Consider the following 72,089-nt stretch of genomic DNA (forward strand, 5'->3'; position numbering starts at 1 on the left):
ATGGCCGGCTTCACCCGATAATGGAAAAAAGAAAGCTGGCCGTCAGGAGAATTTGGTCTGTTTTATTTGGACCCTTTTTTTTTTTAGGTCCAAGTCCCTAAAAGTGCTCCAACTGACCAGATGACCACCAGAGGGAAGCGGGATCACCTCCCCTTACTCCCCCAGTGGTCTCCACCCCCCTCCCACACACACACAAAAAGAAAATCTGACATTTTTTGCCAACCTGTATGCCAGCCTCAAATGTCATACCCAGCTCCCTGACAGCAATATGCAGGTCCCTGGAACAGTTTGTAGTGGATGCAGTGCACTTGAGGCAGGTGGACCCAGGCCCATCCCCCACCCCACCTGTTACACTTGTGCTGGTAAATGGGAGCCCTCCAAAAACCCCCAAAACCCACTGTACCCACATGTAGGTGCCCCCCTTCACCCCTTAGGGCTATGGTAATAGTGTAGAGCTGTGGGCAGTGGGTTTTGGGGGGATTTGGGGGCTAGCACACAAGGGAAGGGTGCTATGCACCTGGAAGCTTTTTTTTTTTATTAATTTTTTTAAGTGCCCCTTAGGGTGCCTGGTTGGTGTCCTGGCATGTCAGGGGGGGGCCAGTGCACTAGAAATGCTGGCTCCTCTCATGCCCAAATGCCTTACATTTCGACGGATCTGAGATGGCCGGCTCCAGTTTCCATTATGGCTGAAAATCGGAGTCAGCCATCTCATCTAAGCCCGGCAAGCGATTTGGCCGGTGCCAAGCGTATTTCGAAAATACGCTTGGCTCCGCCCCTTCGCAGAGCCAGCCCCGAAGATGGCCGCCCATCGATTTGGCCGGCGCCGTTCGATTATGCCCCTCAAAGAGGATCAGTGCCAAAGTTCAACAATGCTCCACCCAGCAGCAGCCACAGCCTCAAAACAGCCAGCAGCTCACTGGCAACCAGAATTCCAGACCCTCCACACTGCATAAAAGAATCTATTGGACCTGTAACAGAAATCAAAGATAAAGGCTGAGGCCCCTCAGCTTCCCCTTCTTCTTACCCATGGCAACTCAACACGGTTGGAACTGCATTATGCCACTGCTGTTATGTTGAATTCTCTGCCCCCTCCCCCCACACACACACAAAAAAATGTAGTCTCCTTATTTCCTAAGTTGTTCTTTGAAGAGCTTACCACTTTTTGGTGCCTCATCTACACTACTGGTATGCAGCTCTAAACATCAACCTAGAGACGTATTTTACCTCTCCACAATTATTAAGTGATTATCAAGAGTAGTGCAGACTCCCAATGTGAATTGTTTTATTTCATAAACAGCTGTGGTTGTTTTATCATCGCATCTAGTCCAATACTTTTAGTTGGTCATCCCCGCTGTTGTTTTATTGCTATAATGCTGTCAGGCATTGCCTGCCTGAAAGTGCAGAACCAGCAGGTAGCTTGGTCGGTCTGCTGAATTGTCCCACAGATAGTCTAAGGCAAAAAGAACCAGCCACACTGATCTCTTGCTTTGCCATGTAGCCTCCCTAATGCCGCTGCCCCTGAATATATGTAGTAGCTTTGCTGTAGTAAGGTCAGACCATTTCTGCTTGGATTTCTTTTAAAGGTCGATTCCAAATCTCTGATAAAGTACATTCCAAAAGTGAGTAGGAGGAAGGTTGATAAACATTTTTTGATCCAAATGATTTTGATTTTCAGACTAGAATTTCTAATTCAGATGGAATGATAGACCACTGGAATCAGACAAATGTCTGCAGACTTAAATAAAAGTTGCTCTGACTATGAATATGGTTGGCCCTTCATGGTAGAAAGTGTCACAATAGTTTGTTGATTCACTTAAGATGGTCAAAAGGGAGAGGGAAGCACCAGAAAGAGTCTGGACGAGTAACTAAGCTATGGAGAATAAAGAAAAGTGGGGAGCTAAATTTAGATTGTATAAATGGGAAAGCAAACAAATATATTATACAACGGAGACTGCAAAGGCTAAGAATGGTATCTCAGAGCTATGTAAAATAGCAAATAGATTATTAAAATCATCTGATATTAGTCCAAATGTATCTTATCTGACCCCAGAAGCAGAATTTTTAAAATCAGGGATATAAGACAAACACTTGCGGTAAAGAGGGAGCCTGGTTGTGCTAAGCAGCAACCGCAAATGAGCATTAAGGATATGTGTTATGGAGAAGTGGCCAAATTAGCCACTACATTAGACAATGCTGTATTGGAAATGTTTAGAACTGTCTCTCTGAATCAAAATACAGCTGAGAAGCCACTAAATTTGACCTTTCTACAGCATCCTTAGCAACCCAACATTGGCTTCCAGTCAGCTATTGTATTAATTTCAGAAATCTGGTTCTAATGAGTGCTGCACACAGACCAATCAAGTTATTTGGCTGTTGGTTTGGTCCCTCGCTCTTCTGCAAGGACACTACAATTGTCCAGGCCTGTAAGCTTTCCATTCTGTCACCTTTCTATCTTGATTGTTCCCATTGCTCCATTTGTAGGTCTTGCTCCAACATTTTAGAATTTGTTACCTTTACATCTAAGACTGGACTGTCATTAAACTGTTTCTTTACTTTTTACTTTTGTTTCATTTTTATTGTACATTCAAATTCAAAACCAATCCCGAATATAAATGTATGTATGTTATTTTATTATTTAATATAAAACACTCAACAGCTATTTCGGGAAGGAAAACCTGTTCTAATGTATTTTTTTAATGGAGGAAATGAGAAACTTTCAGTATTGTTAGTGAGAACACGCCAGACTTCAGCTCACTTAAATGCTCTATCCATCATAATGCGTCTCAATATTTTTCAATACCATTTTTTTGAAAGAGTGATTTTTTAAGCACATCAAACTCAGTGCATTAATAATTATTTATAATTTTACTAATTAAATTCCCCAAAAGTTGTATGAGAGTGCACAATTCAGTCTGCTGAATAGAACTCCAGAAAACAAGCTAATCACAAGTCAATTAAAGTGAAAGCACCAGATGAGTAAAGCAAAAGGCGGCAAACTTATCTTAGTATTTCTGTATATATACCCTGCTGCTGCTTTCTGAGCTGTCCAACAGAACAACCTGTTTCACTCCTTCATCAGGGACGCCAGAGCCAAATTTCTTTAACAGCATCAGCAGATCATTAAAAATATCTTTATTTTTATTTTAAACATCTTTGATATTCTTATGTTTAAAAACACAATTATGAAAATTTTTACTACTACTATTTAACGTTTCTAAAGCGCTACCAGGGTTGCGCAGCACTGTACAATTAACAAAGAAGGACAGTCCCTGCTCAAAGGAGCTTACAATCTAAAGGACAAAAAGTGCAGTCAATAAAGATTGAGGCAGTCTAGATTTCCTGGATAGAGGTACAATGGTTAGGTGCCGAAAGCGACATTGAAGAGGTGGGCTTTTAGCAAGGATTTGAAGATGGGTAGGGAGGGGGCTTGGCATATGGGCTCAGGGAGTTTATTCCAAGCATAGGGTGAGGCAAGGCAGAAAGGGCGGAGTCTGGAGTTGGCGGTGGTGGAGAAGGGTACTGAGAGGAGGGATTTGTCCTGTGAGCGGAGGTTACGAATAGGAGCGTACGGGGAGATGAGGGTAGAGAGGTAGTGAGGGGCTGCAGATTGAGTGCATTTGTAGGTTAGTAGGGGAAGCTTGAATTGTATGCGGTACCTGATCGGAAGCCAGTGAAGTGACTTGAGGAGAGGGGTGATATGAGCATATCAATCTAGGTGGAAGATAAGACGCGCAGCAGAGTTCTGAACGGGTTGAAGGGGGGATAGATGGTTAAGTGGGAGGCCAGTGAGGAGCAGGTTGCAGTAGTCAAGGCGAGAGGTAATGAGAGAGTGGATGAGATTTTGGGTGGTGTGCTCAGAGAGGAAAGGGCGAATTTTGCTGATGTTATAGAGAAAGAAGCGACAGGTCTTGGCTGTCTGCTGGATATGGGCAGAGAATGAGAGGGAGGAGTCAAAGATGACTCCGAGGTTGCGGGCAGATGAGACGGGGAGGATGAGGGTGTTATCGACTGAAATAGAGAATGGAGGGAGAGGAAAAGTGGGTTTGGGTGGAAAGACAATGAGCTCGGTCTTGGCCATGTTCAGTTTCAGGTGGCGGTTGGACATCCAGGCAGCAATGTCGGATAAGCAGGCCGATACTTTGGCCTCGGTTTCCGCAGTGATGTCTGGTGTGGAGAGATAAAGCTGGGTGTCGTCAGGGAAGAGGTGTAGATTGAAAAAAGAAGGGGTCCAAGGACAGATCCTAAATGCTAAATACTAATGCTACCGTCCAGGTAGTATTTTTTCCAGACTTAAAAACATCCACGTTAAATACTGTCTCCGTTACTATAGTTTAATACATGAGGGGAATGCTTCTTATTACAACATACATTCTCACATTTGAATATGTGGCAGTAGTAAACTTACCACAGGCCACAGTAAGGGCATTCTCCACATTTGTGAGCCCCATGGGGTGCTACTTACCATGCATTGTAAACTTTTCTAGTATGTGCAGTAAGAAGTATTCCCCGAAGTTCTATATATTACTACTACTACTTATCATTTCTATAGCGCTACCGGATGTACGCAGCTCTTCACACTTGAACATGGAGAGACAGTCCCTGCTCGACAGAGCTTACAATCTAATTATGACAGACAGACAGGACAAGTAAGGGATACAGGTTAGGTGTCTTAAGTTGTGCATACTAATTTAGCCATGTGACCAAATTATGCACACAACTTAATTGATTAACAGGCCTCTCAGCACTACATCAGTTTCCTTATGTGTACTGATCTCAAATTTTATGTACTCTTTTATTGAATACTTTCCTTATGTGTCTAGTCTGAACAAGCTGGTGCTAGTTTCAATTCCAGTCCTGTGCAGTCCAAGCATGCAAAGCACTAATGTTCCCCCAAAAAACTTTTGCTGGGTCCAAATGCAGTCCAGTGAAGAAAACACAGCTGCTTCTAAACAAACTTGCATTGTGATTAAGGGGGGAATTCATCAAGCAGCATTAGGGGCTTTGTATAGGTTTTAGAGCCATAACACGCTTTACGGGAATTAACACACACTAAATATATTATGTATGTGAAGAACTGTAATCTGCCTAGAACACTTGCAATAGTATGGAATAAAAGTCTTTTAATAAATAAATAAATGCTAACAAGCCAATTTTATACCTGAGCATTTAGCATGTGTCAATTCTCTTAGCACGCACTAAGGCACTAATGCTGCTGGATGGATTCTCCCCTAAATATCTCTCTACAAATCTCTTCATTCCACCATCACTTCCTCACTATATGTAGGGTCAGAAAGAGTGGAGAAGTAGCCTAGTGATTGGTGCAGCGGATTTTGATCCTGGAGAACTGGGTTCATTTTCCACTGCAGCTCCTTGTGACTCTGGGCAAGTCACTTAACCCTCTATTGCCCCAGGTACAAACAAGTACCTGTATATAATATGTAAAACCGCTTTGAATATAGTTGCAAAAAAAACCACAGAAAGGCACTATATCAAATCCCATTCCCTTTCCCTTTCCAAACTCAGTAGCAACAACAGCTCATAATAACATGGTAACATAGCAGATGACGGCAGAAAAAGACCTACACAGTCCATCCAGTCTGCCCAACAAGATAAACTCATATGTGCTACTTTTTGTTTATACCCTACCTTGATTTGTACTTGTCCTCTTCAGGGCACAGACTGTATAAGTCTGCCCAGCATTATCCTCACCTCCCAACCACCAGCCCCGGCACAGACCGTATAAGTCTGCCCAGCACTATCCCCGCCTCCCACCACCGGCTCTGCCACCCAATCTCGGCTAAGCTCCCGAGGGTCCATTCCTTCTGAGCAGGATTCCTTTATGTTTATCCCACACATGTTTGAATAATGCTGCCATCTACCTACCCTCATGCGGTAGAAGATAATTCACATTTCTTTCACCAGTTTATAGTTCTTCCTCAATATGTAGCATTTCTTCCACATCATTCATCCCAGGGATGTCCTCTTCCTGTTCCGTCTCTATGGACTCCCAACTCAAACTCAGGTAGTTACTCACTCACCAGCTCCTTCCTGACCTGGGACTCCTGTACCTCTCTCTGTGGCTATAAGCAACTTATTTGTGTATTTATTTATTTAGAATATTTCTAATTTGCTTTAGTTACAACCCTAGGCAGAGTACAAAGAAACATTCGTAATTATTTCTGGTTGGCACATCTCAAGAAAGATACAGTGAGACTGGAAAGGGTACAGAGAAGGGAATCAAAATTATTCAGCATTATAAGTATGTAAGTATTGCCATACTGGGATGGACCAAAGGTCCATCAAGCCCAGCATCCTGTTTCCAACAGCAGCCAATCCAGGTCACAAATACCTGGCAAGATCCCAAAAAGGTACAAAACATTTTATGCTGCTTATCCCAGAAATAAGCAGTGGATTTTCTCCAAGTCCATTTTTATAATTGTCTATAGACTTTTCCTTTAGGAAGCCGTGTAAACCTTTTTTAAACTCTGCTAAGCTAACCGCCCTTACCACATTCTCTGGCAAGGAATTCCAGAGTTTAATTACATGTCAAGTAAAGAAAACTTTTCTCCGATTCTTTTTAAATTTACTACTTTGTAGCTTCATTGCATGCCCCCCCTAGTCCTAGTATTTTTGGAAAGAGTAAACAGACCCTTCACGTCTACCTGTTCCACTCCACTCATTATTTTATAGACCTCTATCATATCTCCCCTCAGCCGTCTTTTCTGCAAGCTGAAGAGCCCTAGCCACTTTAGCCTTTCCTCATAAGAAAGTCATCCCATCCACTTTATCATTTTCGTCGCCCTTCTCTGCACCTTTTCTAATTCCACTATATCTTTTTTGAGATGCAGTGACCAGAATTGAACACAATATTCACGGTATGGTCACACCATGGAGCGATACAAAGGCATTATAACATCCTCACTTTTGTTTTCCATTCCTTTCCTAATCTTACCTAACATTCTGTTTGCTTTCTTAGCCGCCGCCACTGCATACTGAGCATAAGGTTTCAATGTATCATCAACGACGACACCTAGATCCGTTTCTTGGTTGGTGACTCCTAAGGTGGAACCTTGCATGACATAGCTATAATTCGGGTTCCTCTTTCCCACATGCATCACTTTGCACTTGCTCACATTAAATGTCATCTGCCATTTAGACGCCCAGTTTTCCAGTCTCGTATGGTCCTCTTGTAATTTTTCACAATCCTCTCGTGATCTAACGACTTTGAATAACTTTGTGTTGTCAGCAAATTTAATTACCTCACTAGTTACTTCCATCTCTAGGTCATTTATAAATATGTTAAAAAGCAGCGGTCCCAGCACAGACCCATGGGGAACCCCACTAACTACCCTTCTCCATTGAGAATACTGACCATTTAACCCTACTCTCAGTTTTCTATCTTTTAACCAATTTTTAATCCACAATAGGACACTACCTCCTATCTCATGACTCTCCAATTTCCTCTGGAGTCTTTCATGAGGTACTTTGTCAAACACCTTCTGAAAATCCAGATACACACTATCAACCGACTCACCTTTATCCACATGTTTGTTCACCCCTTCAAAGAAATGTAATAGATTGGTGAGGCAAGGTTTCTCTTCACTAAATCCATGTTGGCTTTGTCTCATTAATCCATGCTTTTGAATATGCTCTGTAATTTTGTTCTTTATAATAGGCCCTACCATTTTGCCTGGTACCGACATCAGACTCACCAGTCTATAATTTCCCAGATCTCCTCTGGAACCTTTTTTAAAAATCAGTGTTACATTGGCCACCCTCCAATCTTCTGGTACCATGCTCGATTTTAAGGATAAATTACATATTACTAACAATAGTTCCATGAGTTCATTTTTCAATTCTATCAGTACTCTGGGATGAATACTATCCGGTCCAGGAGATTTGCTACACTTCAATTTGTCAAACTGCCCCATTACATCCTCCAGGATTATAGAGATTTCATTCAGTTTCTCTGACTCATCAGCTTTGAATACCATTTCTGGCACCGGTATCTCTCCCAAATCTTCCTCGGTGAAGACCGAAGCAAAGAATCCATTTAATCTCTCCGCCACGGCTTTGTATTCCCTGATTGCCCCTTTTACCCCTTGGTCATCTAGCGGTGCAACCGATTCTTTTGCCAGCTTCCTGCTTTTTCAACTGAATTGTAAATGCTTTTCCACCATGAAAAATATTTAAGTAAAGATGAGCTGGATTGTAAATTTTGATTTGTGTTTGTAATTGTCAATGATGCTTTTATGTTTTCTAATTAAGTATGTTTTTATTATGTACACCACCTAGGACTGCTGGATAGAGCGGTTTAGAAAAGTTTTAAATAAGTGGAACAATGAGGAAAGACTAAACAGATTAGGGTTCTTCAGCTGAGACCACTGAGGAGAGATATGATAGAGTTCTATAAAATCCTGAATGGAGTGGAATGGAGCATTTACTAATAAAGAGTAATCTAAAACTATTGGGGTCAATATTCAGCATGGGTTAAGCAGGCAGGAGTGTGATTTAAGTAAACAGGAGAAGCTCCTGCCCATTTAAACTACACTGAGCAGGATGGCCACTGATATTCAGCAGCTCCTAACTGGGTAGTTCCGCTGAATATCAGCTCTAACTGCCATCTCAAAACCAAGCAGTGGAGGGGCAGTAGTGGAGGAGTAGCTATGCTCGTATTAGCCCTTCTCTACTTAAGTCACTTCATTGGCTCCCTATTCATTTCCACATACAGTTCAAACTCCTCTTATTGACTTACAAGTGCATTCACTCTGCAGCTCTTCAGTACCTCTCCATTCTTATCTCTCCCTACACTCCTCACAGGGAACTTCATTAATTAGGTAAACCTCTCTTATCTGTACTCTTCTCCTCCACTGCCAACTCCAGAGCCTGTTCCTTTTATCTTGATGCAACGTGCGCCTGGAATAGACTTCCTGAATCAGTACATCAAGCTTCTGCTCTGGCCGCGCTTTCAAATCTAAGCTGAAAGCCTACCTTACCTTTTTGAGGCTGCTTTTCTCCTAACCCCTATTCACTTGTTCAGTACACATGTCGGTTTTATCATTCCCACCTTAAGTATTTTCTTTATTTGTCTTGTTTGTCTGTCTTGATTATTTATTTATTTATTTAGATTTTGCTCACACCTTTTTTTCAGTAGTGGATATTTCTCTGTCCCAGGAGGGCTCACAATCTAAGTTTGTACCTGAGGCAATGGAGAGTTAAGTGACTTGCCCAAGATCACAAGGAGCAGCAGTGGGATTTGAACCGGCCACCTCTGGATTGCAGACCGGTGCTCTAACCACTAGGCCACTCCTCCACTCTGTCCAGCAGGGACTGTCTCTTACATGTTCAAAAGTACAGTGCTGCAGGTATGTCTAGTAGCACTATAGAAATAATAAGCAGTAGTAGTAGTAGTAGTGCTAGCATTTATGAAGCCATATTCAGTGCCAGTGTCCACATATCTAAGCCGCCAGATAGGACCACACAAAACATTGTCCTAACTTTGGCTGCTTAGCTACTCAGATGCTGACATCCGCATAACTTCTGGGTCATAGCTGCCATATGCCAATCTGATCCCTATCCTAACTTAGGAGCCCACCAAGGCCCCCTCCCCAACTCAGCACCCCTGATGCATCCCCCCAACATTTCATCCCCTCAATTTTCCTCCCCAACACAGCACCCCTCCCATGTTCTTTCACCCACCCCGACTCCCAGGATTTAGCGAAGGGGCCATCCTTGGTGATGCAGTGGGAGAGGGCAAGAGCAATTCCCCTTAATTTCAGACCTGGCTCCGGGTGCAAAATGGTGGTATTCTTCCATGTAAAGGCAGGTTCAGCAGGTATTTTTATGTTCCTGTTCATGTCAATTTGGAGTTACTGCCTGGCTACCACGTTGCCCGGGCTGTAATTTTGTTTTTTACGCACGTCCGCTACGTGCACCGTAAAATAAATTTTATTTTCCTACGCACGGTGGAAACCAGGCAGTAATTGTCATTCTATGCATGTAGATGATTACCGCAGGGTTACCATGTGAGACCTTACCTCTAACACAATGGGTGGCGATAAGCTCTCAGACCCAAAATGAACATGCGCCAATATTTATTTTGCTGCACGTCCATTTTTGCTAAAAGTTTAAAAAAGGGCTTTTTTACAGCCATGCTTAAAAATGGATCTGCGCGCGCCCAAAGCACACACCTACAATAGCGCAGCCCATTTCTCAGTAAAAGGACCCCTAAGTTGTGTGTGCAAATCCAGAATATGACTAGATTTGCGCACACACACTATATAGAATCTGGGGGTATATGGCCAATGATAATAAATTTGAGACTCTGTTAAGAAATTAAACTGGCCTCATTTGGGGTGTGTCAGACTGTACTCTGCGAGTTTTGAGGACTTGATTTACTAGTATTGTTTTGTTGAAGTCCTTTGAAGTCTGTCTCAATCACGAGTTTTTGTATGTTCCCATTTTCTTTACCATTTTCCACCCCAAGTCCTTGCATTTGTGGAGGTCACGTGTACGCATGTTTAAATGATGTGTGTATACATGGATTATTTATTTATTTATTGCATTTATATCCCACATTTTCCCACCCATGGGCAGGCTCATTATGTTAAATGGTTTTGTTTTCTGGCACTGCAGTAGAATGATTTCAGATCTGAAAATGGGCAGTGAGGTTTCATGCAAACAGCAGTGAAACTGATAATGTATTATCCGATTCTAATCAAAGGAAAACCTAAAAAGATAGCCGAGGACCTGTATTTCCAGAGATCTATAGGACTTCAGACTCACCATTTGTTTGAAATACAGTAGGCCCGATATTCAGAAACGAGAGGCAGCCTGCATAAGTGCCACGATCGACGCTGACCCCGGATATTCAATGCCAGGACATTTCGGGGGGGGGGGGGGGGTTGGCTGGCTCAAACTTAATGGCTAAGTAAATATTCAGCGCTGGCCAGTTAAGTTTTTTAGTGGTCAAAGATAGGACTGCTATTTAGGTAGTCCAATTTGGCCACTAAACTTAGCTGGCCAGCACTTGAATATTTGCAGATAGCTGGCTATATTATGCAATATAAACAGTTAGCCACTAAGTAGTAACCACAAATATTCAATGGAGATAACCAGCTATCTCCCGCTGAATATTAGCGGTTAGCCAGCTAAATGCTACTTAACCAGCCAGGAGACGTTTCTGGACGGTTAAATAGCGCTGCATATCAGCCAGAGTTTATGCTTATGTTTGTTCATCATAGATACTGAATACCTTTCTGCGGTAAATTTGTTTGGGCCCTGGTTTGGAAAGAATTAAATCCCCTGATGGTACCATGCCTGTGATGAAAACAGAAGTGCAGTAATGCATGTGATCTAGAAACAATGCTGGTGTTAAAGTCGTAAGGTGATTTGAATTAAAGTAATTGGGGGAAATTCAAGAGAAGAAATTAGAGAATAGGGGAGAAAAGTTAGTCAAACTGGATTTAGGCAAGATTAATTACATTTTGCCTTAGATAATGCTGTGTCACTGCTATTTTGCAGAATCACTTAATCTGTGCTGTCTAAATGTTACAGCAGCAGAGCAATCTTGAATATCAGGAAACTTCAGCTGAATATCATGAGAGGTTTTTCAACAAAGCCATGAAATCTTAAATGTCTGAAGTTATTTACCTACTTGTGTGTTCCCTGTTTTTGAAAGAACAGAACCCAGTGTTTTTTGACTAGATTTAACAATTTCTGATTTGAACAGAATTAACCCCAGTCGTACCATGCCTGTAATAAACAGTTGCACCTAAACACACTTTGATCAAGTTTGCTTACTGCAAGAAACTGAAGCACCCCTGACATAAAAGTTACACTGTGGGGCTCATTTTCAAAGCACTTAGACTTACAGAGTTCCATAGTAACCTATGGAACTTTGTAAGTCTTTGAAAATATGCCTCGTGCATGAAACAAAACTAAATCAATCTCCCGGGACAAGAGAATGTTGAGATACCGCAATGTCTTAAAACAAAAAAGATGAGATGCCACACATCATCGCAACACCAGCAGCCATGAGAATAGCAATTTAAACAGCAAAAAATGCACTCAAAGTACAAAATATCCATAAAAATGCACTTATGGGGGGAAGAGGTGCAGGCGAAGAGTAAATCACATCCACATAACTGACCGAGTGCCTTTTGTCACTAAGACCTTTAGATTGCAAGTGTGTCTGCTTTGTGATTCAGTTCATCTCCAATCACTTCATCTGACAAAATAGCTTTATAACATGTTTAGTTACTGTACATAGAAAATAGACTATGAATCTCAGGAGGTGTTCTTCAGTAGCTGATGCCACCAGATAATAGCAAGAAAGGGATTGTTCAATATTGTTTCTTAATTCTACTACCAAAAATAAAAAAGAAAGAAATCTGTAATTCTGTATTCTATGTACTCTGCATAGTAATTGGTAAGCACAGCAGGTATGTGCTAACATCAGAGTGGAGGAGTGGCCTAGTGGTTAGAGCACTGAGGTGGTCGGTTCAAATCCCACTTCTGCTCCTTGTGATCTAAGGCAGGGTAACAGATTTAGCGCATGCTAAACCTGTTAGTGCACCTTACTAAAAAGATCTCTAAGGGGCCCTTTTACAAAGCGGTGGTACCTGTACTGCCATGTTACCTTGCTCCAAATCGGACCTACTGCCGGGATCACTCAAGAGCCTGGTGGTAGTTTCAGCTTCTGGCATGCAGCAACTAGGTAAGGGCTCCACCAGGAAATGGCTGCACTGCCTTTTCCGTCCCCCGCCCGGAATTTGCTTTTTCTGGGCGGCAGTAAAAGGGAGCCTTGGCTCATGGTAAATCCTCACTCTGACGCCACCTCAGGGCCCTTTTGCTGCCACATAGTAAAAGGGGCCCTAAGTTTGCCATTAATTGTTACCTAAAGGACCCTTTTACTAAGCTGCATTAGGCACTAACAAGCACCTAAAATAGCATTAATGGCCTAACACACTACACACTAAAGCATCATGCACTAGTTTTGCCATCTACCCATGCTAACCATGTATTACATATTTTTTTTATATTTTTTTCAGAGTGCATGACAGGGGCAGAGAGTGGGTATTCCTGTGCTAACCAGTTAGCACATCTACATTGTGCATGGTTAACATGTGAGCCCTTACCACCTCTGCTCATTCATTAATTTTTTAAATTGCTTGTGCACTAATGCAAAAATTAGCACACAGACATATTTTAGGGCTAGATTCTATATATGGCGCCTGAAAAATCCACGCAGTAAATAAATACACCTAGGCATATTCTCTAAAGTATGCCTACATTTTATAGAATAGGCTTAAATATCCGTGCAGTATATAGAATTTGCCGAGTGCCTCTCCACATGACCCAATTTGGTCGCGTCCATTTAGGCCATGTTTTATTTGGCATAAATCCCGACACCTAAATTAGGCACAGAGTGGGTGCATTCCATAATAATGCGCAAAGATTTTTAAAACGGCCATACCTCACACATGTCCACACCCATAGGAGCCAACTTTTCAAAATGATTGGGGGTGCTGAATTTTTTTTTTTTTTTACAGGTGATGCATTTCCCCCCTCCCCCTCCCCTCTGAGTTCCAGGCCCCTCCTCCCTCGAGTTCCAGGCCCCCTGCCCTCCCTCCCTCTATTCGAGTTCCAGGCCCCCCTCTTCCTCCCTCCCCTCCCCTCCCCTCCCCTCCCTCTGACTTCCAGGCTCCTTCCTCCCTCCCTCCAACTTCCAGGGTCCTCCTCCCCCCTCCCTCTGACTTCCAGGGTCCTCCCCCCCCCAAAGGAGCCAAATTTTCAAAATGATTGGGGGTGCTGAAATTTTTTTTTTATAGGTGATGCATTCCCCCCTCCCCCCTCCGGGTTCCAGCCCCCCTTCCTCCCGCCCTTCCTGTTCCAGGCCCCCCTCCCTCCCTCCATTCGAGTTCCAGGCCCCCTCCCTCCCTTTGAGTTCCAGGCCCCCCTCTCTCCCTCCCTCCCCTCCCTTTCTCCGACTTCCAGGCTCCTTCCCCCCTCCCTCCAACTTCTAGGGTCCCCCCTCTGACTTCCAGGGTCCTTCCCCCCTCCCTCAGACTTCCAGGGTCCCCCTCCCTCCCTCCGACTTCCAGGATCCTCCTCTCCCCTCCTTCTGACTTCCAGGGTCCTCCTCCCCCTCCAACTTCCAGGGTCCTCCTCCCCCTCTCCCTCCCTCCAAGTTCCAGGGTCCCCCCCCCTCCAAATTTTAAAAGTCATCTTACCTCGTCTGGGTTACGCCGGCAGCAGCAGTGAAAAGCGTGCAGGCTCTGCAATTCAGCCTTTCCCTTCTCTCAGCTCTGGTCCCACCCTGTGGAAACAGGAAATGAGGGCGGGACCAGAGCTGAGCGAGGGGAAGGGCTTTAAGCGCCGAACCTGCATGCTTTTCACTGCTGCTGCCGGCGTAACCCCAACAAGGTAAGATAACTTTTTTAATTCGGAGGGAGGGGGGAGGACCCTGGAACTTGGAGGGAGGGAGGGAGGGGGGAGAAGGACCCTGGAACTTAGAGGGAGGGGGACCCTGGAACTCGGAGGGAGGGAGGGATGGAGAGACTTTTAAAATTCTGGGCTGGCGAAGGGAACTTCCAGTGGGTGAAATATTGGGGGTGCTCGAGCACCCACAGCACCCACGGAGTCGGTGCCTATGGCCACACCCCCTTTTCAACCATGCAATTAGCATTTATAATAGAATACGCTTAGCGAGTTGTGCACATAAATTTTAATTAATGCCAATTAGTGCTGATAATTGCTTGTTAACATACAATTAACAGGGCTGATTAGCTAGTTAACCAATTGAGTTACACACATTTTCATGGAATTTGCTTCGAATTCTGTGCGGAAATTAAGGCGCGATATATAGAATTTCAGAGTCAGCGCACAGGAAAGTCCTGTGTAAGGGCACACTAAGCCCGCTTGATAACACAGCTTAGTAAAAGGGCCCCTAAGGTATGTGTTCCTTGGAGCACACTGGAGTGATGACAAGGAAATCATTCACAACATCAGTTGTTCAAAGCAAAAGAATTATTGAATCTCTAAAATAACTAAAAGGTTTAATTAGAAGGGAATCATTAAGGGGCTCCTAAATAAAACAATCAAATAACATGCTAGCTTGATTTGTTTTTATTACTTGTACATTTTAGTCCCCTATGTGGCAACCAATTAAAAAAAAAAGACGGGATAATGTTTTAAGCATTTGACCTTTATCTGAAATTCTTGAAAAGAAAATGCTAATTTCTAAAACAGACTGGGAGCTGTTCAGACTTTTCAAAGACTCTTCTCTGCTGAAACGAACTTTAGATGTTGAAAAATTCACCCGCTTAGGTCTAATAATCATCATTAAATTATATAAATATAGTTTTGCTTTCTTGCTTTCTAATTGTTTTCCAAGTGTAGACTGAAAAGTCAAGAACAGGTTTCAAATAGTTTTGGTGATGTACCCATGGGGGTTTGGCACCTTATATTTTTCTACAGTATATTATTATGCATTGTCTCCCACAAGATACAAAATCTGAACCATTTTGCTGATGGAATTAAGAAGGGAGGAGGGTGCTTAACTTATACACATCTCAACTTCAAAGAATAAAATTGCTGCCTAAGTACAATGGACAGATGGCACACGGAAAACTATTATATACCTGTAAACATTTTTGCTTACTGATGTATCAGTTCAGTCATGTTCTAAAACTGTGCTTACTGGTTGTGACATGCTGAAAGTAGTGTATGCAGACAAATCATTTACATAGAGGTTCCAGAACTGGTAACATATCTCAATTAAAAGTGTGAGAGATCAGTGTACAAATGATGGATTTAACCCTTTCACTGTTGAGGAGTTCGCTATCACATGGCCAAAGAAATTCTGTTGGGGGGAGGATTTCATTAAAATATTCAACACACACACCACAATAGTTTGTTCTTTATAGATGTGCACCTAGGCCATCTGTGAATGACTCCCTCACAATGCATACCAGAGAGTTGTCCTGTTTCTTTATTGTCGTCAATTCCCCAGGTAGTTAAACAGTGATTGACATCTGATTTGAATGAGTTGCTGCTTTCAGGCTCTTTCCACCTGATATGGGCTGAATTGTACTCATTTCAATACCCAAAGGTTCTAATTTAGACAACACCATTGGCATACCTAGGTTGGCTGCCACACGGGGCAGGTCGCCGCTATGACCTCCCAGCGCATCATCCTCTCCCCCAAAGTCCATCACCCGCCTCCCCCTCCTCCGAAGCGCATCATCCTCACCACCTGGGTGTGCACAGAGCAGTCGTGTGGCTGTTGGCTCTGCTGGTCCGCTAGTCCAGAACAAGAAGTAACGTCAGAGAGGGCAGGGAACCAGCGGAGCTGACAGTTGCACAAGTGCTCCATGCACACCATTGCTGCCTGCACCTAGGGCTGACCGCCCCCATCGCCCCGCCTTTGGTACACTAGAGCTTAACACTCAGTGGCAAGCATACTGCTTTTCGTGAAATTGATTGAAATGTACGTGTCAGCTTTTTATGTTATATATGGACAGATTTTCTTGTTTACGCTGTTCTCGGTTTAGATTCAGGCCAACTCATAGCACAGACTCTTCTGCTCATGCTCAAGTCATACATAATGGAGGCGCTGGGTGCTGGCAAACAGATCATTCTACTTCAGTCCGATAGCTCCATGACATTTGATGCCATCAATCATGATCTTATGTTGTCTAGGCTATTCGATATTGATATCTCAGGTTCTGTATTTAATTGGTTCTATGAATTTTTGGTTAACCATAGCTATTGTGTATGGCAAAATAAATTGTTGTCTAAGTACTGGACCCCAGGCTGTGGTGTTTCCCAGGGTTCACCTTTGTCCCCAGTGTTATTTCACTTTTTTATGACCACACCGGGAAAGATTAAGTTGAACCCTGGAGAACTGCTACTGTCCTATGTGGATGATACTCTGCTTCTTTTACCAGTCCCCTTTAGTATTACAGATTTGTCTGATATTGTTTCCTCGGGAATCAAAGGGGTTCATGATTGGGCATTTGTCAGGAAGTTGACTAAGGTTCTTTGGTTCAGGAATCCAGACATTGCAGTGCCTTCTTCTTTGGCATTGGCTGATAATAAGGTGTTAACTGTTGAGATAGAATCTCGAGTATTAAGGATTATTCTTGATTTCTCATTGACTGGTCCTCAGGTTGATCAGCTGTAGCAGAAAACAATTTTTAAGCTGAGATAGCCGCAATTAATACAATCATTTTTTTACCTTGGAGGCGTTTACACTTCTGGTCCAGGTGATGATACTTCCTCATCTGGACTACTGTAATGTACTTTATTTAGGGTATGTACTAGATAACTTAGGAAGCATCAACTTATTCAGAAAACTGCAGTGAGATTAATTTTTAGGGTTAATAAGTTCCCTAGCGTTTTGAGCCATATGGAAAAATTACACTGGTTTCCAGTAAATCAATGTATATTGTTTAAAGCAGTTTGTTTACCATTTCAGACTATTTATGGCTCCACTTCTAAGCTTTTGATATATATGGTCTCTAAGACATTGTTTGGTCATTCTTCTCGGTTGCGGGACCAATTAACATCTCTGTCCCCCTGTTTTCAGAAAAATGCATTTTTTGAGGGTAGTTAATACTATTTTCTCCATGGTAGTTGTTCCTCTATAGAATTCTCTTCCATTATGTATTCGAATAGAACAGAACTATATGAAATTCCATATGATGTTAAAGACGCACATTTTTGGATGGCTGCATCTGTAATGCTGGTACTTTGACCATGATGGAACAAATAAATCACCTGACAAAGCTGTTTTGGGGTATTACAGAAACTGAGAAGAATTAGAAAATTCATTAATCATGAGCAATTTCAACTGGTAATTCAGTCTTTAGTTCTGAGCAAATTGGACTATTGCAACATAGTTTATCTGGGGGTGGCTAACAATCTTTTAAAACTGTTGCAAAATATACAAAATACTACCATCTGCCTGATTTTTTCATTGAAAGCTTCCTCGCATATTACTCCATTTTACATAATGACTCATTGACTTCCAGTTGAGAGACAGATTATGATTAAATTAGGTAGCCTAGTTTATAAAATATTGTATAGAGTTATACAGGGCTACATGGTGACATTAATATATTGGCTGGTATATGGGAGAATGCACCTTATATGACATTCTAATTTTTTTATATCTCCCAGTCCTAAAGGTTTCGTTACTGGAAATTATTCCAGACAATCTTTATGTATCAAGCAGCAGCTTTTTGGTTAGATCTCCCAAATGGGATTAAAGTCTTGTCTAGCTTTGCTAGTTTTAAGAAGATACTTAAAACCTACCTTTTTAGGAAACATGTTTTAAATATAGTGAATTAGTTATTTTTTCTATTAATTTAATGTATGCTCCTAGATGTTTGATCTAGTTCTCTTAGGTGGTCTTTTACTAAGCGGCGGTAAGCCCAACGTGGGCTTACTGCTCACTAAATTGGAAGTAATACCAGGCTACCGCAGCAGCCCGGCGGTAGTTCCCAACCCCAGTGTGCACCATTTCTGGTGCTACAAAAATATTTTTATTTTTGTAGTACTAGTGTTTACCTGGCGGTAATCAGGCAGTGCCATGTATTGCCTGGTTACCGCCAGGTTACTGTGGGGGCCACCACCTCAGGTGGCAGTAAGGGCTTCCGCAGAAATGGCCACATGGCAAGTTGTCACATAGCCATTTCTTTTAAAAAAACAGCTTTTTACCTGCTGCGGTAAAAGGGGGCCTGAGCACACGTCAAAAGCACGCACTGATGCCAGTGCAGGCCCCCTTTTGCTGCAGCTTAGCTAAAGGACCCCACATTATCTGTTTTGAACTATATTTGGTAATAGTGGATTATAATAATGGAGTGGAGGAGTAGCCTAGTGGTTAGTGCAGTGGACTTTGACCCTGGGGAACTGAAATCGATTCCCACTACTGCTCCTTGTGACTCTGGGCAAGTCACTTAACCCTCCATTGCCCCTGGTACAAAATAAGTACCTGAATATATGTAAACCGCTTTGAATGTAGTTGCAAAAATCTCAGAAAGGCAGTATATCAAGTCCCATTCCCCCTCCTCTTAAATCCAGAAACTCCCCCTCCCCCTATTTTATGCAATAATACCTTCTAATAAAATAGCACACATTGTGGTTAAATAACTCATTTTAACGGTAGCTCACATTGATAATTTCCCCCTTAATGTCATGGGTCACAATGGGCTATCTGTACTCCTCCCACAGTACTTCTCTTATGCCTCTTTTTTCCAGTCCTCAATTCAGTAGACTTTCTTTCTATCAGGGCCGCCGAGAGACTGAGACAGGCCCGGGGCAAGGCCGTTGCCGGGTCCCCCCCCCCCCCCAGCATCATCGCTGCTGCTGTCGGGTCCCCCAGGATTGTCGCTGCTGCCACCAGGCCCCCCCAGGCTCTGCTGCCCTACCCTCCCCGATCGCTGCTGCCACCTGCCCACTGTAACTGTTAGGTACCTTGGCTGGCAGGGATCCCAAGGCCCCGCCAGCAGAAGAGTTTGTCTTCCAGCGCTGCTCTTCTTCCTTCTGCTGCATGGCCTTCCCCTGCAGCCGCTTTTTCTCTCAGGATGCGCATGCGCGACCCGAAGGGAAAAGCAGCCTGCAGGGGAAGGCAATGCGGCAGACTGTGAAGAAGAACAGCCTGTTGAGTCTGTTCCTCCAGGTCCTTCTCAGCCTCCAAGGGGTGCCCGGCACCAGAATTTTCTCTTTCCTGCTCCTGTGGGGACACGATCACCCGGGTCCCATCAGGAGCAGGAAAGAGAGAGAGAGACCCTAGCGATGGGCCTCCCTTGAACCCCCGGGCCTGAGAAAATTTGCCCCCCTCCCTTACCTTCGGTGGTCCTGCTTTCCATCATGCTCCCCTCTTTGTTTCTTCCTTTCCCTTCCATCCCCCCCCCCCCCCACCAATGTAGTCTCTTCTGTGTGCCCTTTGCATAGCCTGTATCCTTTCTCAACTGTCCATTTCCCCTTCTGCATCCTCCCTTCATCCTTCCTCTTTTTTGCATCCCTTTCCTACCTCCTACCTGGTCTATCCATGTATTCTCTCCCCTCATTGGCAACAATGATGATCATGATGATGGATACTTGTAGCCTGCTTCCATCCCTAAATTTAGGTTCAGAGCGGGTTAACAGTTACAACAAAAAGGACAACATCAGTCCAGAGCTATAATGATAAATAATTGTAACTCAAACAAAATTATTATAATTTCATTACAAATTTTTGAAAACAAATATGATTTCAACTGTTTACAAAAATAGGGGCTCAAAATGAAGGAAAGAAGGGGGCTCAAGATGGCTGCCATTTGAGGTGCAGCGCAAGATGCCTCCTGCCTTGCTGGTTGCTAAATGTGCCCAGGATTGCTCTAATCCCCTGAATATGGGGAAAAAAGAGGAAGGGAAGTGAGCGGCAAATTCCCTCCATACCTGCTCCTATCTCTGAGCCTCGGCAAATGACCTTAGATAGGTTTGAAGTTGTGGCAGCTTCCACTCCACTGTCTCCCTTTGTCCCACTGGCAGGATCTCTTGCTAGAAGCATTGGTGACGGTGCTTTGTTTAGCCCTGTTGAGAGGACAATGCCTATCCGGCCTGCAAGTGAGCATGCCGTGAGTTGACAGAGTCTAGTCTCAGCTGAGAGTGAGCCATTCCCTAATTCTTTAGAGGGGTTCCGTGTGGCGATTTCTGCCTTGCATTTGGATTGAACTGGAGTTTTACAGCAGCTGAGCCAACAAGACTGTAAGTTTACAGCTCCTTTTAGGAGATTTGCTGGCTGTTAAACCTAAGCAGCTGGAGCTGGTGAAACCAAAAGTTGTCACAATGGACTCAGTTTTGAAGGCCTTGCAATCACTCAATGACTCCTGTATGGCTACTTATGATAAACAGTTTATTCAACGCTCTGGTTCCATTGAAGCACATAGTAATATTTTGGATAGACATTCTAATGAGATTGTAGTTTTGGAAGTTAAGGTGACTGATACTCAAGTAATGAATGCAGCATTCATTTAAGAAAATTGAATATTTGGAGAATCAGATTAGGAAGAAAAATCTTAGACTTGTTAACTTTCCAAAATGACCATTGATTCCAATAGCAGATATGGCATGGAAATATTTTATGGAAGTTTTGAAGATCCCATCAGATGCTTTACTACCTTTGGTTAATGCCCAATATTTGTTCCTTGGGTGATCTGTGGAAAGACCTGAAAGGCTTCAGATAGACCAGCAGAATCTGACCAAGTTCCTTGAGTCTTCTCTTGAGGTTATTACCCAAAGAACAACATTAGTGACATTTGCTCTGGAACCTCATAGAAATAATATTTTATGGTTGTATTTTTGATATATGAATGAGCAGTTTCTTGGGTCTAGAGTGTGTATATTTCCTGATTTATGTAGAGACAAACAAAAAAAAGGTGTCAGAATTTCCTTGCAATGTACCCTAGTGCTTTGGTTCTGGGCATGAGTTTTGTGTTACAAGTTCCTTGTCAATGTGTATTATTTCTTGAGGGTAAAACTTATTCCTTTTTTGACCCAAGACAGCTTTTGGACTTTATTGTATCTAAGGAGGACTTGAGGGTAAAGATCTAATCATTGCTGGGCCGGCTTGTTGTAATGTAGTGGAAGATGTGTCTCACACTGATATATAGTATGTTTATTTCCTGACTTTTTTCTGGTTCTAAATCCTGATTGCCTTTATTGTGGACAAATATAGGGCCCCTTTTACTAAGTGGCAGTTAGCCCAATGCGGGCTTACTGCTCGCTAAACAGGAATTACCACAGGGCTACTGCAGCAGCCCGGCAGTACTTCCCACCCCTAGCGCACCGTCATATCCGGCGCTACAAAAATATATTTATTTTTGTAGCGCTTTTGTGTTCCCGGCAGTAGTCGGGCAGTGTCATACGATACCTGGTTACTGCCGGGTTAGCACAGGAGCCCCTACCGCCACCTCAATGGGTGGTCGTAAGGGCTCCCCCTCCCCAAAATGGCTGCACGGCAAATGCTTTACTTGCCGCATGGGCATTTCCTGCAGGAAAGAGACGCTTCCCCTTTACCCACTGCAGTAAAAGGGGGCCTCAGTGCACGTGAAAAATACATGCCGATGCCAGCAGAGGCCCCCTTTTGCCGCAGCTTGGGAAAAGGGGCCCATATTTTGTTATTATTTCCCTTTGTATTTTTCCTGGATTTCCTATTGATGATGTGTATGAATGCAGTGATTTTTCTGTGATATGGAAATGCAAAATGTATTACAAATAAAATATGAAAATGAATATAGGAAGTACATATTCTAACATCTACAGGGAGTATATTCCAAAATTTTGCTATTTAAAAGTTTATAGATTTCTTCTGAAAACTTTTAAATTTTACACCTCTAAAGGAGGGAAATTGTAACATAAGATATCTACAAGTTTAATGTTCACTAAATTCACCCAACAAAGTAATTAATAATGTCATATCATTTGGACACTGATCCTCTAAAATTTTAAAAGCAAGACAGCATATTTGGAAAACTATTCATGCATTCACCAGGAGCCAGTGCAGATCAATCAACAATGGAGACACATGATCAAATTTGGCTATATGAAAAATAAGCCTAGCTGCAGTGTTCTGAATCAACTGCAATCACTGTAGTTGCTTTTAATTCAAAAATACACATAATTACAGTAGTCCAATAGTGATAGAACTGACAACTGCACTAGCACCTTAAACTGATTAAGAATAAAATATGAACAAACTAATCAAAGTTGTTTCAACTTGAAGAAAGTCTTCTGAAATAAATGCTTAATCTGAATGTTTATTGTTAAAGTGGAATGTAGAATAACCCCCAAAACTCTTGAAGTTTATTCACCATCAACTGAGAAAACATTTGAACAACTAATATGGCTGGAAACATTATCTACATTACACTAAACTAAAGAAAAAGAAAAATGAATGATTTCTATTACTCTAAGATTAAGTGGGTAAATGTTACATTAGGAAATGGTAAGGTCATAAAGTTTGTAGATGAAATAAATGGCTGCTTCATTGAGCAGCTGTTTCAGGAACGAAGAGGGGGAGCTATTTTAGGCCTAGACCTTATTGAAACACAGGATTTGGTGTGGAAGACAACAGTATTGGGGCCATTTGTCAATAATGATTATAACATTTTCAAATTTGGAAGTATAATACCACGAAAAACTAGCGTACTTGCATTTAACTTTCAACAGGGAAGAAGACGATAAAATGGAAAAAAATCTTTAGGAAAAAATAAAAAGAGCAACTTCAAATGTTAGTGTTTATTTCAGGAGTTGGCATTGCTTAAAAATACTGCACCCAATGTTTACATTGCCTTTTCAGGGCTAACCGGTCATATTCAATGGTGACATTGTAGAGAAGAGGAAGGCACCATTGTATCACATGTTCCTGCTTGTCTGTTTTATCTTTGTTGATGTTCTTTGTGATTCTTTGTTATATGAATCCAGCTATCTTTATATGCATTACTGTCAGGTGACTATACTCATATTTTTTCTTATATTTTCCTCTTTTGAATTTTTTTTTGGTATAACATTTTGTTGTTATGCAAATCAGACAATCAAATTAATAAGCATAAACTTATTAAGCATCGTTTGCTGTAGTCCTTAAAAGCCAACGTATGCAAATTCTATTTCTGGCATTAACTGTATTTGATGAAGAACTTTCCAAGTCACAAAGGAGTAACATACTGTACTCCTATCATCAAACACACTGTTCTATGAAGATGAGGAAGTACCATGTCGCTTTGCCAGTCATGGGTAATCTAGCAACTCAGATATGCCTTAACAAGTGTAAAGCAACAAGTAGGAAAGAGCAGAGTTAAAAAATGCCCTATCTGCTGCTACCTGATATGCCACGAAATATTTTAAGAAAGCTTCTTAAAATAGGACAACAAACATAGTCACAACAGGGCAGCAGCACATTTACTTTCTAAAATTCTCATCATCTATGGCATAAAAAGACTCAGTCTTTATTTGATCCCAGTGGTACAAACAACAGAACATTTGGGATTGTGCTGCTGACTTATTTGATCACTATATACAGCTATGGATCAACATTGGAACATGTCAAGTTGAAACGTTGTCATTGGTTAATAATTGTTCACAAGTTTTGCAAGCTGTTAAACTGGAAACTGGAGGAAGGCCAACAGTCATTTAAAAGTGCATGGTTCGAAACAAGGTATCTTTCAAAGATATCACCAAAATAGGGAAGGTAGGGTATCCCGACAGCAAGGTTGCAATAGAGACCATAGTAGACCTGGGTGTCTTTAAATAAAAAGACAATTTCAAGATAGCAAATTATCACTGTCAACTGCTGAGCAAGATGTAAATAGGAACAACAAACATAGTTTGAAATGTCTATATGCAAATGCCAGAAGCCTAAGAAATAAGATGGGAGAGTTAGAATATATTGCACTAAATGAAAAATTACAGTAAATATAATAGGCATCCTTCCTGGTGGACGGAGGATAACCAGTGGGACACTGTCATACCAAGTTACAAATTATATCATAGTGATAGGGTGGATCGAATAGGTGGAGGAATAGCACTGTATGCTAAGGAGGGCCTTGAATCAAATAGACTAAAAATTCTGCAGTACACAAAACACATCTTAGAATCCCTGTGGATTGAAATTCCATGTGTAAAGGGGAAAAGGATAGTGAAAAGAGTGCACTACCATCCACCTGACCAGGATGAACAGACAGATGTAAAAATGTTATCAGAAATTAGGGAGGCTAACAAACTGGAAAACACAATAATAATGGGTGATTTCAATTACCCGAATATTAACAGGGTAAATGTAATATCAGAGCATGCTAGGGAGGTAAAATTCCTTGATGAAATCAAGGACTATTTTATGGAGCAACTGGTATAGGAGCCAACAAGAGGAGGAAAAATTCTAAACCTACTCCTTAGTGGAACAAATGATAGTGGTACTGGGGCCGCTTAATAACAGTGATCATAATATGCTCAGATTTGATATCAGTTCTGGAGTAGGTACACAAAGGAAATGCTATACATTAGCATTTAAATTTCAAAAGGGAGACTTTGATAAAATGAGAAGAATTGTGAAAAAAAAAAAAGCTTAGAGGAGCAGCTGCAAAGGTCAGAAAATTACATCAGGAATGGATGCTATTGAAAAATGCCATTCTGGAAGCCTAGGCCAGTTATATTCCATGTATTAAAAAAAGGAGGAAGGAAGGCCAAATTACAGCCAGCATGGTTAAAAAGTGAGGTGAAGGAAGCTATTAGAGTTAAATCCTTAAGAAAATGGAAGGATCCATCTGAAAATAATAAGAAACAGCTTAAGGAATGGCAAGCCAAATGCAAAGCACTGATAAGGAAGGCAAAAAAAGACTTTGGAAAAAAAAATTGCATTGGAGGCAAAAACACATAGTAAAAATTTTTTTTAGGTATATAAGAAGCAAGAAGCTGGCAAAAGAATCAGTTGGACCACTAGATGACCAAGGGGTAAAAGGGGTACACAGGGACGACACAGCCATAGCGGAGAGATTAAATGAATTCTTTGCTTCGGTCTTCACCAAGGAAGATTTGGGAGAGATATCAGTGCCAGAAATGGTATTCAAAGCTGATGAGTCAGAGAACCTGAATCAATCTCTGTAAACCTGGAAGATGTAATGGGGAAATCTACTCTCTGCCCAGAGACATGCCTCCACTATGAAAAAATGTATTCTATTTTTTAGCACCTGGGGTAAAGTGTACACATCCTAAAATTACAGTGGGATGCCTCAGAGTGCCCTGCGGTATGGCAGTTTTTGCTGCAGTAAGCAGGTTTTAGGGCTTACTGCAGTTTTGTAAAAGGGCCCCATAGATTGTAAGCCCTCCAGGGATAGAGAAAAACCTACTGTACCAGAGTGTAACATACCTTGAGCTACTGCTGAAAAAGGTTTAAGCTAAATCTAACCAAATAAATAAAGCTATTGAGGGTCTCAAGTTGAGTGGAGAAGGGTACTGTGAAAAATCGCTTGTCCTGTTGGATGGGAGTCTATCCTTAAATGATTATGGGGTCCTTTTATTAAACTGCGGTAAGCACTATTACATATTTATTTCAAGTTAAAAAGCACTACCACTGGACGTGCTCAGGCATCCTGTGATAGGTTTTGCACATGCACTCCCCACACTACAAAATAGTCTTTATTTTTTAGGGACGGGTCTGGAACAGGAGAGTAGGCATGTTCTGCGTTAATCAGTTGACACGCGCTAACCAATTAGCATGTGGTTACAGTGTGAGCCTTTACCGCCTAGAAAATAGGTGTCGGTATTATTGGCAAAATAGGAAAATCGGCCATTTCCCTGCAGCACTACAAGTGGCCTTAGCAAGCGTTAAAGACCCATGCTGTAGATAGCACAGACCATTCTTTAGCACTGCTGAGTAAAAGGACCCCTAAACTACCTCAGTCATAAGGGCTTCATTCACAACTTTGCATTTACTTAGGTGTATTCACTCTTTGTTGGACCAGATGAACTTGACAATAGTAATCCATGCATTTACTATGTTGGGCTGGAGTACTGTAATAGTCTTTACAGTAGATTTCCAAAATGCTAGTTGTGAAGACTACATCCGATTCATCATGTGGCTGCATATCTATTAATGACTAAGAAGTTCTCAGATCATATTTCTCCAGTCTTGGTGGCATTCCATCGGTTGCCAGTGGAGTAGCAGTCCAGTTTAAGACCTTTTGTCTGATATCTCGAGCTCTATTTTTTGGATGGCTCTTCGTACCTGCGTGAGTTACTTCAGGTGTTTGAGCCTTCCAGGAGACTGTGTTTATCTCAGCATTTTCTTGCTCTTGGTCCCACTGCTTGGTATTTGGTTCTGAATTATGGAACACATTGCCAATGGAATTGTGGTTTCAGGGGTGTTGTCCAACATTTAAGAAGTTTAACGTGCGGTTTTATAGTAAGGTCTTCGCTAGTTCAGTAAAGAAGAGCTGCTGTAGTTCATCGGAGCTATTGTCAAGGTACTGGATACTATTAAGATATCATTAGCACCATGAGACTACAGTTATTCTTACTCAGTAGAACAGGATTGACCTGGATCCTGAGCATAGGTGTAACCCTAGAGAGGATTCTGATTATATATATATATATATATATATATATATATATATATATATATATATATATATATTGTAACAGGAACCAGAAAACCTGCCCACGATATTCATCACTAGCAAGTAATGGTCCCAGCACATTTAAATGTTCAGGTTGTGGTGATGCTCACAGTTTTTCTATACAGCCCGCTGGCTTCTTCAAGGAACCAAATCAACCAAATGTAGTCAATAGCCCTAATGACATTACAAAAGTGAGCTCTGTCAAAGAAACCCTGCACCACTTCTCTCCTAGAGTCATGGCAGTGGGTATAGTTAGGCATGTAGGCAAGCATACCCTCAAGAAAGGAGTCTATGCATCATGTCAGTCGTGTGTGCTGTCTAGATCTGAAAGGAGCCAGCAGTGACATAATGCAGAGCAGTCATCTCGTTCACTTTGAGAGATGAACTATGAAAGTAGCCTACATCAGAAATGAGGCAACCAGGCAACTAGGAGCTGAGATGGAGCTATAGCAAGCTTGCATACTCAAGCACTGTTTCTCATTTAGCTCCTCTAACTCTGCCCATGGGTGAAATACTTTGATGTTGGAATCTAGGCATCATGTACAGTATAATAAACCATTGAAATACTCAGAGTACCAAAGATGCATATCCACCTTAGTTATACCAAGTGGAAAGAAAAATAGCATCCTCCTGTAGCCCTTTTACACAGGTTGTTAAATTTAAGCAACATGCAAAGAATGCATTTCATATACGTCTGTTGACTAATCTCCCCACTAATCCTCTCAGGCCAATACTGGCATAACTGTTATGACAGTTATAGTAATATCCCTTTAATAGCAACAAAAATTACTTCAAATGGGACTTTCTTGGCACATTTTCCTGAGACATTTTTAGATCTCATTCCAATAGGAAGTAAAAGGAAATGGTATGGCACAGTTTATTTCCCTTTAGAAGTGCTGGTGGCACACCTTACCAGTTGAGTTTTCAGGATTACCACAATGAAAACGCATGAGATAAATCTGTATATATTGGAGATCCATTTTATGAAAAATATATCTCATGCGTATCCATTGTGGTAATCCTGAAAATCCAGTTTATGAGGTGTGGCTCCAAGACAATAATGAGAAACACTGCACTAGAGAGGTAAAGAAAAGGTTTTAGAAAATACAATTTTGCTTCCATGGATAATAAGGGGAACCATGCAGGCAGAAAGAAGCAAGGCAGACGTATATCTACTCTGAACATGAAGAACATTTTGAAAAGTCTGAAGATGGACCAAACAGCCAAATATCTCCTTTTTAGCAGCAGATATTTGGGGAAACCTGGTATACGATGACTAATGACTTTCAGAAGGCCCAAACCATCAATGGAAGACTCAACTCATATATGTTCTCTAAAAGCATTAGCGGCTCAAATTTCAGGAAGATATTTTAATTAAAGCAATTAATACAAACAGGTTTATGGATATTAGTTCGCTACGGAATAAACAAGCATTCACAGTGAAATAGTTATTAGACGCCATTACACAACAAAACCTCAGTTACATACTTTTGAGATCTGTCATGAACCCTCACATCACTGAACATAAAAGTCCCTTTCTTTGCTTTAGGAAGTCTCCTTTATCTCCTTGAATCTAGGGAAGGCACCTTTTTTGCATCCGTTTTAGCAGATTGCCTAGTATCAGTGCATCATTTGTTCCCAGGGACTTTATTTCTTTGCCTTCCTTTCTAAAGAAAACTAAAACAAGTGAGGAGAGCTTTCTTCGTGAATCTTCGGCCTGCATTGTGGCCTGTCCTCCCAATGTCCTTCCCCAGGCCCGGAGTCATGCATCACTCATCTTGTCACATTGAACTCCAGATGCTCCTACCCTGGAGAATGCTCTGACTCTGGCAATTTTTCTTCATTCTCACTAACAATTTGGTAATGAAATATTGATTTTTAGTTAGATTCATATTGATGCTATTAGGTTTGCATTGATAAATCATGCTGGCCTCCTGTCTGAGGGGCTAGAAAGTGCTACACTGAACCCTGGAGATTACAATCAACTCATTGATGTGTTAATTTGATGGATTTTTTTGTTCTCTAAAAAGAAGTGGGAGTGAGGAGGAAGATTTTTCACTATAGCTGCTGTAAAGTTTTCACAGTGAAAACAGGGACAGTAATTGGAGGCCTCTATGTACATTAACTTTGAAAAGTACCCTGATGCTTAGCCATCCTCTACATAAAAATTAGAAGGGAGTGTTGGGAGGGGGGGGTACTGAAAGGATATGGAACAGTTTGTAAACAGTTTTCCAGACTCCCAAATGACCAGCAAAGCATCAAAGCTGTTAACATCCTAATTAACCCATTTAAAGGTTGCCTTCTTAGGTTGTACATTTCCCATTTGCCTTTTAGTGGAGTAAGTCTTATGCTGTGCAGTACAAATTCAGACCTAGTAGTTAATACCATGCAGGTTGTTGTGGGAATGAAAAAAAAAAAAAACATTGGCAGCTTCAGTTCCAGCTTGAGACTTTTTTTTATCTCCTTCTTTTTTCCCCTAGCAAAGTGCCACTTAGAAAGAAAGCTTCCCCATGCATCTGCAGCCTATTTAAAACAGCCTCTAGGTTTGATTTATGGTGCTGTGTAAATGTAATGCCTGTCATTAAAGGATAATACGTGCTGAACCAAAGGATTATATTGTGATTTTCCTACAAAGAAATAGGCTTCCATTTGTATTTTGCTGCAGCCAGACTGCAGACTTTTCAAACATTTATTGTGAAGTTAGCTTTGTGTTCTTTTTTCCTAAAGTTTTCATAAGGTCTCTTTTTGCATTGCTTGTCCTGTTAAAGATCTCCATCTTTCTCTGTATCAAGGAATAGAATTGTGCATGACACAACCGTTCAGCACAGATTAAAGCTCTACATTTAAAGTAAGCCCTTTTCAATTCCCATTAAACCTGATTTTCACTTCTCAATAAATATACCAAATGCTAAACTCATGCTTGCTATGCATTTTCATGCTGTATTGGAAGGAGAAAAAAGGATGGTGGATAGCCAAAACATCCATTTTAGGATGGACAATCAGATGCCTTTGATTAATGTACCATGTGTGGAGGGGGGGGGGGGGGCTTCTTTTCAAATATCTCAATTTTCAGTTCACTTTCTTTGCAGGAAAGGCCATTTGCTTGCAGAATACAAAATTAGAACAATTCAACACTTCCTACCTTGGAGAAGAGGCAGGGCTGGTGCAGGGATATTTGGGATCCTGGGCAAAGTTTCAGCCTCCTCCCCATTACCTTTCAGGCCTGTAGTCTACACCAATCCCCCCAACCCCTCCCCCCATGACTTAAACTAAAAAATCATGGAGATTTTTATTATTACTTATTTATTTTTTTTAAATACCACTGTTACACCTCCTAGAACAGTTCTGAAAAAAAAAACATAAAACTGGGCAATATTTGAAAGAGATTCATCCAGGTAAATTCTATTGTAAAAAGGCTTTTCAACTCTTTTACCAAGGTTTATGCTGCTCCCAGTTAAGGACTTCCACTCCTCCAAAGAATAAGCCTACACAATGTCTCCTCTGCCCAAAAAAATGAGTATGGCCCAGGAATAACATCTAAAGTGAGTTCAGTAAAAGTAAGTGACACTCTACGTAATCAACTTACCAACTATACCTTACAGAATGTCAAAAGAGCTCAAAATAAAAATAAAATGTTAATACTGCTGGGAGACTCCATTATTAGAGAAATCAACTTGGAATCACAGTTCAAGGGACAGAAAAAGGTTAAATACCTCCTGGGATTCTTGGCTACCAAGAACACAAATGAAATTGTTAATCACATCAAAGAAGAGATGCTATTGAACGTGCTGTTGACCGCCGTTGCCTTGACTTTCTTTCATCTCAAGCTATTCTTGATCCACTTCAATCTGGCTTTCACCCCCTTCATTCAACTGAAACAGTGCTTGCTAAAGTCTCCAATGACCTGTTCCTGGCCAGATCCAAAGGTCTCTATTCTATCCTCATCCTTCTCGATCTACCTGCTGCTTTTGACACTGTTGATCACAGCCTACTCCTTGATACGCTGTCCTCACTTGGATTTCAGGGCTCTGTTCTTTCCTGGTTTTCTTCTTATCTCTCCCAGCATACCTTTAGTGTATACTCTAGTGGATCCTCCTCTACTTCTATCCCACTGTCAGTTGATGTACCTCAGGGATCTGTCCTGGGACCTCTTTTCTCCATCTATACTTCTTCCCTTGGTACGCTGATCTCATCCCATGGTTTTCAGTATCTTCTTAATGCTGATGACTCCCAGATCTACCGCTCCACACCAGAAATCTCAGCCGAAATCCAGGCCAAAGTATCAGCCTGCCTGTCTGACATTGTTGCCTGGATGTCTCAGCGCCATCTGAAACTAACATGACCAAGACTGAGCTTCTTATCTTTCCCCCTAAACCAACCTCTCCTCCTCCCCCATTCTCTATTTCTGTGGATAACACTCTCATCCTTCCTGTCTCATCAGCTCGTAACCTTGGGGTCATCTTCCACTCCTCCCTCTCCTTCTCTGCACATATTCAGCAGACTGCTAAAACCTGTCGTTTCTTTCTCTATAATATCACCAAAATTCACCCTTTCCTTTCTGAGCACACTACCAGAATCCTCATCCACACTCATCACCTTTCGCTTAGACTATTGCAACTTGCTTCTCACAGGTCTCCCACTTAGCCATCTCTCTCCTCTTCAATCTGTTCAAAATTCTGCTGAACGACTAATATTCTGCCAGTGTCATTATGCTCATATTAGCCCTCTCCCCAAGTCATGTTACTGGCTTCCTATCTGTTTCCACATAGAGTTCAAACTCCTCTTATTGACCTATAAGTGCATTCACTCTGCAGCTCCTCAATATCTCTCCACTCTCATCTCTCCCTACATTCCTCCCCAGGAACTCCGTTCACTGGGTAAATCTCTCTTATCTGCACCCTTCTCCTCCACCGCTAACTCCAGACTCTGTTCCTTTTATCTTGCTGCACCATATGCCTGGAATAGACTTCCTGAGCCGGTACGTCAAGCTCCATCTCTGGCCATCTTCAAATCTAAGCTAAAAGCCCACCTTTTTGATGCTGCTTTTAACTCCTAACCCTTATTCACTTGTTCAGAACCCTTATTCTATCATCCTTACTTTAATATTCCCTTATCTCTTGTTTGTCCTGTTTGTCTGTCCTAATTAGATTGTAAGCTCTGTCGAGCAGGGACTGTCTCTTCATGTTCAAGTGTATAGCGCTTCGTACGTCTAGTAGCGCTTTAGAAATGATAAGTAGTAGTAGTAGTACTATTATCCATTTGGGAGAAAATGAGCTGTCTAGAATTTGCAGAGATGTCTACATTTGGTATAGGAAAGAATTAAAATCTTTAGGTTGGTACTGTAGCAGAAGGGAGATGAATGGCTGTAATGTAAAACCAGTTTCAACATCATACCTGTTATAAACAAGAAAGTTTTAGACATATAGATGACTTGGGTAACAGATAGATGAAGAAGAGGCTATACTGTATGATGAACGATATCTTTCTGTGACAGGCAAAAAGATCCCAATTGAAAAATTCAATCAATATATAGATAGACCAAGGGTGAGCAACCATAGTCCTTGAGGGCCACAACCCAGTCAGGTTTTCAAGATTTTCACAATGACTATGCATGAGATCTATTTGCATACAATGGAAGCAGTACTTGCAAATCAACCTCATGCATATTCATTGTAGAAATCTTGAAAACCTGTGTTTTGGCCTTGAGGACTGTGGTTGCCCACCTTCTTCCGAGGGTGGCAGAAGAAATAAAATACATTCAGGAAGTCACCCCCAGCATAAGAATAAACATAAACTTTACAGTCATACCAATAATAAAAGTCAGGATGTCACCAAAGGAAATGAGGTGACCAAAAAGTTGTTTTTTTTACAAAATAGTAGCCAATTAAATTCCTGATCTGGAAGCACTAATGGTGGACCTGGAGTTAGATATGTGGTTCAATTAGTCTCATGAATCACAATGTGGAGTTATGGCTATGTGGTTTATGAGTCTCGTGAATGACATGTCTACATTCCTAGCTATAGCCTTTTCAGGAGTAATAGAGATGGCAAAAAAGGAGATGGAGTAGCTCTCTCTGTAAAAGACAATACTAAAGCAACTGAAAACCAGGGGATGAGGGAAAAGAGGAAGCCTTGTTGATTATGTTAGAAAGAAGAGATTGTACTCTCATCCACACTACTGTAGTCTACTGATCAATGATATAGTAAAGGGAAAGAAAGGGGAGGTGTTGATATTGGATGATTTCAGCCTATCAGATGTGGCTTGGAATTCCCCATCTGCAAATTTGGAAAGAAATAGAAAGATAACGGATGCCCTACAAGGGGCTTTGTTTAGACAAATGGTGAGGGAACCAACCAGGAAGTGTCGCTACTGGTGGACACCCACCTGGGCATCAGGAATGTGCTTAATGTCTGGTGGGCACCCACCTGAGCATCAGCAAACACTGAATAGCATGGTTTGATAGAAGAAGTAAAGTGGAACTCAAAGTCCTTGATTTGAAAAACACAGACTTTGGGAAAATGGTACATACTTGAAGGAGAAGTGGCAGGGTGGAACGGAAGGGTAGTAGACTAAGCTGAAGGGAGCTATACATAGGGCATCAGACAGTTACATAAGAAATAGTAAGTAAAAGCATGGAAGCATTATATTGACAGTGTTTTCATGATTTGCACTGATACTTCATAGAGCCTCATGTAACTCTACCATAGTAACATAGTAACATAGTAGATGACGGTAGAAAACGACCTGCACGGTCCATCCAGTCTGCCCAACAAGATAACTCATATTTGCTGCTTTTTGTGTATACCCTACTTTGATTTGTACCTGTGCTCTTCAGGGCACAGACCGTATAAGTCTGCCCAGCACTATCCCCGCCTTCCAACCACCCGCCTCTACTCCCAACCACCGGCTCCAGCACAGACCGCACAAGTCTGCCCAGCACCATCCCCACCTCCCAACCACCAGCCCCGCCTCCCAACCCCGGCTCCGGCACAGACCGTACAAGTCTGTCCAGCACTATCCCCGCCTCCCAACCACCAGCCCCGCCTCCCGATCCTGACTAAGCTCCTGAGGATCCATTCCTTCGGCACAGGATTCCTTTATGCTTATCCCACGCATGTTTGAATTCCGTTACCGTTGTCATTTCCACCACCTCCCGCGGGAGGGCATTCCAAGCATCCACTACTCTCTCCGTGAAAAAATACTTCCTGACATTTTTCTTGAGTCTGCCCCCCTTCAATCTCATTTCATGTCCTCTCGTTCTACCACCTTCCCATCTCCGGAAAAGGTTCATTTGCGGATTAATACCTTTCAAATATTTGAATGTCTGTATCATATCACCCCTGTTTCTCCTTTCCTCCAGAGTATACATGTTTAGTTCAGCAAGTCTCTCCTCATACGTCTTGTAACGCAAATCCCATACCATTCTCGTAGCTTTTCTTTGCACCGCTTCAATTCTTTTTACATCCTTCGCAAGGTACGGCCTCCAAAACTGAACACAATACTCCAGGTGGGGCCTCACCAACGACTTATACAGGGGCATCAACACCCCCTTTCTTCTGCTGGTCACACCTCTCTCTATACAGCCTAACAACCTTCTAGCTACGGCCACCGCCTTGTCACACTGTTTCGTCGCCTTCAAATCCTCAGATACTATCACTTCAAGATCCCTTTCTCTGCCCTTACCTACCAGACTCTCCCCGCCTAACACATACGTCTCCCGTGGATTTCTATTCCCTAAGTGCATCACTTTGCATTTCTTCGCATTGAATTTTAATTGCCAAACCTTAGACCATTCTTCTAGCTTCCTCAGATCTTTTTTCATGTTTTCCACTCCCTCCGTGGTATCCACTCTGTTACAGATCTTAGTATCATCCGCAAATAGGCAAACTTTACCTTCTAACCCTTCGGCAATGTCACTCACAAATATATTGAACAGAATCGGCCCCAGCACCGATCCCTGAGGCACTCCACTACTCACCTTTCCTTTCTCCAAGCGAATTCCATTCACCACCACCCTCTGGCGTCTGTCCATCAACCAGTTCCTAATCCAGTTCACCACTTCAGGTCCTATCTTCAGCCCCTCCAGTTTATTTAAGAGCCTCCTGTGGGGAACCGTGTCAAAAGCTTTGCTGAAATCTAAGTAGATTACGTCCATAGCTTGTCCCTGATTCAATTCTCCTGTCACCCAATCAAAGAACTCAATGAGATTCGTTTGGCACGATTTCCCTTTGGTAAAGCCATGTTGTCTCGGATCTTGCAACTTATTGGCTTCCAGAAAATTCACTATCCTTTCCTTCAGCATCGCTTCCATTACTTTTCCAATAACTGAAGTGAGGCTTACCGGCCTGTAGTTTCCAGCTTCTTCCCTATCACCACTTTTGTGAAGAGGGATCACCTCCGCCGTTCTCCAATCCCTCGGAACCTTTCCCGTCTGCAAGGATATATTAAACAAATCTTTAAGAGGACCCGCCAAAACCTCTCTGAGCTCCCTCAATATCCTGGGGTGGATCCCGTCCGGTCCCATGGCTTTGTCCACCTTTAGCTTTTCAAGTTGTTGATACACACTTTCTTCCGTGAACGGTGCTGTATCCACTTCATTCTCAATTGTATTATTTCCAGTCCATCGCGGTCCTTCTCCAGGATTTTCTTCTGTGAAAACAGAACAAAAGTATCTATTTAGCAAATTTGCTTTTTCTTCATCATTTTCCACATAGCGGTTCGCAGTATCTTTTAGTCTCACAATTCCCTTTTTAGTCATTCTCCTTTCACTAATATACCTGAAGAAATTTTTGTCACCCCTCCTTACATTTCTAGCCATTTGTTCTTCCGCTTGCGCTTTTGCCAGTCGTATCTCTCTCTTGGCTTCTTTCATTTTCATCCGGTAATCCTCCATGTGTTCCTTTTCTTGAGTTTTTCTGTATTTCTGGAACGCCAACTCTTTAGCCTTTATTTTCTCAACCACTTGCTTGGAGAACCATATCGGTTTCCTTTTTCTCTTGCTTTTATTTACTTTCCTTACATAAAGGTTTGTGGCCCTATTTATAGCTTCTTTCAGCCTGGACCACTGTCCTTCCACTTCTCGTATTTCCTCCCAGCCAATCATCTCCTTCCTCAGGTATTCCCCCATTTTACTAAAGTCAGCACGCTTGAAATCCAGGACTTTGAGTTTTGAGTGGCCGCTCTCCACTTTAGCTGTCATATCAAACCAAACCGTTTGATGGTCACTGTTGCCCAGGTGGGCACCCACTCGGATATTTGACACGCTATCCCCATTTGTGAGCACTAGATCCAGTGTCACTCCCTCCCTCGTGGGTTCCATCACCATTTGTCTGAGCAAAACACTTTGGAAAGCATCCACGATCCTTCTACTTTTTTCCGATTCCGCAGAGGGAACTACATCCGGCAGATTGAAATCTCCCAGCAACAGCACCTCTCTCTTGCTTCCCAACTTTTGAATATCCGCGATCAGGTCTTTATCTAATTCCTCCAATTGTGTTGGAGGTCTGTAGACAACACCCACGTGGACAGAGGTTCTATCATCTCTTTTTAAGGTGATCCATATCGCTTCTTCCTTTCCCCAGGTCCCTGTCATTTCAGTCGCAGTGATATCATTCTTCACATACAGAGCTACTCCGCCACCTTTACGACCCTCTCTATCCTTCCTAAATAGATTATAGCCTGGTATGTTTGCATCCCATGAATGGGAACCATTTAGCCACGTCTCTGTGATTGCAACAACATCTAAGTCTGCCTCCAGCATCAGGGCCTGAAGGTCATGTACTTTATTGCTTAGACTGTGAGCATTTGTGGTCATCGCTTTCCATTTATATTTCCTGGTATGCGTTTCAACAATAGTGATTTGGGGGTTTCTTTTCTCTTTGGGTACCTTCATATCTTTTTGTTCCACTTTTATTATGGTTAAAGTGTTGCAACAGTAATATTCAGTTCACAATTTATGCTGTATTACTTCCATTCAATTTTTGGATATTTTGATTTCAGTTTCACCTGTGGGTGTTCAGATATCCATGTATTGGAAGAGTAGTGATAGAAATACTCTTTTGTAATACCGAAGCTTCTATCCTTACCACCTTTGGGACAATATCCTTATGGGTCAGTTTTAATGACAGAGAGATTTGCTCCTTCTGTTGTGATTTCAAAGTGCAAGTGACACAGACAAAACAATGCACTAAGAAGTGGGGCTAATCTCGTCATTATAAATGGGGCTTAAAAATGAGCACTATCCACTGGATTCTCTATAGGTTGCCCAAAGTTGGGCACACAATTTTGAGCACAGATTGCAGATCTGTGTGCATACTAATTGTGATAGCATTTATTTATTTATGGCTTGATATACCACCTTTAACTGTCAAGCAGAGCAAAGTGGTTTATATAACTTATAATAATTTTGAAATTAAAAGAAAAGAACTACAATAAATTTGACAGGAAAGATAATACAAACATTCATTAAAGAGACATTATATCAAAGCACAAACATTGCAGTTAATTTCTTTTTATTTTCTCTCCCAGGCATCGCAAGCCCAATGCGCCTCAATTGCTCGTAAATGTCTGTTTTCAACAGGGATTTAAAGGTCTTTAAGTTGAATTCACTGCGCAGGAGCAAAGGTAAAGAATTCCATAGATGTGGAACGGCAAAGAAAAATGTACTCTGACTAGTAACTTCAAGATGTGCAAAGCGAGATCCTGGCAGGACCATCTGATGATCATTTATTACACGAAGAACCCTTACAGGTGAATATGGGCTTGTCAGTGAAGATAGGTATTGTGGTGAACTTTGATGGAATATCTTAAAACCCAATAGTAGTGCTTTGAATTTAATACGGTAGGTAACTGGTAGCCAGTGGTGATCCCATAAAGCAGGTGTGATCTGATCAAATTTATGTAAGTGACAAAGAAGATGAATAGTCGTGTTCTGTAGTGTCTGGAGTCTTATAAGCAATAAATAATATTGCAGTAATGAGTAATCCAACCGTGCCATAAAGAGAGACAGAATTAAAGAGTGAAAAGAATCATGGTTAAAGAAAAGACTGAACCGATCACAGTTGACTTAAAAGAAAAAAACTGTGACTTAATGCAGAGACTTGTGGCTCAAAAGTGGCTCCTAAATACCAAAAACTTGGTACTAGTGTGATTGAGTGTCAAATAATAGAAGAGGGATAGTAGGAGCGTTAAGAAGTGCTAATTGGCAGTTATTTGTAGATATGCACAGATCTACCCTACGCCTCTATTCTATAACCTGTGTGGCTAACTTATCTTGCACACAAAAGGGGGCATGGCCAGGGGCATGGGTGAATCAAGGATATTCCCAGGATTTAGGTGCATGGTTACAGAATACTTCAATTTGCGTACCTGACAGTAGTTGGGTGCAAACGTTTACACCATCATTTGACTGGCATAAGTTCTCGTGCCCAAAGTTAGGCACAAAATTGTACACTAGGCTAGTATTCTATAAAGGCAGTTCTGAGCAGAACTGCCTTTATAGAATTAGCGCTTAACAACGCATCATCCCAGCGCCTAACTACGGGCAACTTTTACTGAATTCCACACCAGTTAATGAGGAATCGGAATGTGCATATATACTACCTTACTATGACAAAAAACATTGTTATTAAACGATCATTAAGTATTACTGGCATGTGTTACAGCATCATGAAGTGTTTCAACAGCTTCCCACTTTGCATTTTGGTGGGGAAGTAATCTGAAGGAGAATCAATTTAAATCAGACATGAGCAAAGATCCTTCTATAGGTGTGTTTGACCACAGAAAATATGGCCATTGTACATGTTTCCTCTGTTTCTATAATTGGGTGTCCATACTTACATATCCCGGGGCCGATATTCAGACCATGGGAGGTAGCCGGGCTGCCTCCCATGGTCAGCACTGAGCATGGATATTCAATGCCGAGCCATTTCCAGTGACCAGCATTGAATATCCAGGTGTTCTTTGGCTGGTTTCAACTTAACTGGTCAAGTCAATATTAAGTTGAAATTGGCCAAAGATATTCCAGCTATTTGTCAGCCTAATTTGGCTGCCAAACTCAGGGGTCCTTTTACTAAGGTACACTGAAAAATGGCCTGCGCTAATGTAGGTGCATGTATTGGATACACGCAGGTCCTATTTTCAGCGTGCCTGCAAAAAAGGCCATTTTTTACCGAAAATGGACATGTGTCAAAATGAAAATTGGTGTGCATCCATTTTGGGCCTGAGACCTTACCGCCACCCATTCACTTAGCAGTAAGGTCTCACGCATTAACCGGGAGGTAATCGTCAGCACACTTAAAATGCCAATTACGCCCGGTTAGCGCCACGTGTCAGAAAATAAAAGATATTTTCCGATGCATGTAATGGACGCACGTAAAAAATGGAATTACTGCCCGGGGCACGCAGTAGCCGGGCGGTAGTTCCAAATTGACGCAAGTTGGATACATGTATTCGCCTATGCGTCTTACTAAAAGGGACCCTTAGCTGGAGATGCGCTGAATATCAATGGATAGTTGGTTATATTGCATTATATAACTGGCTATCTACTAAGCGCTAACCAGCGATATTCAGAGATAGGTAACCGGCTATCTCCTGTTGAGTATTGCCAGATATCCGGTCAAAGGGGAGTATGCTAGCATTTTTAGCTGGCGCTAAATGCTGAAATGCCCATTATATTCCTATTGGCATCTCAGCATTTAGAACCAGCTGATTTTTAGCATGAGCTAAAAACGCTAGCACACCTTAGTAAACGACCCTGTAAGTGCCATTTAACCAGTCAGTTGCCGTTGTTACAGGGAAGGACTAGGTGGGTGTTTAAACACTATTTTCTAAGAACACATATAAGTGGCATAACGGAGCATCAGAGCACCTAAATGGCACTGTCTAGTTATAGAACTGGCTCCATTGCCTTGAATGAATTCCTTCAGAAAGGCGGTAAATAAATCCTAATAAATAAATAAATATGTATGGGAAACTGATGTAGTTCAGTGCCCTCAGCTCCTTAAGAACCATTATTTCAGATCATACTGTACCAGTAAAACTTAGCAAGTAATATCCTTAATTCAGTGTCACTGCCGATGATCTTACATTGGGGAAACTAAACAAAAGATTAAACACCAAATATTGGAACATCTCAGCAATATTTGTTTGGGTTAAATGGAGACTCTTCTTGTAAACCATTCATGGGAGAAGCAACATCAGCTTTTAAACCTGGATGTTGTTGTATTGGGCGTGAATAAGCTCCCCTGGGGGAGGGGAAGAGGGCGATGTTTCTAAAATACTGTTGAAGAAGTAACATCATTGGATCAATCATTGGAACACTGTTTAATAAATGGATTGAATATTGAATAGTGTGTGGTATTGTAAAGACAACTGGATGGGAGCTCTGTGGATACCTGAGAATCATTTAATTGGAGAACCTTAGTTGGCCCCCTGTTTGGGTGTGGATAATGGCTACTGGGGGTTGGGACTCAGTCAGGTTTCTCAGTGGATACCATCACCACTTTGTTGGAAGGAACCCGTTTATTTGAATCAGCTGACAGCTTGTCTCATTTGGATTGGAATGATATATTGAGACTACATAAGTATATTGTTAGGTCAGAATACCACACTATGACCTTAATTGAATATTGTCGTGCTCAACAAATCCCTAGGGGTCTGCGGCTATACAAAGAGCCCAGGTTTCTTGAGGATTCTGACTATGTTACAAGGTGGAATGACATCATATCCAGGTGTTCCCTGGATCTGATGTTGATTACGATTGACAAACGGAATAAACTTGTTGAAAGAAGCACTAAGGAATTGAACAGTAAATCAGAGATGTTGAAGAGCAAATATACACTTGATGCGTATGAATTAAAATATAGAGAGCATGTATATACTATAAAGTGATATAAATCAGAAATTCAATCTCAAAAGATATCCAAATACAAAAGAGACAAGCTTGACTATACTAAGGGTTTTATATATCCCTGGATGAATCAAGATAGAAAATCTACAAGAAATAGGAAGGGTAAGCATGTCTCCTTTATCAATTCATCAAGTGATTCAAAAGGAAAAGATGGAACAGGATCTATGCAAACACAATCTTCAACTAGTACTTTTTTAGGCATAACCAATCAGGAGCCTGTGGGGGCAAGTGCGCTACCAGAAGTACGACCGAAGAGGCAGGGCAAGAAGAACCCTCCATAGTTTTCAACTTATCCTCTAAAATGTTAAGCCCGGCCCAAATTCAGGTGTTAAGTTTAGGGTTGACTTTTGTCCCTACGCAATTTCATAACTCTTTTGATATTCGAGCCAATTTATATAAGTTTTTTAGAAAATTGCGGTTGAAATTACATTTTGGGGATGAAGAGACAGTCAACAATGGTGAATCTGCACATGTAGTGACTACTTTTTTGCATAAATATCAGTTACCATCTACGTGGCTACCGCATGGGCATATTGACCCAGCAATAGCCACTTTTCAACAGTGGGTTCTGCATGATCTCCATAATGTGGAAATGAGTATAGGCAAACATTATGGTAATTTATCACAAACTTAGTACCAAGCATTAACTCAATTACAGGAAGATGAAACTATTGTGATTACATGGGCAGATAAGGGTGGCGGGGTGGTTGTGCAGGATACATATAAATATATATGTGAAGCCTTACCCCAGTTGGGTGATACATCATATTATAGGCCATTGAAGAAAAATCCGACAAATAATTAACAACAACTGGTATATATACTGTTTAAAAAAGGCTTCAGAGGAGGGGGTTATTTCCATCCGTGAGTTCTGGTATTTATTTAATCAGTTTCCTAAAATACCGGTGATTTATTTCACCCCAAAAATTCACAAAACTCTTCACAAACCCCCTGGTTGCCCAATAGTTTCGGGTTCTGAATCATTGTTTGAACCTCTCTCTCAGTTTCTTGATTTTCATCTTCGCCCTTGTTTAAAGTTTATTACTTCGTATGTACATGATTCGGGTCATTTACTTGAATTATTGGAGCAGGTGCAAGTGTCATAGGGTTCTCAGATTGGTTTGGTGACACAAGATGTCACTGCCTTATATACTAACTAGTATAAAAGGCCCGTTTTGGTAGGCAATGAAACGGGCACTAGCAAGGTAATCCCCCCCTCCCTCCCTCCCTTCAGACCCCCCTCCCTTGTTCCTGACCCCCTCCCTCCCTCCCTTCCGAGTTCCAGACCCCCCTCCCTCTATCCCTCCCTTTCGAGTTCTAGACCCCTCTCCCTCCCGATTTCCAGACCCCCCTCCCCAGACCCCTCCCTCCCTTCCTTCCTTCCTTTCCTTCCGTCTGAGTTCCAGACCCCCCTCCCTCCCTCCCTTCTGAGTTCCAGACCCCCCTCCCTCCCAGTTCAAAGCTCCCTCATGCCCCTCCCACCAAGTTCCAGACTCCCCCCTCCCTCTGATTTCAACACCCCCCCTTAGCTTGTTTTTTGAGAGATAAGTCCCGGTCTATGGTTATAACCAGGATTTTTAGGTTGTCTGCTATAGGGAGCAGTGAGCCAGTGCGTTGATTTATATAAATTGTGTGGTGTTGTATGGGGATGAGAGTACCAGGCAGTGTGTTTTTTCTCTGTTGAGTTTTAGCTTAAAAGCAGATGCCCAAGCTTCCATGATGTTCATGCTGGTTGTCATTTCAGAGTTGATTTCTGCTGAATTGTTTTTGAAAGGGATATAGATTGTGACATCATCTGAATGGATTGAATTCATGGTTTGATAGAGTCTTGGCTCGCAGGATCATCATTAGGTTGAATAAGATGGGTGAGAGTGGTGAACCTCGTGGGACTCCACAATCCGTTTTCCAGGGGGGGGTGGAGATTTCTGAGTTTGCCTTGAAGGAAGGGTCATGGGCGTAATGGGAACACGTCTTTCCACAGTGCTGCTTTCCCTTACTGTAATTCAGTCCTGTATCTTTTGCAAGTCCCATTCTAATACTGTCCTTCCTAGTTTGTCAAGTATTCTTAGTAGTATTTGGTGGTCCACCGTGTCGAAGGCTCTCAACACGTCGAACTGGAGTAATAGTATGTTGATGCCTCTCGCTATTTCATGTTTGAATTTAGTCAGTAATGTGTTTAGGACCATTTCCATACTGTGGTTGGCTCTGAAGCCCGATTGAGATTCATGTAGTATTGAGAAATGATTGATGTAATGTGTTAATTGTTTGGCTACCAAGGTGGTTCGCTTAGCAGAGTTTAAAAACGGGTTAGACGGTTTCCTAAAGAACAAGTCCATAAACCACTACTAAATGGACTTGGGAAAAATCCACAATTCCAGGAATAACATGTATAGAATGTTTGTATGTTTGGGAAAGCTCGCCAGGTACATTTGGGAAAGCTCGCCAGGTGCCCTTGGCCTGGACTGGCCACTGTCGTGGACAGGATGCCGGGCTTGATGGACCCTTGGTCTATTCCCAGTGTGACATTACTTATGTACTTATGTACTTATCATCTTGGTTGTTAGCAGTATTGATTCAACTGGCCTGTAGTTTGAGATATCTTTGTTTTTTTTCTTGGGGTCTTTTGGGATGGGTGTAAGTAAGATGTTTCTCTTATTCGCTGGGAATAACCCTTCGCCAAACATGACGTTAAGGTGTGATATGATGTCTTCAATATATTGGTAGGGGGATGTTTTCATAATATTGTTAGGGCAAGCATCTAGTGAGCAGTGGGCTGAGGTGAACTTATTGATCATTAGGGCTACTGTCTCAGTGGAAAGGTGGGAGAAATTTGTCCAGGTTTCATCCACTGGTGTTTCTCCTGGATGTGAGCCAAGTTCGTCTGAAAAGATGTCAAGCTTGGAGGTATCATGGGAGAGACTTTTGTGTAGGTTGATGATTTTTTTTTTCCTTGCAGTATTTGGCTAGTTTGCCTGAGGGTGGGAGATCTGTGTCAATTATTGTCTCTGATTTGGTGTCTATTAGTTAGTTCACTAGTTTGAAAAGTTTCTTTGAGTCTTTATAGTCAGAGCCTATTTGGTCTTTATAGAATTTCCTTTTGGCCTGTTGTATTTTGTGTTTGTACTGTTTTTGTGTTTCCTTCCATGTGGTTTTCATTTTGTCATTTTTGGTTTTTATCCATGCCCGTTCTTGTCTTCTGCATTGTCCTTTTAGTTCTTTCAGGTCCCCATTGAACCATGGAGCTATGTTGTGTTCTTATGTGGTTTTGGTTCGTATGGGTGCCATTTCTTCTAGAAACAAGGTACATCTCTTGTCCCATTCCATTATGTACTCAATGGAGTTAGTGGGTGTTGACCATTGATTATTGTATATTGATTGCCAAAATGTTTGCGTGTTGATTTTCGCTCTTGATTTGTATGCGGTGTGGTTTTGTGGGTGTCGGGGGCCCATCTTCTTCCAGTGGAAGGTCATGTTAAGTTTGAAGTGGTCAGACCAGGGGGTCTCTGACCATTTATGGTTTGTTCTTTCATGAATCTGTATGCTAGTAGGTCTAATGCATGACCTTTTATGTATGTTGGGTGCATCTGTGGCCATTAGAAATCCCACAGTTGAAGAAATTTGATGTACACTTTTATGCAGTATGTGTTTTGATCTTCCAGATGTAGATTGATGTCCCTATTAGTAGCACATTTGGATTTGATACACATGTATTTGAACTCCGTGATGTTAGATTGGGCTTCACTCCATTTTCCTGGGGGTCTGTAGAATGTGATACAGCAGAGGTGGTTAAGTAAGGACTTGTCTTTTATCCTGATTGAGACAATTTTGAGTTGTGGAGTTATGGATTTGCCTATCATCTCTGTTTTGAAGTGGACTTTGTGAATTAGTGTGATGCTTCCTCTCTTTTTTCCATTTCTGATCTGGTGTAGTATTTTGTAGCCAGGAGGACAGAGGTCGAGGATTATGGGGTCATTGTTGTTGTGGATCCAGGTTTCAATGATGAAAAAGAGCTCAAGGTTTCCCTCTGTAATCTAGTCTTTTATGGTATCTGCTTTGTTTACTACTGATCTGGCATTAATGTAGTTCATTTAGAATGGCTGATGGATTTCTTCTGTTGTCGTAAGAATGGGAATTTGGAGTAGTTGTCATTCGTAGGGCTTACCGGATTGTTTTGGTCCATTTTTTGTCATCTGGTGTGACTGGCTCCTGAGTGAGTTTATTCTGTTATTGGGTCAGATTTTTACTTGGTGGAAAGTGTAATATTTGTTTGTCAGGTGGGTGTTGTACCATGTGGGTATAATGTTGTAGTAGGGCTTGAGTGGTGTTTAGCAATGTTAGTATTAAGAGCCCTAGGAATAGGTTTATGATATGTATGTTGACTTCCTTATATGTATGTCCTTCTAAGCTATCACTTTTCGGCTGATTCAGTCTGGAGTAAATTTCCCTCGATTACTGGGAAACAATCAATATTGTTGTGGATACCGAATGATAGATAGATCTTGGTAGATAGATTTTGGTTACTTGTGTCTCTTGATTCTTCCCTTCAAGGCGGTTTGGCTCATCCCAGTTGAGCCACTCCAATCTCGCTGCTCCTCTGGTGAGATCTGGTTGCCTTGCAGTACTCCTTTTCTGGGCAGTCCACCCATCTTGGGTGTACTAAGTGAGTCTCGCTTCACCTCTGGTGTGCCTGCTGTATGCCGTCTTGGCTGGGTCTCTGAGTAAGTTATCATCAAACAGCAGCAGCTGTAATGTAATCTGTGAGCATGTTTGAAGCAGGGTCTAGGGTGAGGTAGGTATCTAAGATGTAGTTAGTGTCCACAGTCCATGCGCTGCTTACCTCTTATGGGCTATCCTGTTAAGAAAGGGAATGTGGGCCTTGGTCTGTAGTGGCTACTAGCTGGAAGCTTCATCAAGCAGGATGATAATTAAATCTGATGAAAAGATGGTTCCACTCGAGCTGTAAGAGTTCAATCATTTCAATCGATTAGATCAGGAGCCTTTCAGTTTGAATTTTAGTGTGATCTGTTAATGTCCTGTCTCAGGCTCAGCCGAGATTTGTATTTTCCATACTCTTGGACTAGTTAACACAGGGTCCGCTATCTCATTTTAGGCCTTCTGAATGGGGAGAAGTCCTTTCCGAATATGACTTATAGCCAGAGCAAACCTATTCCATTTGCTCTGATATTTCTATTAGTTTAAATTCCTCTGTAAAATTTTTGCCTGACTTCATACACAGGATTTGGTACGCATTGTATACATTCCAGCTGTATCAAGTCAGTGTGAAGTCTTTGCTCAGCTCTAGGCACCACTCTTCTCATTCGATCCTTGTGTTTCAGACCTTGGCTGCAGCTTCCCACATGAGGCCCACAGAAAGCTTGCTTTGCCTCGGGAACCGCAACCTCAGAGACGGCGGAAGCCCTCGCTCCTCCCACAGGCAGGGAGGAAGGGAGCAGCCAGAACCAAATCCCCCTCTGCATCTCCGCAGGACCAGTAGATGTTCTCCCCTATCAGTATTGTGGACACAAATTCCACTTCTCAGTAGCCTCGGTGTGGTCAGAGGCAGGCAGGAGAGGCCAAGACAGACTCTGAGTCAGCCTCAGATATTATACTCAGGTCTTGGCTTGATGGGGCCTGTCGCAATGTGGTGTGACCCTGGGGCAGCTTTGTTCCTCTCTGTTGATAAGCCACCAGTGCAGGACATTCTCGCCAAGGGTTTCATCCAACATTGGCTCAAATTCTGCAGGGGGTTTGTTGGTTTGTCAGGATGTGCCTGGCCTGAAGGGGTCTGACCTGTTTAGCATGACCCTAGGGCGGCTCCGCACTCTCTGTAGGTGCTGTCGGCCCCAAGTGTCGCTTGTTCTCACTGGGTTTTGTTGACGGTTCTGTCCGGTATGCTGGGGCAGCTACGCACTCTCTGTAAAGGCTGGTGTCCCCGAGCATCACTCGTTCTTGCCATGTTTTGCTGATGGGTCTGAGATGTGTCCGGTACATTATCCAGCTTATAATCGAAAGACAAAAACGCCTATATTGTGACCTAAATCGGGAGATAGGCGTTCATCTCCCAAAAACGAATAAATCAATATAATGGAAACCAAAGTTTCAGTGCGTCCATGTCGCTTCTACGTTTACTTAAAAACGCCCAAATAAGGGGCGTGTCGGGGCGTGTTAGGGGCGCTGATACGACGTGGACGTGTACAACATATAACGGATAGCGAAATGGCTCTGGTTGAGCGCGAAGATGGGCGTAATATGTTGGACCCGAAATAAAAGCGACCAGAGCAAGGGGGAAATCGTCTTTAGACCCATTACCGATTGTAGGTAGTTGGAGAGTGGCGAGATCGTTGGTGGAAGAGCTGAATTGGTGGTTGCAGAGAGAAAGCCGAGCGTGCTGAGTACCTGTGATGTTCGTCTGTGTGCCCTGCCTCTTTTGTGACTTACCCTTTGACCTTTCCCTACTCCTACTCCTTTGCTCCATCGCCCCCTTCCCCTCCCCCTATCCCTCCCCATTCACTGTTCCCACATGTATACTCTATTCCCTGACCTCCGTTTGTCTCTGTGTTCCTGTACTGTTTGGCGAGTGAGTGGCCAGAGGGCGTGGTGGCTGGATGTGAGGGATCTGTGTGTGTTGGTGTTTGACTACTAGTCCTAATACTTGCACTGGTGGTGGGGATATGGATGCACTTAATGCACTTGTGGCATGCATGCTACACAAAGAGGCCAACCACCGCAGGAGGTATTCACGGCCCCGAGTGTCTAGGCCCTGCATCACCTTCCTACAACTCACTGACCAGCAGTGTCTAACAAGGTTCAGGTTTGATAGGGCCACCATTCTTCAGCTGTGTGAGCAGCTGAAACCCCTCCTTCAGCCCCAGACACGTAGGAATAACCCCATCCCTGCCCACCTCAAAATCACTTCCTCTCTCTCTGTCCTGGCCACTGGGAGTTTTTAATCAGTATTAGCTGCTAACACAGGGCTCACCCAGGCTTCTATTTCACACTGTCTCACCCAGTTCCTGGATGCCTTTCTAACTCACACCTCACACTACATCACTTTCCCCACCACCCCCCAGGCCCTGCACAACAACATGGCTGCCCTCTATGCTCTTGCTAGATTCCCCTCGGTAATCGGTGTGATAGACTGCACACACGTAGCCCTCACACACACCCCCCCCCCCCCCCCCCGGCCACATGAAGCCACCTACAGAAATAGGAAGGCATTTCATTCTATGAACATGCAAGTTGTATGTGATGCCCAGGGGGAGATATTAGACGTGTGTGCCCGGGTCCACCCACGATGCCTACATCCTACAGCATTCGGGCATCTTCCGCAGGTTCGAGCGAGGGGAGTTCATTTGTGGATGGCTACTAGGTAAGTACAACATGTATGTACCCATACTATACCTCCTCCACTGGGCAACCCTCCACCCTGGCTTCTTCCACCTCACTCCACAACCCACTATCCAAATCCCCCCCCCCCCCCCCCCCCCCGGACCTGCTCCAAGCAATACACACTCATCTATCTCATTCTGCTTTTCTCCAAAGGTGACGGAGGCTACCCACAGAGGACATGGCTCATGACCCCCCCTGATCCACTAACAACCAGGGGCAGAAGAAACCTACAACAGGAGACATCGCAGCACCCGGGGGATCATTGAGCGGACCTTTGGTTTGTTGAAAAACCGGTTCAGCTGTCTGGACCGGTCTGGAGGAGAGCTGCTCTACAGTCCAGAAAAGGTGGCCAAGATCTTTGAGGCATGCTGCATGTTGCACAATTTGGCCCAGCGCAGAGGACAGCCTCTCCCAGAGGAGCCACAGCCACCACCAGAAGAGGCCCCAGATGACCAGGAAGAGGAGCCCCCTCCACCCCCAGCCCACAGAGCAGAGCTCAATGCTTACCAGCTTGGCGTAAGAGCAAGACAAAGACTCATTGAAACAAGTTTAGGTGAAAGTAAGTGTACATTTATTGATTTATATTAAGTGCATATGTTCCTGTGTTCACCCCCACCACCACCCCCCCTCCCACCCCCACCACCCCCCTCCCACCAACCCTCACCCTACAGCATGTGCTATCACTTTCCCCTGCCCTTCCCCCATCCCCTCCTACCCCCCCCCCCCCCCCCCCACGGCCTTCCTTTGCAGCTGGTGCTGCACGGGAAGTCTGTTCAGACTCTTCAGAGGTGCTGCTCCCAGTGTCCTCCTCTGTACCCCCACAGCAGCCTGCGGCTTCGGCTGCACTGTGGAAATCTGGCCACCTTGTTGGCTGTAGGCTGGCCACACGACCCAGAATGGGAGCAGGTTTGGTGGGTGCTGCAGGAGTGGGTGCGGAGGTGGATGATCGCAACGCCCACCTCTTAGCTGGTGGTTGGTGGTCAGTGGAGGAGGAAGTTGATGGCAGAGCCTGCTCCAGCAGCACGGCTGGAGTAGGTGCTGTGACCTGAGGGCGCAGGCGTTCGATGCTCTGCTCCAGCCGTTTAAGTTGCTGGAGCACCTCCTGGTGGGCTAGGTGTTGTGCGTGCAGCACCTCCTGGTGGCCTTCGCGTTGCACCCAGAGGAGTTCCTGGTGGGCTTGCTGCTGTGCCTCCAGTGCTTGCCGCTGCAGGTCTAGCTTCTGCTGCCGGTACTCCTCCAAGCGCATGTTGTGGCGTAGCAACTCTGTGGCCAGCCGCAGGAGTTGCCTCCTTTGGCCGGATGGCCTCTGGCGAGGAGCTGGCCCCCTATATGCCTCCTCCTCCTCCTCACCAAAGTCTTCCAGTGCTGGAGGTGCGGCCTCTGCTGGTGGTGCTGGTGGAGGATGAGCCTGTACTGCAGGTTCTGCTGCTGCAGGTGGTGGAGGCAGAGGCTGGACTGATGCAGGTGGTGGAGGCAGAGGCTGGACGGCTGGTGCTGCAGGGGGTGGAGGCAGAGGCTGGACTGCTGGTGTAGGGCGTTGGCCTTGCAGGCCACTAGGGTCAGCCTCCTCTGAGTCATCACCTGTATAGTACAAGAGTGAGGAACTGTGTTGGTGCAAATAACCCACTTTTGTCTTTCAGCATTCATATACATTGGCATGTCCCCCAACCTGATGACCCAGCAAGGAGATGGTGAGGAGGAATGGAATTGACACCAGTGCGAAAGAGAAAGCCCCACAGGCAGCTAGGTAGAGGTGGTGGACGATCAGCCAAGAGGAGGACACTGCTCACAACGTTTTGGACAAGCTGTTTGTTCTATAATTGTTACCTTGAAGAACATTTCAGCATGTGTTGTGTTACTACTGACTTGCTAGACTGCATAGAACAGCTTTATGACCCCCATTACAGGCTCCTTCAGTTGAATGCATGTGGGCCACACTCACTAGAGCACAGAGGTGACAGAAGGAAATAGGCACAGTTTGGTGATGGGAAAATAGGAGGGAGTAGTAGGGAAGGAAGGCCCCCAAAGGTGTGCCACAGTAGTAACCTACACACACCCATAGGAGCCAACTGAAAAGTATTATTGGGGGGTGCAAAGCCCAGTGCACAAAACTCCTCCCTGCACAGCTACATGATCTTTCCTCAATATTGGGGCTGTTCAAACACCCACAGCACCCACCCAGTCTGCTCCTATAACACACATGAACACTACCAGTACTCAAATAGAGCTTACAATTAAATTAAGATGCGCACACAGGACAAGTAGGAGGAAAGCCAATGACAACGGTAGGGATAGGGAGTAAGGGTACAGTGCAAGTGAGTAGGGGTTAGCAGGTCACAACACCATCATAAAGGTGGCCTGTTATTGTACATAAAGACAGCCACAGACACTCCCCCTCACCTCCCTCCTCCTGCCCCCCACTCCTCACCTCCCTCCCCCTGGCCCCAACTTCTATAACACATGTGTACTGCAGCACAACAGATACCCCAACTTCATAATGAAAAACCTACCTGAGTCCTCAGCCTGGGCCGAGGTGTCGAGGGAGCCAATCCCGTGGATGCCCTCCTGGGGTAGGAGGGAGTGCACCATCAGCTCCATGGGGGTGAGGTTGGCTGTGTCATGTCCTGGGGGATTGGCCCCCGCCTTCCTCCTGACATCCCTCCTCAGCTTCCGCCACTTATTTATTTATTTTTATTTATTTATTTATTGCATTTGCGGGTTCAGTGTGGCTTACAATACATTTGTTACAACTCGATTATGGGTTACATTGTAAGGAGTTAGGTTAGGACAAAGTCAACGTATCATTAAGGGAATAAACAAGGAAAAGAACAAGAACAGCGGATGCTGATAAGGCAACAGAACAATAGCAAGAGAACATTTGAGTATAACATTTTATCTGTAAATTGAGGTTTAAATGTGATAAAATTACTGGGGATGAGAGTATAGAAGAGAGTGTATTGATGCATTGCTAACTGTGTGTATGTAATTCATTTGTTTTGATCCTTTCAATAGATTTTTTCAAAGAGATGAGTCAATAGTTTGCGGAAGTCGGTTAGTTTGTAGATCGTTTTCAGGTTGCGTGGTAGTTTATTCCAGAATTGCATGCTCATGTAGGAAAAGGTTGATGCGTGCAGCACTTTGTATTTTATGCCTTTGCAGTTTGGGAAGTGGAGGTTGAGGAAGGTTCGGGATGATCTTTTGGCGTTTCTGGGTAGTAGGTCTATTAAGTCAGACATGTAGGCTGGGGCTTCACCATGGATGATTTTGTGGACTAGTGTGCATACTTTGAAGGTGATGCGTTCCTTGAGTGGGAGCCAGTGTAGCTTCTCTAGTAAGGGTTTCGCACTTTCGTATTTTGGTTTCCCGAAGATGAGTCTGGCTGCTGTGTTTTGGGCTGTTTGAAGTTTTCTCAGTATTTGTTCTTTACATCCTGCGTATAGTGAGTTACAGTAATCCAGATGGCTGAGTACGAGTGATTGCACTAGGCTGCGGAAGACGGATCTTGGGAAGAATGGTCTTATTCTTTTCAGTTTCCACATGCAGTAGAACATCTTTTTGGTTGTGTTGTTTGCGTGAGTTTCAAGTGTAAGGTGACGGTCGATAGTGACTCCAAGGATTTTTAAAGTTTCTGAGATTGGAAGATTTAGTGTTGGTGTGTTTATAGCGGTAAATTCATTCGTGTTGTATTGGGAGGTAAGTATCAGGCATTGAGTTTTTTCTGCGTTCAGTTTCAATCAAAATGCATCTGCCCAGGTGTTCATGATGTGTAAACTTTGGTTGATTTCATTGTAGATTTCTTTGATGTCTTGTTTGAAAGGGATATATATTGTCACATCATCAGCATATATATGTGGGTTAAGGTTATGGTTTGCTAGTAGTTTTGCCAAGGGTATCATCATTAGGTTGAAAATAGTTGGGGAGAGGGGTGATCCTTGCGGTACTCCACATTCTGGTGTCCATGCAGCAGACGTAGTTGAATTTGATGTGACCTGGTATGATCGCAAGGTTAGGAACCCCTTGAACCAGTTTAGGACATTGCCTTCGATGCCAAAATATTCAAGTATGTGTAATAGGATTCCGTGGTCAACCATATCGAAGGCACTTGACATGTCAAATTGTAGGAGGAGTATATTGTTGCCGGTTGCAATCAGTTGTTTAAATTTAGTCATTAGGGTAATTAATACTGTTTCTGTGCTGTGATTCGATCGGAATCCTGATTGGGCATCATGAAGTATTGAGAACTTGTTTAAATAGTTTGTGAGTTGTTTTGTTACCATCCCTTCGGTATTTTGGTTATTAGTGGTATAGATGCTATTGGTCTGTAATTGGTTATTTCGCTTGCGCTTTTCTTTGTGTCTTTGGGTATTGGGGTAAGTAAAATATTTCCTTTTTCCTTTGGGAAGAGTCCGTTTTGTAGCATGTAGTTTACATGATTCGTTAGGTCTATTATGAATTGCTGAGGAGCTAATTTCATGAGGTTGTTTGGGCATATATCTAGTTTGCAGTAAGATTTGGCGAATCTTTTGAGTGTTTCAGAGATGAGGTCTTCAGATAGTAGTTCGAATTCGGTCCAGGTTCTGTCTGCTGGGTATATTCCATCTTCTGGGTCTAGACAGTCTAAGAGTGTGGCATATTGAGTAGGACTGGTGGGTATTTTGAGTCGTAGTTGTGTAATTTTCTCTTTGAAATATTTCACAAGGTTGTCAACATTTGGTATGTCTTTGCTATTGTTTGTAACTGGTGTGGTGTCCAGCAATTTATTCACTAGGTAGAAGAGTTTGTGTGTGTCTTTGTAGTTTGGTCCAATCAATGTTTTGTAATGTAGTCTTTTAGTCTGTTTTATGGTGTATTTGTATTTCCTTCGAAGTAGTTTCCAGGCATTTAGTGTTTGTTCATCTTTCTTTTTATTCCATGCACGTTCTAGTTTCCTGACTTGTGTTTTGAGTTTACAGTCCTCCACGTCTCTCCCACAGTGGTACACAGCATTCAGGCTGTCCCATACTGCCTCCCATTCCCGCTGCTTCGTGGTTGCAGCCAGCCTCTGCCCTATGGGAGCAAACAGATTCCGGTGCCGTTGTTGTATCTCCAGCACCAGGAGCTCCACTTCACCGTCGCTAAAGTTACCCTTCCGGGTTGGGGGCTGACGCAGCGGCATTGTAGCAATGGGGTTTTCGAAAATACGGAGTGGGCGTTTATATAGTCGCCAAGAACGCCCATTGACACGGGGGAATAGGCGTGTCTGATATGGGCGTTTTTATTTTCAATTATACACATAATTCCTAAGCGTGCCCAGCTCAGATAGCGATTTGGAGCACATGATTTCGATTATGGGTAGATAATTATGGGCTTCCCCACCTGCCTTCCCTTTCTTCATTGCCATCTAACCCACCATTTCCTGCACTGGGACCTTGCCAGTTGTTCTTAAGAATCGTTTACAGGGTTTTACCCTCACTTATAATAAGGTTTGTGTTTGGCAATGTATGTTTGGGTACACCTGTGTATTTGGGGGGGGGGGGATTATTGCTGGCCCTCAGCCACCACGCCTTCCGTTTCCACTCACCACATCCCGTGAGCCTCCCTTACTTTCTCCCATTCTCTCTGCCTGCTTGTAACAGGCAGTCTGTGGGGCCGACGATATTCCTACACTGGCCCCAAATCAAGCATCCCTCGGTAAGGGACATTTCAATGAGAGAGATGTGCAGCTAATGTTCCAGATGATAAAAGGCACACTACACAGTCTTGAAACAGACGTTCATGGTAAGCTCTCATTTGTCTGCCATCTCTTCTCTTTGTGCTCATAGTCAAGGAGTGTGCATTCACTGTATGTAGTCTGGAGTCAACTCTTAGCTGGCTGTCTTTTCACCAGGTTCCTGTGCACTGTACTGTGGGGTTGGCAGGTCCTCAGTGGTGTGGGCCAGCTGTTGGAGCTGCTGTATTGGTTCCCGGTAGGTTCCATCTTCCTTGTTTATGTGGTGAACCCCAGTCCCAATTTATGCAGTGCCCACCCATTCTGAAGCTGCATAGGAGGGGGAGGGGGAATGATATATGCAATGGATGTGTTTAGCACATTATGGAACACTTTCCTAAATTCTTCCATAGGTAGGGAACAAGAACATTTTGTCACAATTGGTAGCCTGGAAAAAATGCTCAAGGTGGCTACAGGTACTGCCACTGAGGCCTTAAGACGTGGTGGTGAGGGAGAGGGTTCTGTGTACAGGTCGCAAGCCAAAGTACCTGCAGGTGGCTACAGCTTGTTGGCTGCTGTGGCCTAGTGGTTAGAGCAGCAGCCTTATAATCACAAAGTTGCAGGTTCAATTCCCACCTAAGGCAAGTCACTTCACTGTCGGTTGGCTCAGGGACAAACTTTGAGACAGACCCGGAATACCTGAATGTAACACACCTTGATCTACTACTAGAGACAGTGTCATCACAGCTGCAAATAATGAGCACCATTTTTATTTGTGGCCGTCTGTAACACAAGTATTACATTGCAACTGTGATGAAGTAACCATCCATCTAATGGGTTTCCCATTGTTTCCCCTTTTCACCTCAGCACTATATACCATAGCTGATGTATTGAATGTGAAAATATGAGCTAGCTGTTTGTAGGTCCTTCTTGGCCCCCCTCCCCCCCCCCCCCCCCCCCACCAATGTGGCTTGTGGGTAAGGATGTCTGGCCATCAGACAGCATACACTGTGTATGTGCTACCTGGGGTTATGTGGACATGTCTACTTGGGAGATCACACGTGCTACACAATTAATCTCTTATTGATGGCACTCTGTGTTGTGGGTCAGTATGGTGGAGGGGACGGAGGGAAAGAGGCTGACTGGCCATTTGTGTTCATGAACACTAATATCCATCCAGCCTCCCTGGCCACCTCCCCTGCACATATGGCCATGCAGGTTGGAATGAACAGGTGGCCTTCTGTATGGCCAACATTCTCACACATACATCAACTTTCTCATTCACACTGCACATTTCATGCTATGCATATTGCTGCCTGCTTCCTCTCAACTCAACAGCACCATTTGCTTATATGTAATGCACAAGGGAGACAAACACACAGACACCCTGATAGTTAAAGTATAACAAAAACATTTATTCCCCCCCCCCCCCCCACCCCTACAAACCAACCCCAAACAATGCCCTCCTCCCCCCCACAACTCCCCACAACCCCAACAATTCCCTCCCCCCTCCACACACCCCCAATTCCCTCCCCCCACACACAGAACCCCAACAATTCTCTCCCCCCACACAGAACCCCAACAATTCCCCCCTCCCCACACCCCCAACAATCCCCCCCCCCCCATTTAAGTCAAGGGCGGGCATGCCCTCTGAGTAAGGCCCTCTGTAGCAGGGCAATGAGCAGCCCCAGCAGTACCCTTAGTGGGCCCTGGAGCTGCTCATTGCCCTGCCGTAGGGCTCGGACCTCCTGCAGCAGCTGGTGCTGGCCATCTACCAGCTGCTGCTGGCCATCTACCAGCTGCTGCAGGAGGCGCATCATCGCACCTGCACCTAGGGCTCGAGGAGGTGGCCCAGGGGCTGGAGCTGGCCCAGGGGATGGAGCAGACCCAGGGGAAGGCGATGGGGCAGGTGATTGAGGTCCCGCAGGGGATGAGGATGGCCGAGGGGAGAGAGAGGGCTCTTGTGGTGTTACAGGTGGGGAGGGGGCCTCCATATAGTCCTCATCTATGACGAGGACCCCCTCCTCCAAGCCCGCCGACTCCTCCTCCTCCGCCTCCTGTGCTGGGGCCGCTGCCTCCTCCTCCTCCTCCACGTGGCTTCCCTGCCCTGGATCCTGCTCCTGCTCCTCGTCCTCCTCCTCCTCCTCCTGCAGGTGGTGGCCCTCTTCATCTGCACGCTCGGCTTGCTGCTGGTGGAGCCCTGTGTATGTAAACGGAGTGTGATTGAGATCAGCACATACAACATGGCATGCATAGTGCAGTAGCTGGGTGGCCTGAGACGGGGGATGGGTCACGGTGTGTTAAGGCGTGGCCTATGCCCATGGGGATTGAGCTGCATCAGATGACATGACAAAGAACCCTGGAACCTCCTCTGTGAGGCATATCATCTCATTCATCTCAGGGGGATGGTCGGAAGTTGCAGCCACACTCATGGGAGGACCCCTGCAACCTGCATCCTTGATCTGGGACAGATATGTTATTACTTACTAGTTGGCTATTAGCCAAATGGATGGGAATTGATATTGTACAGCACATTGGCATTATTCAAGATGTGTATTTAGCAATCTGTACAGGTGTCCTGGTTTTGAATACTTACGCCGAGCCCTGAGGTGCCGTCGCACCGCCCGGATGAGCTTGGGCCTCTCACGCCGCACACGGCGGAACCGCCTCCTCAGGGACTCCAGGTCCCGGTGCACTCCGAAGCGTCTGTAAGATATAAGTTTGTAGAGCAGGGGTCAGGAGGGGATGGTCCTTTTTGTCCTCTGCACACATTGATTTGTTATTCAAATAGCAGAGAGAGAGGGTCAACAGTGTTTGGGGGGGGACCACCTCCATTGGTACTGAATCATACATAGGAGCCACCTTTTTACCATTTTGGGGGGTGCAACCCCCAGTGGAGATTACCCCTCCCTCCCTCCATACATACAAGGCATTTCTTTTATATTGGGGGTGCTCAAGCACCCACAGCAGCCACCGAGTTGGTTCCTATGCAGATGATGCCATAGAGGTGGCCATGAGGCCAGAAAGTACCGTTTGTATGCATTATAATGTATGCTTGTAAAACTACTTTATATGTGTTATCATTACCATGTTATAAAGTATGGTATACGTTTAATTGGTATCATGTTTCCACTATTCGGATGTGTTGTAAGCCACATAGAGGCTGCAAAGAGGGATTGGAAATATGGCGTTCACAGGCAAAATATACATAAATAACAAAATACATTCTTGTAGGGATGTGGGAATGGTCGTCCTTTCAATAACATACATTTTATTAGTGATATTGTGCATATTCCTATATTACTCATTATCCTTGCATGAACACTCCAGTTTCTGGTGGTAACATTGATGATGGAGCTGTTATATGTGTAGGTACAGGAGGAGGGGTGGGCCATAACCTTACTTTTCAAGCCTGTCCCTAATACAGGACCAGGCTCGCATGGCCTGGAGCCTGGAGGGCAGGTGGTGGTGCTGGACAAAGAGCCTGTGCCGGTGCCTTAGGCACAGGCGCACCAGCAGCAGGCTCTCCTCCTGTCCGAAGTTGGGCTCTCGTCGTTGCACCATTTTTCCACGTGTTGGAAAACAAGTGCCTTATATAGACGACCTTGTGTGAGGGACGTCGTTTCATGCACAGCTCCATATATGGATGACCATCCCATATATGGCCCTATCAGCACGTGGACGCCGTCGTAAGCATAGACGTCTTTGACGTGTACATGCCTGGTTATGTGTGCCGAACGTGCCTTATATAGATGAGTATGACGCACCTCACCCGACCCTTTTCACATATACACAATATGCATATAGCTGCATGTTCAGTAGATGTACAGTGCATGCAGGTCCGGACATGCAGATGGGCACATATGAGGAAAATATGGGTGCAGCAGCAGCATAATTTTTCTGTTGTTGACGCATATACGCGTTCCTCATATTTTCCCGTACCTGGATGGCCAGAACAACATGTACTGTACTTGCGGTACACCTATGTACATTATTTTACACACTTTGTGATTTGGTCGTTTGCACCTGCAATAATCGACCGTGTTAGAGCGCCCAATTTAGTCACGCTTATGCGCTCCTCATTTGATTGTTTTCCTACAGGGATAATCGATTATCGAAAAACGCCCATACTATTTTTCGATTTTTCATGTCTAATTTTGGACGGTTTCTTACGAACGTCCTAATTCGTACTTGGACGTTCTTTCCATTATGCCCCTCCACGGCAGCTCCACACTCTCTGTAGATGCTGACGGCCCTGAACGTCGCTCATTCTCTCCAGGTTTCACTGATGGGTCCGAGATATGTCCGGTATGCTGCAGTTCTGACCTGGATCGGCTCGGGCCTTGGGGCGATTCCATCACGTGGAGATCCCATCCGTTCAGGCAGCCTAGCGGTTGGGTTGCAATCACGATCACTCCTATTGGCTTTCTGGTGCCAGTCCTGGGTCCAAGGGTCCAGGTTTGCAGTTTGGACGAGATGGATTAGGCCAGTTTGGATCGCAATTCAGGCCAGTTTGGATGGTAATCCTGGAACTGGTTATGAGCATCCGTCCTGGTCGGCCATCTTAGATATTATCTAAGATATATCTCAAAAGCTAGTATATGCATGTACCAACATTCAAAATGATTGGGGTGACAAGCACAATATAAATGACCCCTCCCTGGACAGCATCCATTCCATCCACAAAGCTGGCTCCTATGCATGAAATCCCTAAAAGGAGCACTGGGATTTCATTTTTATCTATTACCTGGAAGAACATTTATGATTCCACTCAAAGGCAGTTTAAGTACTTCTTTGTCTTCTTCTTTCTTTCTTTTTTTTACTTAACCTTACATAAATTCTTATCAGCAGAATAGCATTTTTGATCTTCCAAGCACTGCCTTGATGAAGATAATTAGCAGCTGCTCATGAATAGAGCAGTGAATCTCTTCATTCTCCCTGACAGTTGCAATGTCGGAATGTAGAGGAGAAATTACTTTTTCTATCTTTTTGTTCAGTTTTGGAGGCCTTATCTTGCTAAGGATGTTAAAAAACTTGAAGCGGTTCAAAGAAAAGTGACAAAAATGGTAGGGACTTACGTAGCAAGGCGTACATGGAAAGACTTGCTAACCTAAACATGTATACCCCAGTGGCGTAGCCAGTCTGCCAATTTTGGGTGGGCCTGAACCCAAAGTGGGTGGGCACAAAATTTTCTCTCTACCCCTCTCCCCCAGCAAAATTTAGTCACACTAATCAGATGCATTTGTCACACAGGGGTAAAGTGCTGCTTTTCAGTGCATCAGGTTTCAGAAAATAATTTATTTAATAGCCTAATGAGCTTTCAGAGGCCAAAACCTCCTGCCTCAGGTCAGTATAATGCTGTTATGGTATCCTCTCCTGACCTAAGGAAGGAAGTATTGGTCTCTGAAACGTTATTAACACAGGTACCATATTACTTTATCCTAAATTAAAAATAAAAGTATTTTCTTTACCTTTGTTGTATTGCCATTTACTTTTTCTCATTGTGTTGCTCCCAGTCTCTAGATTCTGCTTTCCTTCATTTTCGCTTAACTCTTCTGTGCCATTTGTCATTTTTCTCTCCTTTTTCTTTGCTTTCTTCAATATTTTTCAGCCTCTCTCTCTGTCCAGATTTAATTCATTCTTATTATCCATTCTTTTAATTTCCTTCATCTACCTATGGCTTTTCATCTTTTTCTCACCCTTGTTCTCCCCATGCCCCTTCCTCTTATTCTCCAGCAGGGGCGTAGCTAGGTGGGGCCACGAGGGCATGGGCACCCACAGATTTAGTCTTGGCCCCCTCCACTTTCGACCCCCCCCCCCCCCCGCCACCAGGTACCTTTGCTGGCAGGGGTCCCCGACCCCCACCAGCTTTAGTCTTCTTCAGCGCCAGCCTCTGGCATGTTCACTCACTTCGCAGATCTGTGCTGTGAGTCCTGATGTTCAAGGACGTCAGGACTCACAGCACAGATCAGCGAAGTGAGCGAATACACCAGAGATCGGCGCTGAAGAAGACTAAGGCTGGAGGGGGTTGGGGACCCCCGCCAGCAAGAGTACCTTGTGGCAGGGGGTCGAAAGTGGCAGGGGAGGGCTGGCGGCAGGGAGGGAGTGGCAGCTGTGGGAGGCAGGCTAAAATATGCCCCCCAACCTTGGGCTCTGGACCCCCCTCCCACCGAGGTCTGGCTATGCCCCTGTTCTCCAGTCTTTCTCTACTTCCCTTTTCCATCCAGCAGCTCTCCTCTTTCTCTCCCCATCCTTCCAGTGTCTCCCCTCTTTCTCTCCCCATCCTTCCAGTGTCTCCCCTATTTCTTTCTGCATCTTTCCATCCATTGTCTCCTCTTTCTCCCTACCCTTCCATCCAGCATCTTCCCTCTTTCTCTCCCCATCCTTCCACCCATCTACCCTCTCTCCTGATCCTTCCATCTAATGTTTCTCTCCCCCTCCTTCTATCCAGTGTCTCTCTCTACCCTTTTCTGTTCAGTGTCCCTTCTCTCTCCACATCCTTCCACTCTGCATCCATTCATCATCTCCCCCTTTCTCTCCCCAACCTTCCATCCAGTGTCTTTCTCTCTCCATCCTTCCATCTGTTTTCCCTCTTTCTCTCCCCATCCATCCGTCTACCCTCCTCTCCCGATTCTTCCATCATTGTCTTTTTCTCTATCCCCTTCTTTCCATCCAGGCCCTCCCACCCAACACAGACCTGCCAAGTCTCCCGCGAAACACGCGGCGCCAGCTCCCATTTCCAGCCGCTGCTGCTTCTCCTGTTGAGCAGCAGCGACCGCTACAAAAAGAAAAAGAGCAATAAGTGTTTTTAAAAAGCAACACTGCAGACAACCATCAGGCATTGGCTGTCGGCTCTGCAGCCGCTCCTCCTCTCGCCTCTCACGTCACTACCCCTGGAGTAGGACCCCGGAGGAGCACAGCGACGTGAGAGAAGCAGCAGCGGCTGGAAATGGGAGCTGGCGCCGCATGTTACGCGGGAGACTTGGCAGGTCTGAGTTGGGTGGGCAGGCCTGGAGGGAAAGTGGCTGGGCCCGGGCCCATCCAGGCCCGCCTGTGGCTACGCCCCTGGACTATACCCTGGAGGAAAGGAGAAACAGGGGTGATATGATACAGACATTCAAATATTTGAAAGGTATTAATTTGCAAACAAACATTTTCCAGAGACGAGAAGGTGGTAGAACTAAAGGGCATGAATTGAAGTTGAAAGGGGACCAACTCAGGAATAATATCATGAAGTATGTTTTCACTGACAGGGTGGCAGATACCTGGAATGCCAGTGATAGAGATGAAAACTGTAACAGAATTCAAAAATGCATAGGACAAACACAAAGGAATCCTGTTTAAAAGGATCGGATCCAAAGAAGCTTAGGGGAGATTAGGTAAGAAATCCAGTACCAGGCAGACGTCTATGGTTTGTGCCCTGATCAAGGCTGAATAGACCTAGATGGGCTGGAATGGAGCTTTTTAGAGGTATGACAACAACTTCAGAAATTTTAGAACAAGGCCAGTGCTGGGCAGACTTCTACAGTCTATGCCCTAAAAAAGGCAAGGATAAATCAAGACCAAATATACATATGATATATCACTTTATACCATATGAAATGAGCTTATCTCGTTGGGCAGACTGAATGGACCATACTGGTGTTTATCTGTCGCCATCTACTATGTTACTATGCAGTGAAGGATGAACCAGAACACTAGAACAGGTCCCACTTTATGGAACAATCTTTCACTACATTAGAGACCAGAAACTTATTTCCAGAAATTTAAAACTGGCATCAAGACATATTTCTTTTTTGAAACGTTTGATTCTTGGGCTCTTTTTTTGTTGTTGTTTGGTGGGGGGGGGGGGGGGGTTGTTTGTTGTTTTTTTTTTCTACTGTATGGGATTGAAAGTGCCCAGGATCTGGAATCTGTAAGAGTACAGAGGTCATTTTATAAGCACCCACATGTCTAAGGGCCAGATGCACTAAACTTAATGAGCCAGCAACGTGGTTTTTAAACTGGTTCTAGCCAGTTAGCACGCAAGTAGTAAACCGGGACATGCACAAAAGGGTTCTCAAAGCCATTTTCCTGTCACGGTAGCAGCTAACGAAAACGGAATGCAAATGAACTAATTTTTATTATAATGTGAATGCGATGCGATGCACTACCGTTTCCGACCCCATGCACAAAAGCAGTTCCTACCTTTACCATGGAAATTTTAACGTGAGGTGTGGACCTACCAGTTCTTCATTATTGCAAGTAGGAGAAGGGGAGAAACAAGGCAGGAAAGATGGAGCACAAAATAAATTAGTATAACAGCTTACATGCAGCTTCTTTGCATGTATGAAAGCCGTGCCACATATGTTTCTTTTTCAAATTACATTTACTGGCAAGAAATTGGGGGGGGGGGGGAGTACTGAAATGTAAATCATAAAAGTAATGGTGACTTACCAAAAATGCAAGGAAGTTAAGGGTCCATCAAAGAAACAGCATCTGTGGGACACGAGCTTGGTTCCACTCCCAGCTGTTCCTGCTGCTTCCTTCTATTGGCCTGCTGACATCCTAGAACGCCAATCTCCCTGAAATTGGACTCTCATTGGGTAGCTGCTGTCCCAACTCCTCCTCCTTGCAGGGCTTCCCTGATGACATCACTTTAGAGCTGTGAACTGATTGGATCCAAACTTCCTGGTGTCCCCCTCCACAGAGAGCTGCTAAACTAATTGGACAGCATCAGCCAGGGATGTCCCGCCCACTCATTACTGGAGGGGGACACCAGGAAGCCCCAAATAGTGCCCCGAATAATGATTTAACTTCAAATATGAATAATCTGGGCTGTACTGTGCTAAATCCTACTGAAATAAATACTTGATCTCTGATTTTATTTATTTATTTATTTATTTATTCATTCGTTCATTCGTGTAACCCACAATTATCCAAAAACATAGTTTCGGTTCAATGTGGCTTACATATAACAGTTTGGAAATATTACAAGTGAGTTGTAGAATTGCATAACAAGTAATAAATATCCTCTGGTATCTGGGCTCATATTTCTTGTAGATAACTCTATCAAGTCTAACATGTATTCAGGAGTCATGCCGTACAATATTTTGAAAATAAGAGTGCTAGTTTTAAAAAATAATCTGACTTTAATTGGGAGCTAATAGTACAAGCAATGGGGTTACTCTTTCATAGTTTGATTTTTTGAATATTAGTCTCACTGCTGTGTTTTGAACAATCTGCAATGATTTTATTATGTTTTCTTTACACCCCACATAAACTGCATTGCAGTAATCTAATTGAAACAGTATCATCGATTACACTAAGGGGTATGTTTACTAAGGCATGCTATAGGCGCATTAGCGTTTTAAACGTGTTAATGGTTCAGCTGGATAGTAAAAATGCTAATGCACCCATAGGAATGTATTGGCACATTAGTGTTTAAAGCGTCTTAACTTTAAAGGTGTGTTAAAAACGCTAACACGCCTTAGTAAACATACCCATAAGAAATTATTTACTGGGAAAATAATCTCTAATCCTTCTCAGTTTTCATAAACTTTTGATTTTATGTTGCTTCTTTTATTATTTGTTATTTTAAAGCTCAATGCCCTTTATTCACAGCCGAAAATATTTTTCATTATTCGTGCTCGGCAGAATAGTAAAATACGCTATTTGGTACATCTATAACTTTTTATGAATATTTCCTCCAGGAACTTGTCCAACCCTCTTTTGAATCTCACCATGTTAGTCATCTTGACCACATCCTCCAGCTATAGGTGCAAAGTGAATGGGTCCTATCGGCACTAGCGCATGGACAGCCGCTAGCGCAGCTTAGTAAAACAGAATGAGAATTTTGTTTCATTAAGAGATTGAGGGCAATTATAACTAAGGGATCCTTTTACTAAGCTGCAGCAAAAGTTGGCCTAAGTACGTGGGTCCTGATATACAAGTGGTGCTAAATAAAGATTAATGCAAGAGTCTTCTTGGTCCACCCCTACTTTTGGATTTGGCTTCTCTGTGTGTAAGGGTTCCTTTACCTTTTTTTAGGGGGGGGGGTTGTGTGCTTAGTACACCCTTAGATGGGTCTTTCCTACACACTAAGGCCATTTTTACTGGAGCCGTAAAATAGACGATATTCTATTTTTTATATTAATGGTCATGCAGCAATGTTGTCATTATTTTTAAAAATTACCATGTGAGCACTTACTGCCACCCATTTTGTAGATGGTAAGGGTTCATGCGGTATTCATGCACTAACCAGTTAGCACACGATAATGTAAATGTGCTTGGTTAGCGCAGGAACATCCACTCTCTGCTCATGGCACACCCACTCAAAAAAATTGGAAATATTTTTTGAGAACAGTTAGCATGCACACATTTCAGAGTTAACATGGGATGCCTGAGTGCATCCCGTGGTACTTCATTTTAGCTGCATTAGGTGCACATCAGCACCTAACGCAGCTTAGTAAAAGGGCTCCTAAGATCTTTTTTCTCCACTATATCTTTGTACTGTTGATTATTTGGTCATATGTTTTGTTGATTAGTTTGTTTTTGGCATGTAGAAATCCTTAAACACTAATTTTGGGCTGCAATACTTATTTTTGAGTTTTTGATATTATAGCAGTTCAATCTCTTTGTTGGTAGTAGTAATAGAAATCTCCCATTATTAGTCTGTCACCAAATTTATTAACCTTCCTAATTTCTTTTAGTATTTTACTATCACATCATCCTTTCAAGCTAGAGAGTTGCACGGGGACAGAAATCTTACCCATCCCCGCCCGTCCCCGCTGGAATCTTACCCGTCCCCACCCATCCCCACTGGAATCTTACCCGTCCCCACCCATCCCCGCAAAAATTTAAACCATCCCAACCCATCCCCACCCGTCCCAGCAAGAATTTAACCCATCCCCACCCATCCCCGTAAGAATGTAACCCATGCCCACCCATCCCCATGAGAATTTAATGGTACATAAAAGAAAATTCCAGTCAGCTCCCTCAGTCTCTCTCTGGATTTGAGCCACAGCACTGTAGGCAAGGAAGGAATGGAAGTTGGAACTTGGAACACTCTGGTGCACACATGTAAGATTTGTCTCTGATTCACTGGGATTGTATGCTGAGAGGCCGCCACATGCACGCGCCAGTAGGTCAGGTGACATCTGATTCTCGTGCCTGTGTCAGAGCTGAGGTCTGTGCACCAGCCTGGGAGCAAAGAGGATTAATAGTAACATAGTAAGTGACAGCAAATAGACCTGAATAGTCCATCCACTCTGCCCAATAGTCACACTCATGATCAATTCATCATTAAATCAACGAGTGTGATATTATATACTTGATTATGGTCTTTCGTGTTTCTGGAACAAAGACCACAGAAGTCTATCTGGCCCCATCCTTATGTTCCAACTGCTGGAGTTGCCATCGAAGCCCACTCCAGCCTATTCATGTTCTCATTTGTGGGACACAGACCATAAAAGTCTGTCCAGCACTGTCCTCATGTTCCAGCCACTGAAGTTGCTGTCTAAGCCCTTTCCAGCCCATCCTACACCAGATTGCCATGTATGAGACACAGACCATACAAGTCTGCCAGGTATCAGCCCTAGTTCATCACAGCCAGAGTCGCCATCTAAGCATCACTTGACACATCCACACACATGCAGCCATTTGAGGTTAGGTTTTTTATAACTTCCATTTTCTAATTAGAGATCCTTTGTGTTCATCCCATGCCTTTTTGAATTCCGTCATCATTTGTGACTCTACCACCTCCTTAATGGAAGACTTTTCACATTTATGCTGTTAAAGCAAGGAGGAAGAGGAGGAGGAGGAGGAGACAGCACTCAAAGAAATTGGTATTCGGTAGATGAGAGGCTGGTGCAGGTGGAGCTTACAATTCCACGGGAAGCCCACAGAACTGGTTCCATCCCCGCGGGAACCCCGCAGGAACTGACTCCGTCCCCACGGGAACCCCGCAGAACAGCTTCCATCCCCGTGGGAACCCCGCAGGAACTGCCTCCGTCCCTGCGGGAATCCCGCGGGTTCCGCGGGATTCCCGCGGGGACGGAAGCCGTGCAGCTCTCTATTTCAAGCACTGGCATAGACAGGTCAACCAATTTTGTGTAGGCCTAAACCCAGATTAGGTGAGCATGATATTTTCTCTCCTCCGCCATCTTTACCCTATTTTCTTCTCCCTGTCCACCCCCACCCCTCCCACAGCACCCCAACTGTGCCCCAACTCAAAATATAAATATCTTAGGTTGCGAGATCCTCAAGCCCCGCCAGCTGAAGCCATTCTCCTCTGGTGGTCAGAACTCCTACCAAGCATAGCAGTCTGTGACAAGTGTCCAGGGCCGGTCAAACCCGGTAAGCAGGCTATGCACTGCAGGAGGGCGTCTGCCTTCAAGGGCGCCTGCTGAGGCTTTTGTTTATCTAATCTCTCCTGCTCATCTCAGTCTGGCTCCAAAGCAGGAGCTGTCAGCTCTCTGTCCAGTCTCCTCCCCCCTCCCAAGCAGAGAAATATCCTCCTGTTGTGTTTGTCAGAGGACCTCACTGCTTCAAACACATTGAGATTGAGAGTGAAACCAGGAGCTGGAATCCAGCCCAGAGAGGGCTCAGAGACAGCACAGCACAGCCTGGACCCTTGTTTTGTCAGAGACTGCTGTTTAGTGCTGCACCTGACCCACCCTTTTCCACCCCCACCCCAACACAGCAACTCACAGGACAGGAGGGCTAGATGGCTGCTTTCAATTCCTAACCATCACCAATCTCCTATCTCTCATTCCCACTTCAGTAACTCCTGTTAGTCTGCCCAACTCAGATTGTAGAATATGTTAGTTTATGCTGATTAAGTCTGCCCTAGCTAGATCCTAAGCTGTGCTGGATGGGAAGGCTATTGTGCTGCATGCAGAGTCTAACTTCTTAGGATTTCAGGTTAATTTTTGAAGAATTTGAAGAGGGGCTATCTCTGTTCTACATGTGTGACTGCAAGGCCAAGTGTCTGAATAGGGATCTGTTTGTTAAATTCTGAAATTTTGATAACACATTGTTTTTCAGAGTTGGCAAGACTGTCTGTTCTCCTAATTCCTGGTCTGTGTGCTAAGTTATGTTTTTTCTATACTGGTGTAATATTTTCAATGATGCCACGGCTGGTAAAAGGGGTGTGTCTACTGTGGGGGTGGAGCCATAGTGATCCCGCCCCTGGATGGGTAGGGGCGCCGACTAATAGACTGCAGGAGGGTGCTAGAAACCCTAGGGCCGGCCCTGCAAGTGTCCCTCAGCTGCCGCTACATCTGCTGTCATTGGCATCTTGTACATACTCAGTGTTCATGCATACTGTTTCACCTCTTTGAGTGGAATAATGAGGTGCATATGTAGACTACACCATACCAGGGTTAGGGTGGGGCCCATGCAAGCTATGAATTCTGTAGGACCAAAACAAAATAATGTGTATTGGGAGGGAGAGCAATTTTTCAAAGAGATTTCCATGTATGAATGAGTGTTTATCTGCAGAAAAAGCCCTTTTGAAAATTGCCTACACATACTTTCCCTCTTATGGAAAATGAGTGTCATTGAAGCTAAGGCTGGTGCAAGTAATGTATTTATTTATTTATTACAGTTGTACCCCGCGCTTTCCCACACAATGCAGGCTCAATGCGGCTTACATAGTAATTCGAAATACAAAGTCTTATAAAAGAAATTTCAAAATGGTAGTAAACATTATGAAGTTGAGCTTGAATAATGTATGATAAGTTGAGTTTGATAATGTATGATTAGGATAAAATAGGGTAGACAGGATAGGATAGTAATCATGAAACGGCTATTAATCAATAGTCTACATGATGATAACTTCCACCACAAAATCAAAAGGAGGCAAAATGAACATCGAGGTTTATCTTTTACCAACTTAGTTGCAGCTGACATAGAGTGGTCAAAGGTACAAGAAAAATTTGGACTAGGACACAACTTTGAAAAATAGAACAAGGAGGAAGGCTTTGATGAAATGACCTCTGTGGAGTAAAATTATACTTGAAAATAACCACAGATCTCAGTAAAACAGTCAAGAGAAATTATGAAATTATGAGTAGGGATTTCATTTGAACATCCCCATATATGCAATAGTCTCACCACAAAATAAAGAAAGAATTGGGGGATCCAAGATGGTTGTATGACAGGGCTGACTTCAGGAGCGTTCTTGTCTAATTCAGGATTACTTCAGCCTTACCTTGTTCTTTTCTTGACAAGAAGATGCTGGAGGAAAAGCTGAATGGTCTTCTGCCGCTGAAGCGGGAGTCCCCAGTCCTTCAGCAAGTCTCCATTGCAGCATTTGCCACTCCTTCTCTGCAAATGGGCATTTCTGCTGTTTTCAGAGCTGGACAGTGTATTGTTGCTCAGCCTGACAAAACCAGCAACCCCTCCTATCCCACAACCGGGTCCTAGAGCCACAGGAAATGAGTCAGAGGAGCTGTTGGAGAAGTGGGCGTTAGACACAGTTGTGTTGGGCGATATTTCTGCTGCGGGTTTGACCCTGCAGCCTTCTATGGAGGGAATTCAGGGGTCCTTTTACTAAAGTGCACTGAAAAATGGCCTGTGCTGGTGTAGACACATATATTGGACAGGCGCAGGTCCATTTTTCAGCGCACCTGTAAAAAATACCTTTTTTTTTTTTTGCTGAAAATGGACGTGCAGCAAAATGAAAATTGGCACACATCCATCTTGAGCCTGAGACCTTACCGCCACCCACTGACTTAGTGGTAAGGTCTCATGCATTAACCAGGCGGTAATCGTCAGCGGGCGGTAATCGTACAATGCCAATTACCGCCCGCCTATGCGGCTTAGTAAAAGGGCCCCTCAGTGAGTCTCGCCACTGCAGTCAGTGGTTCCCCCAGATGGGAAGAACTTGTTCAATTTCTTCAACTTCAGCTTTCACATTGGAGGAAGCTTTGCTGTGTTCCACTGTGCTTCAGCTACAGACCTAAGGAGATCTCATTAGACATCTGGATGGCATTAGAATCCCTGCATAAGGTTTACACACCTTTTGTTTCTGTTTCTTTAAATAATGCTGTGTAAGTGAGAGAGGTTAAGAAGCAATTAAGACTCTCTTGTGGTTAAACAAACCCTGTTGGACTTGGTAGTAACAAAGATTCAGGATAATCAGGCTCAGTTTGCTGGTGATAGACTGTTGCTCCATCGTAAGTTGGAAAAATGTGGAGAACTTTGCAAGGAACTTGAATTTGAGAATACTTAACTTTCTTTTTTCTAGACTTATATTACCTAGAGACATGTTTCATAGATTTTTAAAGAAAAAGTTTAAGTATTGTGTGCAGTCTTTTCTGCCAGTTCAAAAATTATATTATATATTGACTGTCCCGGTGAAATCTGGGGAACAGACGGAAGATCAAGATCAATCTTTATTGGAAGTTTCATCTGATAGTTTGGACATGACAACTTTGCTAGAACAGACAGTGGAGGAAATTAAACCAAGAGCTATTTTGTTTCATTTGTTTTTCTGCAAGACAAAGATGCTTTGTTAAGACCCACATCTTCAGAAATCTCAGTCCTCCTTTTTAGATGGGAAGATTCAGATTTTTCCAGACGTATCTAAATGGATTCAAGAAAGGAAAAGAAAGTTCTAGGATATGAGACTGGAAGCGGCATCTTTGGGAGCCCGTTTCCATCTTCGTTTTCCTTTCAAATGTGTTAATTTCTTTTAAGGACATAAAGAATATTTTCTTTGAACGGCTCCAGTTGTGCAGTTTTCTTAATCCTCAGGGTATTCTAGGCCCTATTGCCAGCAAGTCTGCTGGTTGGGAATATTTAGAGGTCTTTTTACAAAGCCGTTCTAGAGGCTTGGGGGTTCATTTACTAACGTGCACTGAAAAATGGCCTACACTAGTGTAGGCTCATGTTTTTGACGCGCGCAGATCCATTTTTCAGCACACCTGTGAAAAATGCCTTTTTGGGAGGGGCCGAAAATGGACATGCAGCAAAATGAAAATTGGTGCGCGTCCATTTTGGATCTGAGACCTTACTGCCACCCATTCACTTAGCAGTAAGCTCTCACGTGTTAACCGGGTGCTAATCGGCAACACACATACAATGCCGATTACCGCCCGTGTGCCGGAAAATAAAATATATTTTTCAGCATGTGTAGTGGACGTGTGTAAAAAATGAAATTACCACCCGGGCCAAGCGGTAGCCAGGCGGTAGTTTAAAATTGACGCACGTTGACGGGCGTAGGCACCTACATGGCTTAGTAAAAGGGTCCCTTAGTAAACCCCAGGGTTAATGAGAAGGTTAACTGTTTTTCTTTGTTTCCTTTTCTTTTTCCATCTCACTTGGATTTTGTTTTAGATCTCCCTATTTTGTGGACTAATCTGCCTAGAAGCAGTTCATTTTTCTGTTAAATAATTTTTCGTCATGTATATGTTTGACAGGCTTATTTTCAAAAGAGGACGCCCATCTTTCGACACAAATCGGAAGATGGGCGTCCTTCTCATAGGGTCACCCAAATCAGCATAATCAAAAGCTGATTTTGGGCATCCCCAACTGCTTTCCATCGTGGGGACGACCAAAGTTCGCGGGGGCATATTAGAGGTGTAGTGAAGGAGGGACTTGGGCGTGCCTAACACATGGGCGTCCTCAATCCATAATGGAAAAAAAGGGCGTCCCTGACGAGCACTTGGACGACTTTACGTGGTCCTGTTTTTCTTATGACCAAGCCACAAAAAGTGCCCAAACTGACCAGATGACTACCAGAGGGAATCGGGGATGACCACCCCTTACTCCCCCAGTGGTCACTAACCCCCTCCCACCCTCAAAAAATATCTTTAATGACCAGAAAAAACAAGAACAAGAACAAGATTTGAAATATTTCTGAATTACTTGAGTCTTCAGATAATGACCCTGTTACTTCAACAACATTAATAGCGACGGTAGCATTGGCTCCAGATAAGTCTTGGTTAATGACAATGTATTTTAAAAACAAGGATAAATTGTTTCTTGGTCAAAAAGTACAAATATTTCCTGATATCTCTAGGGATACGCAAAAGCGACGAAAACAATTTCTTTTGATGTAACTGAGGTCCTTAGGCTGGGCGCAATCTTTTTTCTTAGGTTTCCATGTAAATGTGTGGTGAAATACCAATCGTTTAAATATGTTTTCTTTGACCCAGCTCAGTTAACTGCATTTCTAGCATCTAGGCAAAGTAATGAGGGTTAAAAATGTCATCTTTCCTGTAATATAGATAAATATAATACCGTACAGTGTAACCTGCAAACACCTCAAATCAATACCTCTAAACCTATTGTTTTGAATATAATTCCATTTTTCCAAACATCTTGAATCATATATAGTGGACTTGAGCGAGGATTTTCATTTTTGTTTCTTTATTTTTAATGTTCTTAAAAATACAATGGAAAATGTATCGCTTTTCAAAAAAGTTATGCTTGATTATAATTGTAAAATTGCTATAAATAAATGAAATAAAATAATATTTTGTGCCAGCCTCTATGCCAGCCTCAAATGTCATACTCAGGTCCATCGCAGCAGTATGCAGGTCCCTGGAGCAATTTTAGTGGGTGCAGTGCACTTCAGGCAGGCGGACCCAGGCCATCCCCCCTACCTGTTACACTTGTGGTGGTAAATGTGAGCCCTCCAAAACCCACCAGAAACCCACTGTACCCACATCTAGGTGCCCCCCCTTCACCCCTTAGGGCTATGGTAGTGGTGTACAGTTGTGGGTAGTGGGGTTGGGGGCTCAGCACACAAGGTAAGGGAGCTATGTACCTGGGAGCAATTTGTGAAGTCCACTGCAGTGCCCCCTAGGGTGCCCGGTTGGTGTCCTACCATGTCAGGGAGACCAGTGCATTATGAATGCTGGCTCCTCCCTATGACCAAAGGGCTTGCATTTGGTCATTTCTGAGATGGGCGTCCTTGGTTTCCAAAATCAGAAATGACCAAGTCTAGGGACG

The sequence above is a fragment of the Microcaecilia unicolor genome, chromosome 1, assembly GCF_901765095.1.
Source record: "Microcaecilia unicolor chromosome 1, aMicUni1.1, whole genome shotgun sequence".
Lineage (NCBI taxonomy): Eukaryota > Metazoa > Chordata > Amphibia > Gymnophiona > Siphonopidae > Microcaecilia > Microcaecilia unicolor.